General features: G+C 32.1%; 6 protein-coding genes and 1 long non-coding RNA gene across 11 annotated transcripts; 4 read left to right on the forward strand and 3 right to left on the reverse strand.

Moving 5' to 3' along the window:
• Positions 1–8,991: 8,991 nt before the first annotated feature.
• LOC111023592 (heavy metal-associated isoprenylated plant protein 12) lies at positions 8,992–10,297 on the reverse strand. Its single transcript, XM_022301062.2, has 3 exons — positions 10,138–10,297; positions 9,976–10,051; positions 8,992–9,582 (listed from the first exon to the last, which is right to left on the reverse strand). Exons 1-3 carry the CDS (start codon positions 10,141–10,143, stop codon positions 9,275–9,277), a joined length of 390 nt encoding a protein of 129 aa, XP_022156754.1. The 5' UTR covers positions 10,144–10,297; the 3' UTR covers positions 8,992–9,274.
• A 6,232-nt stretch (positions 10,298–16,529) lies between these two features.
• LOC148211060 (uncharacterized) lies at positions 16,530–17,322 on the forward strand. Its single transcript, XR_015791871.1, has 2 exons — positions 16,530–16,675; positions 16,825–17,322. It is a non-coding gene; the product is annotated as an uncharacterized LOC148211060 (long non-coding RNA).
• A 5,001-nt stretch (positions 17,323–22,323) lies between these two features.
• Positions 22,324–28,924, forward strand: LOC111026098 (protein REVEILLE 6). The gene is made up of 8 exons (XM_022304087.2): positions 22,324–22,621; positions 23,445–23,502; positions 24,051–24,174; positions 24,275–24,442; positions 24,688–24,792; positions 25,385–25,494; positions 25,715–25,774; positions 28,394–28,924. The coding sequence occupies exons 1-8, from the start codon at positions 22,398–22,400 to the stop codon at positions 28,499–28,501; spliced, it is 957 nt and encodes a 318-aa protein (XP_022159779.1). The 5' UTR covers positions 22,324–22,397; the 3' UTR covers positions 28,502–28,924.
• A 610-nt stretch (positions 28,925–29,534) lies between these two features.
• LOC111025927 (putative polygalacturonase) lies at positions 29,535–33,772 on the reverse strand. The gene is made up of 6 exons (XM_022303852.2): positions 33,667–33,772; positions 32,931–33,257; positions 32,032–32,152; positions 31,230–31,404; positions 30,510–30,580; positions 29,535–30,414 (listed from the first exon to the last, which is right to left on the reverse strand). Exons 1-6 carry the CDS (start codon positions 33,697–33,699, stop codon positions 29,708–29,710), a joined length of 1,434 nt encoding a protein of 477 aa, XP_022159544.2. The 5' UTR covers positions 33,700–33,772; the 3' UTR covers positions 29,535–29,707.
• A 7,348-nt stretch (positions 33,773–41,120) lies between these two features.
• On the reverse strand, positions 41,121–44,689 carry MIND (septum site-determining protein (MIND)). Of its 2 annotated transcripts, none has more exons than XM_022304069.2 (2): positions 43,389–44,689; positions 41,121–41,394 (listed from the first exon to the last, which is right to left on the reverse strand). In XM_022304069.2, exon 1 carries the CDS (start codon positions 44,529–44,531, stop codon positions 43,530–43,532), a length of 1,002 nt encoding a protein of 333 aa, XP_022159761.1. In that variant the 5' UTR covers positions 44,532–44,689; the 3' UTR covers positions 41,121–41,394; positions 43,389–43,529. The 2 variants fall into 2 exon arrangements, with proteins under 2 accessions (XP_022159761.1, XP_022159760.1); XM_022304068.2 differs by having other exon boundaries at positions 41,121–41,417.
• A 2,922-nt stretch (positions 44,690–47,611) lies between these two features.
• Positions 47,612–53,053, forward strand: LOC111024416 (RNA-binding protein-like RNA recognition motif protein). 3 transcript variants are annotated; one of them, XM_088125359.1, is made up of 6 exons: positions 47,612–47,771; positions 49,268–49,340; positions 50,823–51,383; positions 52,150–52,223; positions 52,312–52,438; positions 52,515–53,053. In XM_088125359.1, the coding sequence occupies exons 3-6, from the start codon at positions 51,321–51,323 to the stop codon at positions 52,827–52,829; spliced, it is 579 nt and encodes a 192-aa protein (XP_087981485.1). In that variant the 5' UTR covers positions 47,612–47,771; positions 49,268–49,340; positions 50,823–51,320; the 3' UTR covers positions 52,830–53,053. The 3 variants fall into 3 exon arrangements, with proteins under 3 accessions (XP_087981485.1, XP_022157798.1, XP_087981486.1); XM_022302106.2 differs by lacking the exon at positions 50,823–51,383 and adding an exon at positions 48,129–48,348 and having other exon boundaries at positions 47,616–47,771; XM_088125360.1 differs by lacking the exon at positions 47,612–47,771 and adding an exon at positions 47,779–48,001.
• LOC111024399 (uncharacterized) lies at positions 52,711–60,596 on the forward strand. Of its 2 annotated transcripts, XM_088125358.1 has the most exons (8): positions 52,711–52,852; positions 54,510–54,817; positions 55,695–55,921; positions 56,936–57,046; positions 57,945–58,100; positions 58,308–58,549; positions 59,708–60,038; positions 60,299–60,596. In XM_088125358.1, the coding sequence occupies exons 1-7, from the start codon at positions 52,829–52,831 to the stop codon at positions 60,029–60,031; spliced, it is 1,392 nt and encodes a 463-aa protein (XP_087981484.1). In that variant the 5' UTR covers positions 52,711–52,828; the 3' UTR covers positions 60,032–60,038; positions 60,299–60,596. The 2 variants fall into 2 exon arrangements, with proteins under 2 accessions (XP_087981484.1, XP_022157777.1); XM_022302085.2 differs by lacking the exon at positions 52,711–52,852 and having other exon boundaries at positions 54,131–54,817.
• Positions 60,597–66,295: the final 5,699 nt, after the last annotated feature.

Consider the following 66,295-nt stretch of genomic DNA (forward strand, 5'->3'; position numbering starts at 1 on the left):
AACATTAAATGGCATTCATCTATTTATTTTCTCGAAGGGGTAGGTTTAAATCTTCCTACCTATTTATCATACTAAGTAAATAAGAAATAAGAAGAATGTTTCAGTTATAACCGTTGAAATTAATTTAAGTAAATAAAGATTCAAGATAAACTAAGCTTTTATTGAGGATAAATAAAATAATATACAAGAGCCATACAAAAGAACAAGCCCAATAAAAGGGACCAACCTATAAAAGGAACTCTAATACAAAAGAACTGACACCTAAGTAATTAATTACAAGAAATCTTAGAAAATTATATCCGCGGAGGGTATTAAATCTAACAAGCTTCCACCCTAAAATTTCTATTATTCTTCTCCATCCAAATACCCCAAAAAAATAAAAGGGAAAAAAATCATGTTCATTTTCCTCGTGGGATCCACTGTATTTAGATTTCTGCTGAACTGGGCATAATAAAAAACTAATATATACATTAATTTTATATATTTTCGAATTATTTGTGATTTTGAAATTTTAAAATTTATTGTTGAGATGTTGTGAACTTATTAAAATATATTTACATTTTAATACTTAAAATAATTGGACTAAGATGAAATACTATATTAGGTGGTTTAAGAAATTTTACTTTAAATGAGGATTTTTCTCCGTAGAGATATAACCCCATAGATGGAAACTCACTATTCGAAATTAAGCATTTAATTAGACATTTATTTTATTGAAATTTTATTTTTTTAGAAAATAAAAATAAGCAAAGAATAATTCTTAATAGAAACTCAAGCTCCGTGAATTCGCAACAAAGAATAATCCCTGTAAAATATAATGGAAAATTTTGGAGATTGAAATAGGGTGGAGATAGAGATGTGAAAGGTTTCTCCGTCCCCACCACACCTCGTGAACACTCTTAGTGCCACAATAAGTTTTTATATTTGTGCTCCAGGCACGTATTAACTGAACCAATTTACATAGGTTTTGACACAGCAAACCACACTATTGTTCAAGCAACTCTAACTAATTAACATTCTCATTAACTACATGTCCCTTTTTAGTTTTCTCAAAACGTCTTTAAAGGTAACCAAATTCATCGAATAACTATTTTATGGTATTGTCTTTGCAAAGAATTTCTTCCTAGGCCAAGATCCTATATATGCATCATGTCGCAATAGCACTTCTTTAACACGGCCAAAGCGATTCTGCGGCACTTGCTTCAGCTCAAATAAGGAAGTCAGTCGAGAAAAATCGTAAGTCACGGTCAATCTCGATCAATGGTCTAGCCTCCGATCATGTTTTGTGAGAAAATTGGTTGTAGAAAACGTTATAGAGAAAAACTGTTAAAAACATCTTTAAAACAAGTATTGTAGACATTGGATGCAAGAAAGTTTGATTGCAATAAAATATACAAAACTTGGTCGGGGGAGGTTTGATGGCTACTTGATCCCCCTATAGTACATACTAAAACATTTTTTGGTGTGGTAGGAGTAAACATGCAAAGTGATAATGGGTCACTCGGTGGCCTAGATGCCCCGTGTGAACTTCGATTGGCTTGAAATTTGACATGCTTACGTATCTTACCAATACATACCTAGTTCCAAAGCCGCTCTGTCAAATTCCTCCTACAACCCAAAAAATCCAATACAAGCAAAACACACTAGAAAGATTTAAAGACATGAAAATAAAGCGAGTGGTGAGGATGGTTTAAACATGCAGCCATCGATAACACACCCTAGACAAGCATACCCACAACACACTACACAAAGAGTTACAAGAAACTTGAATGAAGATCATTTATGGGGAGGTTAAAGCACAAATTTTAAGGAAGTATTCTAGCTAACAATTTAATTCATCTCTCTTGGAGAGAAAAAAAACACATTTGTATTGTAGATGGCTATCCATACTCTCTTCACGAAGGTAAGAAAAATGGTTTGGGCCAAAAGTTCATTTGAGTAGAATCATTATATACATAAGATAATCAATTGCTTCAAAATAATTTTAGCAATAATCGACCTGAACTTAGCTCAGAGGTAAGGTAAATGACATCTACTTCTTCTTTTGAGATCGAAAGTTCAAACTTAAAAATTATTCTAATTTATCGATCAGGATAATAATAGAGAATAGATTCCTTGCCTCAATTCTATCATCAACTTATCCATATAAATTTGGATCGATTTGTCATGTCCCAATATAGTTTGTTTTTGACCATTTTCTAACTCTCTTTAGAGCCAATATGATATATTGATTGGGTTTGTAAGGTGAATGTGTACATTAAATTTGTAAATATTATATATAGAAAATATATTCGTATAAACTGAAACAATATATAGAATATGTAAAAGCACAATGCAAATTTCCTTAGGGTAGATTTTTGCCCATTACACAAGTAATACAGAGACCAAGAAAGTGAATGAAACTCGTCCAGAAATTTAAAGAAACTAATAACAACAACTAGAAGACCAAAGGAGAGGGATTCTATATAACTTTTTTATATTCAAAATAAATTTGGGAATGTGAGGACAGAAAGAGGATTTGAAGAACAGATAAGAAAAACATGATAAGAAAAACATAATCGTTGTGTCGTGGAAAAACCACTACTTTAGAATCGTCTACATGTTGGTTGCTCCCCAAAGTTCATACAACACTCTTCTCAAACGTGCATTCATCAGAGAGGATTCAAATCGACCATTTCAGAAGAAAAGAAGGAAAGTGGTTCATGCCAAAACTTTTTTTTTAGATATATGGTTTTTGAATTAAGATCAAGACCAAAACGTTGAAGAAGAAGAAGAAGAAAAATGTTTTCCTTTTTATGAAATTAATTTTAACGTTTTTTAAATCAAAGAAAATTAATTTCATTAATTAGAAGGTTTTCCTTTTCCTTGTCCGGTTGAAATAAAAAGAAATAAAAGGATTAAAACTTTTTATTTCTTATTTTTGTAAAAATGCGAGTTACTAAACCCAAATCCGCTCGTCTGAACAGTGGCGCATGTATGAAGAGATGTTCTGAATAAGAAAACAATAGCCAATTTGATCTAAGAACCCTTATGGATATGCAAACCCCTAGATCACAAATGCTAAAACCCTCAAATCGAGATGATGTCAACCCAAGGAAAAAGTTAGAATGAATTTACCTTGATGATCAATATCAAAAAAAGAGAAAACTTGTTTCTAAACTCAAGATTCGAACCACTACACAAGATAGCTTGATCAAAACTACTTGAATGATTCTAGCATGCAAATCTAACACTCAAGAATTGCAAAGAAAAACAAGCTCTAGGCTTTTTGAAGCAAAATAGCAACTTTCATTCAATTATCAAAATCTGTATTTCAAAGGAAACAAACTAGGTTATTTATAGCCTCCGAAACAACCTAAAAGTAACCTAAAGGCATTTGAAAGGTTGTAACTCCCAATACATGATGGTCATAATATCTACTAGCTAAAATGTAACTTAAAACATATAAATAAAATGTTTAAAACTGAAAATAGAATAAAAAAAGGTTTAAATCCAAGAATTGAAGTCTTGGTCACCCTTCAAAGTCTTTGTAACCTCTCAATTATAAATGAAGCTTCACTTGAAGTAGTTTGAAATATAGTTCCATTAATTGATGGATAACTTGCAATAAATGAAGCTTGAGATACACTTAAGTTCATTTAATGCAACTTCAGTTCCTTGAATTGAACTTGGCTTTGTTGAATGCAACTTAAGTTAAACTCCACTTCAACTTCAGCTCTTTTAAATGAACTTAGAGTTCATTTAATGCAACGCCTCCCTTAAGCTCTACTTGGAAGATATTGACTTGAAAAGTTTCATCTCTCTCTTGATCATCCCTTGCCGAGCTCACCAAGTATTGAACATGAGTAAGTAAAGTTTTTTGTAGTTTCTTGGCTCTTGATCTCGTTATGGGTCCTTGAGGCATGATAATGGTGCTTCCTTGGTTCACATCATGTTCTGAACTCACTCTAAATATCTAATACAAACCCACTAAAAAAATTATCATACAAAACTCTCTTAGTTCCAATAAAGTTTTGTTATTCCTAACAGATAACACAACTTCAAAGTACAAAGTGCACCCTACTTGGATTCCATAACTTTTCAAAATAAATGGTCATCTTGGGAATTTTGGAGACTCATTCCAATAATTCCAAACATGATTTTTGCTAATTGACTAACTAATCTTATTAAGCAATGTCAAAGTACACATCTGAGCGCACTAATTATATGAACAATACAGGACCCACTAGATATAATGTCTCATAAAGTTTGCTCAAACCATGTTTTTCCAACCGTCCCAAATACTTTTCATTGAAAAGTCACTTTTGAGACCTTAGAATGTTTATCACATAGTCACCCACAAAATTCCTCGCAAAAATTAAAAAGTGTCCCTGAAAGTTTCAGCAACGTGACTAGCTTGGTCGCTAGTTTCGCATCTTCTCAAGTATTTCCGACGTTTTAATTTTATGCGTCGCTAAAATTAAAGTTAACTTTCAGAAATGAATCCCCGTCGTCTCCAACGACACATATATACATCACGAGATAATTGAGTTTCAGCAACGATATAAATAATCTTAATCTTGAGATGTTCACCTTTTGGTGAGAGGCAGTTTCATATACGGTAGCATCTCTTTTGATTTTCTTTTTCCCTTATTTAACGTTAGCTTTGAAGAAGAGAACGCTATCGTTAATAACAAAAAATAAAACTATAACATAATTTCTTTTACCTAATCATGCATCGACTTGTTCTCTATTATTATAAAGTTGTAGTTTCAAATCTTTTCGTGACACTAAATGATAAAAAGATTGGAGATGAGATGTTTAACAAATTAAAAGTATTATATTACCCACCCTATCGCACGTCTTTAGTGGTTGAAGTCTAGGATAAAGATTTGTGGAAAGATGGCAATTGAGCTACCAACCACTCCATGGCATATGCATATATTATTGGTGGCAACTTTCCAAAAGGCATTTGCACCAAGATTTTCCAAACGGGATTTTGTTGTTTACATATCTTTTTGAACTCTTTTTTATTCTATAACCTTATCATGAACATTGCACCAATTTCTTCTTGTTTATCGTCCCCATCCTTTTGATAGTGACTTTTCAAATTAAAGATCCATGGGAACAAATTTAGTGGTTATCAATCAGTTTCCAACTTTCTTACCCATTGTAAGTAAAAGGAATTAAACACAAGGAATGTGACAACAAAGCAACATTTATCTCTTTGATAATGTTTTTGTTTCTTTCTTATTTTTTGTTTATTTTTTTTCAACACTTGGTAACTATTTATTATTTCTTTCTTTTTCTAATTGAAAAAATAAAAAGAGAAACGAGAAATAAGAAAAATTACCAAACACTTATGTTTCTCAAAAGTTAAAAACAAAAAACAACAAACGAGAATGTATATGAACGACAAGTTACTTTATGCTTCCATAATTAGTACGGTGTTGTTCCATACTGGACTTAAATCCAATATGACTTTTAAAATAATTTTTATGTATAGAATTGTTCTACACACAGGCTAATCACAATAAAGATGTCAATACATGAACATAGCTTAAACGGATTAAAACATCCATTTTTTATTAGAAGACAGTAAGCTAGAACCTTGAATCAAACTCATAATTATCCGGTTGGATGACAGTAGCATCTATACTATCGTAGTATAGGAAATTTTTCCTCATTTAATTGTTAAACTCATAAGTAGCTTTTAACGCATCTTGCCACGTAAGCATCCAACTAGGATAATCGGGAATCGTCATTAATACCCCATACTGGTACGAAATACGATAATAATTTTAAAAACAAAAAAGAAAAAAGTAGACTTTTTTCCTCTAAACTTTGTGGAAAGGGTGGAAGTTCACAAAAATTTTCAAACTTTGTCTCTAGGAATATCAATATCTGGAGAGTGACATTATTAGAAATTTAATTGAGTTATCCATACGAGAGCGACATCATTTTAGGTATATCATTATCTCATTTAGATTACACACATCTAAATCAATTCGATAAATTAATTTTTATAAACTCAATTATTCTAATTAAAAACTACATTTTCTTTTATTTTGTTTGGCATGCATCATTGGGACAAAAATGACAAAACTAAATCAACTCGATAAATTAATTTTTATAATTTCAATTATTCCGATCAAAAGCTACATTTTTATTTTTTATTTTTATTGGATTTGACATGTATCATTGGGAGAAAAATAACAAGAGAGAATTGTTTAGTTGAAGACGGCATCTTTAGATGCATCTCATGTCCATTTCAATAGGGAAATAAATCAATTCAATTCAAAGAAAATATTTAATGCCGCAACCCTACGTCTATAATGTCTTTGTACTTCCAAAATTATTCATTTTTCATCAAAATTGGACTTGAATTCCGATTGATTTGCCATTTTCTTTCTCAATTTATACTTTTAGAAAAATAAAATAAAATACTAAAACTGACTTGAGCTGTATTTTTTATCAAAAAGTCGTGAGTCCGTTCCGCCTACGTCTATCAATCTATTTAAGTATCAAATATATATCAGTGATAGACATGTATATCACTAATATGATATAGTCTATCACTACGACGTCTTTTTTTAATAGATTGGATATAAGTTTTAATGTTATTTAAGTATTTTTCGTGAGCGGGTTTGGGTTGGTTTTTTTTTTTTTTTTTGATTTTGCTATATTTGCAAATTCCAAATGTTGTTGTTGTATTTGTATTTAATTGAACTTGTTGAGAGAGAAAAAAAACTCATATGATATATCAAAGGTAATTAAAGAATTTGAGTATAGCATAAGTAATTTAAATCAACCGATTTGTGGCCATATTAATTTACTACTATAATTTTTATGGTTTGTATTTAGTTTCATTTTTATTTTTATATATAATTTTAAAAAGTTTCAACTTACAATTTTTGTATGATTTGTTAAATATTTTTTCAATTATGAGATTTTTCTCATGATGTCTTCTTTCCACTTGGGGATGAGTTGACTTTAGTTTATGAAGTGTTCACAAATATTTAAATGAGTTGACTCTAACAAAAGACTTGATGTATTAGGGTTTTAGTTAATTAATTTAACCCACTTGTCCATCTACTATGTATGTGTATATATTTTTGTTCTTCTATCCAATTCAAACTTCAATACCCTCAACCCTAATACAATCAACTATATATTACCTTTCACACATATATATTTACACTACTTAACTCACCTCGATCTTAGTCACGCATAAAAAAGTATGTCTAGTAAGAAAATTAAAAGACGTTCTAGAAGACATATCCCTGTTTTCTCCGATTTGTTTTCCTTAAATAACCTAATTTTTACCCTAACTAAATAAATTTTCTTTTATTGTGAAAGTTGATTCAATAGGATCACAATGATTTTTATTTTTATGAATCCTTTGAAAATTAAATTAAAGAAAACAATAGTAAAAACTATTTTTGAAACAACTCTCATACATGATTAATATGATATATATATAGTTTTAAATACTCTTTCAATCCCGGTAGTTTTTATCTTTGGTTCATTTTAGTGATCATTGTTCTTTCAAAACGTCTATTTTACTCTCTATACTTTCAACTTTTATTTATTTTAATCTTTGTATTTTTTTAAACGTCTGTTTTTTTTTACTTTAAAAAATAACCATTTTGGTCTCTTCATTTTTCTTTTTATTTCGATCAAAATTTTAGCATAGCACTTCAATCACTAAGTTTCTTGAAATGTAGTCATAAATTTATATTAAAAAGTTTATATTGTGTATAAAATTTGTATTAGAATTTTGTAAAAATAAATCAAAAGAGTTACTTTAAGTACAGGAACCAAAACGAACATTTTGAAAGTACAATTACTAAAATGAATTGAAAATCTATAGATTAAAGTAAACATTATACAAGCAAAAAATCTTGTCAAAAGTACAAAAATCAAAATAATATTTAAATCGATGTGTCGTAATAGAGTCCATGTCAACAGTCCCTTTCCCTCTCTTTCTCTAAAAATGACTTCAAACTTTGTGCAGGCCAAATATACTATAATCTAATTTTTATTTCTATTCTAATTCGGCCTCCTTGTTTAAGTTTGGTTTTGAATAGACTAAAGGGATTAAAAAACTTCTTGAATATCGAAAGAATATTGTAGTTAGGATAATCCATAATTAAATTAATGTCATTCTTTATAATTAATTTGTCCAATTTGTATGAGGAATTTAATTTCAAAGGTGACGAATGGAAAGCTTGGACTTTTCTTCTTAATTAATCTCGATTATCGGTCTTCAAACACACTTGTGATTCCGTTTAACATCTTTTTAGTTTGAAAACCTTGTTTTGTTTACCGCTAATTTATTTGTTTCTACATGTATTGTTTAGCCTCGAGGTAGGTCACGAGAGTATTCAACAGTATTTGAAAGACTTAAACAAGAAAAATTCACTCTAAAACTCAAGTCAAGTCAGTAAATTTTGAAGTTTTCTCAATATCAACCACCAATCATACGCATACTAGGATATGATACTAGCTCTAGTATTTATACTATTAGTCACAGGCTGTCGAGGTTTGAGAGGTTATGGGTAAATCTAATTAGAGATTATTTCGTGTAAATTCTATACTTTTCCGTCCTTTTACGTAATTATGATTTCTAAATAGACAATTTATGTACTAATCCATTAACTTTAACTCATCTGGTAACGTTTATCAACTCACCAATTAGAATCACATCATATAACTTATTCTCCACCAATATTAACATTCACTTGGTAGAGAAGTATTATTGAAGAAAAAAAATCTAAACTTAGGAACTAGATTGTGAAAACACCTAAACAACTAAAACATATATTTAAGATTAAGTCTAGTGTGTTCTTCTTCTCTCCACTTTTGCTGCAATTTTGTCAATAAAGAGTTTTCTTATTTTGTTAATTCGACAACATACATTTTAATCGAATTATATAAGTCTTAATGAGTTAAATTATATTCAAATTAACTTTAAAAATATTTTGATGGATATGTCCTTGGGAGAATAGATGAAAAAAAGTTGGTATTTTATTCACTCAAAAGGGATGTCTGGGGATTGATGCAAATTGCAAATCACAACTTCCCATACCAAAAAAAAAAAAACAAAAAGGGTACTTGAAAACACACAATCTAGAAAGGAAACAGGGAGAAAGTAAAAGGTAACTCAGATTCAGAACTTCAGAAGGAAAAAATGTTCCTCCCAAATCATCATTACCCACTCCATCTTTCACCTTCAATTTCCTCTTTCCAACCCTAAACTTAAGAATGATCTACAGAGAGAGAGAGATTTGAATTAGCAAATAACACAGGCATTTGGGTCTTCTTCAATGCTTCTATAGCAAATTGGTGGGTACATATTCTGTTGTGCCTTTAAAGCCTTTACAAGCTCTGCAAGTTGTTCTTCTTTCTTCTTTTCCTCTGCCTTTTTTGGATCTTCCTTCTTTGGTTCCTCTTTCTTAGGTGGATCTGGTTTCTCCGGTCCAACTGAAACTATCACTGTGTGGCAAGTTTTCCTTAATTTTCTCACCAGCCCCACTGGATCCACATCCCCTGTTACTGTCAGTTTCTTCTCTTTCATGTCCAGCGAGATTGAGTTCACTCCTGCAACACAAAATTACTTTTCAGAAATGGGTTTCCTTTTGTTCCTCTAGTACAATTCTGGGTTCTTCTTTCAATCCTCAATCAACAAGGGGAAAAGAATTCAGTTGGTGTGGGTTGGACAGAAAAAAAAAATGATGTTTTTTCGTTTCCTCTGGTTTCTCAGAAGCCAAACCGGGGAAGATGACAGAGTTTAAGACATGGGTTTGCTTTTGTTTCTCTTGTAAATAATGGGTTCTTTCAATAACCAATCAAGAAGGAAAGGAAATTTGGATTTGGACAAAATTTTTTATTTCCTCTGTTTTCTCAGAAGCCAAACAAGAGAGAGAGAGAGAGAGAGAGAGAGAGAGAGAGAGAGAGAGAGAGAGAGAGAGAGAGAGAGATTCAATTTAGTACCTGATAGGCTGGAGACAGTGCTCATAGCTTTTTGCTTAGATTTTTCATCATGAACATCCAATTTCAGAATCACTTTCTGCACAAAATCAAGCAAAATGAATATCAGAAAACAGAACGCACAAATCAGAATTCAGAAATTTCACCAAGATCGGCATGTCGTACCGTCATTGCTGGAGAGTCTCGAGCGGAATCGGAGAATTTCTAGAAAGGAAATCTGGATCAGAAGTTTGAAATTTCAGAGGAAGAACCGAAGAAAACAATGAACTGTGAGGAGAACTGCAAAGACTTGGAACCAATTTATAGCGAGAGAGAGAAAGAGAGAGGAAGGTGACGACATGTCGTGACGGAAGGTGAGGTGAAGAGTCAAGAAAAAGAAGGAAGTAGGAAAAAAGAGACTTTGATAAACGAAACAGATAAAAAATGAAAATGGTCGGATTTTCCAGGAAAATTCGTACCGAGAAACAAACAGAAGTTAATTCAAATCAAATGCGTGTTCTTTTCTCTCTCTTTTTTCACTTTTAGTCTCTACAATGGCGGCCCTTTGAAGAAAGTCTTGAAAATGTCGAGTCAACTTGCAATTTGGAGGCCAAGTCAATGTACCAGAAACGTTTTTGAGATAAATTAAGAACACAGAATTCTTTTCATTTTTTTCCCCTCATTAATGTGAATAATGAAGCTCTCTAACCAGAAATATAGAGAGAGAATGGTTTTTAGGGGACCACGTTGAATCATTTTTGTTCAAATGGAAGGGCTCCTTCGTAAGCCTTTCGTTTTCATTTTAATCTATTTTCTGTTTTTTAAAAATAATTTTGAAATTATAAGTAAATTTCAAAAATAATAATAATGATAATCTTTTTTTTTTCTTTGACATATTTCTATCTAAGTTTCTTTCTCACTCTACAAATTTCTCCGCCTAAATGTATCTCTCTGAACAAATTATCTCTCTCTCAATTTTTTATCTCTAAACTATATTTACTATTATTTCTCTATCCCTCCAAAATTTTCATGTTTATCTATTTATATTTATTTCTTTTTTATTTGTAATGTATCACTTTTATTTTCTCTCGATAATATTTTCTCAAATGTTTCTCTCTCCCAATTTTCGTCTATTATAACTTTCTCTTTTTAATCTAAAAATGTCACTAACTTTTCAAAATTTCAAAGAATTTTTATTTTCGGAATTTTTATTATTCTGATTTTACTTTTATAATATCTTATATAAATTCAGTATATATCTGTATCTTATATAAATTCAATATACATCCAATGTACCCCTAATATATATTATCAAATGTATGTATTATATCTCTAATATATATATTTGATATAACTCTAATTTAAAATATATTTTCAACTGATATACTAAATATAAGGTATATCAAATGTTTAATTTTTAGTGGTCTATCAGCTGTTTAAATTCTAGTTTACCATTGCAATTTGTTGATTGATATACTATATTATCAATAATATTGATTACTATATCACTGCTATTTATTCTATATTAATGTTAATTAGCTACTAAATATAAGAGATATCAACTGTTTAAATTTATAAAGTATATCAAATTTCGAACTTGTTTTTTTTTTTTTGTCGTGCATGATCCACATAAACCTTTTATACAATAACTTTATATTTAATTTTTTTTGCACTATTGTTTTCATATAAAGAAAAATATTGGATATAATAATATTATATTAACACATCGATATCATAATTATATTAGTAGATATCATGGTTATATCAATGGTAAATTATAAGCATATTAAGTATATATCAAATATATATCAGTGTTATATTAGTGGTAAATCATATAATCATATATAAGAAGTTATATTAGTGGTATATCAATGGTAAATTGGAGACATATCAAGTATATATCATAGATATATAAATGTTGTATCAGCATGATAAATCAATGGTTATCATATGTATATCAGTGGTAAGTAATATTAGAATTTCAGTAGATATCATAGTTATATCAAAAGTAAATCAATTGTATATCATTATTAGATCAGTGATATATAACAGACATATTCAGTAGTAAGATATATCTGTATATCAAATATATTGCAGGGTAAAGTTGTAATTTTAAAATTAGACCTCCGTTTTTTTGGTTGAAAAGAAATGCTATGTTTGAAAAAACTAAATATGGTTGCTATTTTGTTTATTTTACTAAATATTTTTGTCATATTTGCAACTGCTCCAATAAATATATATTCAATTTTTCTCTACCTAAACTTGTTCCGTTTCAATTTTCTTTCACATATCACTTTTATTTCTCATTTTATTTATTTTATGTAACAAATATATTTTGAACTTTTTTGCCTACGTTTTTTCTCATTGTATTTTTTCTTTTTCTTTCTCACAAATTTTGTTTTGACTTCTGTTTGTCAAATTTTCCATCTCTAAAATTTCTTTTTATCTCCCTAAACTTTTATTTAGATGGCAAAAATTTCCGCTGGTTGAGTCATGTTCTAAGAATAAGAAAGACACTTCCTACCATATTCCAATTTCATCCTCGATTCTATTTTTTAAATAATTAATATATGTTAACTGTTTTACTAAATTATGAATGAAATACGAAATATTATTTAAAGTAATTATTTATACTGGTAAATAATAATTTTTTTAGTAAATTATATATATTTATCATTTTTTATTTTTTGAATTCGAAAAGTAATTGAAATTAATTATTAAACTGATAAATTTTCTTGTGAAGAACTTCGGCTCCAAATGAGGATTCTTAGAATTGGAGAATGGGATAGAGACAAGAACTAAAATTTTTCGCAAAGATCCCGAAAACGGGTCGTATCGTCGTATGCTAGACATTTGTTACCCTAGTTTATATCCCGGAGTATCATATCATTATCATAACATATATTTTCAACTTTCTAACTTCTAACTTCTTTAGGTTGAATCTGACCCTAACTCAACCAATTATAATATATTTATTAATAACATTTTCAACCAAAACGATTATTTTGTTATCTATTTTTATTTTCATTGTTCTGATACATTACCAAACATATTCTCAATAAAATCTTAAATCCATATTCAATTTTTCAGTTGGCTATAAACTTACTTTGAAAACAATGAATACATATAATACCACTCTTGTTTTTACTGAATCTCTGGTTTCAAGATTACCAACTGAACAAGCCAAATTTTCTAATATATTTGTGATATTCACTTAACTGATTAATTTTGAATATTATACTTTTTACGAAATCATTTGCAAGTAAAAGTTTTTATTTTAATTTAACATTTTAGAGAGAAAAAGGCAAAATATATTAAGGAACACTTTTTTGTTGTGATAAAAAATAGAGAATGAGACACAAAAACAATTGTTAAATATGTTTCTAATTTTTTTTTCCTTACAAAAATAGAACACAAAAAAAAAAGAAATAAAGGATATGTTTTATTGGTGATTTGGAAACCAAAATCTAAAAACAAAAATAAAATGAGGTTATAAAATGAAATAATTTATTTATCAGATTTTTTTAATAGTAATTTACATTTTAAATAAAATTTGAAAACACTTAAAAGAATTGTCTTCAAATTTCCTCAATCAAAAAATCCAAAACCAAATTTAAAAAATATACATATTTACTAAATCTATTTGATTCTAAACTGATTTAAAAAATAGTTTATCTAAGGTGCATTCATAAGTGATTAGGCTCCATTCATGGATCATAGATTTTGAATTTTCTCCCTACATTTAGAAGTATGAAGCTTGACATTTTTATATGAGGAAAAAATTTTACCAAATAGTTTATATATATATGTTTTTTCTAAAATTTAAGACAAAATTAGAAGGGGGCATGCAATTGCATACTTGTAAAATAAAAAATAATAAATAATAAAAAAGGTAAAATATATGTTTTGAGTATTTTTTTCCCCCTTAAATTTGGTACCATATATTTTGACAATTATATCATTTCCTTGTGTAAATGTTAAAATAGGTCCTCTAAAAGATGAAAAATTAAAAATTTCTGCAAATTTCTTAAAAATTGGAGAAGGAATTTGAAAATTTTCTATCTTATATAACTTAATTCCTCCTCTAAAATTTTGTCAACATCAAGTATCATTCATATTAAGTTTACTATCAATCAATTGAAAAATGTCCAAACATAATAAATTAAATTCAAAACTTTTTAACAATAGGAACTACATACTCTTGCTTGAAGGCCTTCTTGATTGAGAATTCAAATAAAGAACCCATTACTCGAGAAGAGAAAGAAAAAGAAACCCATTTCTGAAAAGTAAATTTGTGTTGCAGGAGTGAACTCAATCTCCATGAACATGAGAGAGAAGAAAATGACAGTAAGAGGGAATGTGGATCCAGTGGGCCTGGTGAACAAACTAAGGAAGATTTGCAACACAGTGATAGTTTCAGTTGAAGAAATCAGGGCCTAAGAAAGAGGAAGATCAGAAAAAGAAGAACAAATTGCAGAGCTGATCAAGGATTTCTTTCATTTTTTTTCCTCTCTAGAGTCAAGGTTGTGTGAATTTTCATTTTCAAGTACCCACTTTTTTTTACCCACAACTCCCCTACTCTTACAACTCTTTATTGAAAAATAATGCATTACAAACATTGTATTAAATTTGCAGGAGTTAACTCAATTTTAAACATTGATTACAAATACAATTGGTTTGGTTTGGACAGAAAAAAAATGATGTTTTTTCTTTTCTTCTGGTTTCTCAGCAGCCAAACAGGACATGGACAGAGGGAAATGACAGATTTTAAGACATGGGTTTGCTTTTGCTTCTCTTGTAAAATAATGGGTTCTTTCAATTATCAATCGAGAAGGAAGGGAGATTTTGATCAAAAGCAGAGATTCAATTGATTACCTGATACGGTGGAGGCAGTGCTCATAGCCGTTTGCTTAGATTTTTCATCCTGAACTTCCAATTTCAGAATCACTTTCTGCACAAAAATGAAGCAAAATAAAGCCAATGAGAATCAGAAATTCAGAATTTGCACCCAAGAAAAAGAAATACAAGAAGATCGACATGTCGTACCGTCATTGCCGGAGAGTCTCTCGAGCAGAATCGAAGAACGCTAATGAGGAAAAAAATTTCAGTTGATCAGAAAGTTTGAAATTTCACAGGAACACGAACAACCAAAGAAATCAATGAACTGTGAGGACTGCAACTGCAAACACTTGGAACCAATTTATAGAGAGAGAGAGAGAGAGGAAGGTGACGACATGTCGTGAAGGAAACCAAAATCAATTTCCGAGAAAAAACTTCTCTCTCTTTGCTTTCAGTTTCTACAGTGGCGGCCCTTTGAAGAAAGTCTTGAAAATGTGTAGTCATCTTTGCAATTGGAGGCCCAATCAATGTACTAGAGAAGTTTTTGAGGAAATTAAGAACATAAAAATCTTATGTTTTTATGATTGTGATGTGAATAATGAAGCTCTCTTGGATCCTAAGATTTTTTGGGGTGGCTACGTCTAATCATTTACTAAGGAATGTTCGAGATTTTCTTTGATGTTCCGAGATAGCTGTTTAGAACCATTTTAAGGTCGGCATTAAGTGTTTGGTTTTTTTTTTTTTTTCCTAACACATACCTTAATGTTATCAACATTTTGTTGGTGCTACTAACTGAAGTTTTATTTTAAAAACCTTTTAAAATGATTTCTTGAGAGTAAGAGGCTAAACTGTCAAATTTTTAAATTAATGAACCAAATCGAAACGAGTTGAGCTAGGTTTAGGTTGGCAAAATTGATGTATCGTTAAATTATTATTTTATTAACGTGTATATTGGGCCTCGAAGTCAACCTTAGTAGATAGTTGAATTATTTAAGACATCTTGTCACTCAAATGCTACTTGACATGTCAAATCTAACTCGTTTATAAATAAAATTTGATTGTCATCTGGAGTATTGAAATTTTATCGACATGTTTGACATTTCTATATATTCATGGTTCGACAATGACATGAAGTATGAATAAACATTTCCTTAATATTACAAAAAGTTCGATAAAATTATATTTTAATAAATTTTAACTTTTAGTATTAATATTAATAAAAATCGATATATCAACAAGATATAATGTTAATAATTTTTAACTTACTAAAAAAATAAATGGTTATATATTAAATTTAAATTTTTATTATGAATTTCATTTTTTATAATTTTTTCATAAATATCTTTCAACACCAACCATTTATCGACGTGTTTTTAGATATTTTTATCAATAAGTTTCAGCTTCTTCAGGTTTTCTTTCTTTTTCTTTTTTTTTTTTCTCTCTTACTTTTCATCTATTGTTATTATGATTCGTTGGATCAAGTCAGCGTACTAAAAATGGTTTGTGGAAAATTTAAGAAAACAGAAAGGTCATCTTCTTCGAAAATTATAGTGGGAAAAACAAAGCTCTATTTCACCAGACACCTTTGAGAGATCGAATCCACGATATATATCAATTACAATTGAATTATGTTTACTTTGGCACCTACGACCTCTATTTCAAATATTAAAAAGAATCTTTTGATAAAAAGGTTGGCCACGAATGTCTAAATTTTATCAAAAAATGAGTGGTTGTCCTAAAACTTGACATGAGTGAGACATACCGACTGGAATAGATTTTTTTTTTTTTTTATAAAGATCTATCATGTTGAAATTGGTTTTCGCTAATAGTTGGGTGTGTTATGAGGCCACAAGAAATATTCAACGCAATCGAGACCTTCGTCAAGGTGATCCTTTATTTCTTAATTATCTTTTTATATTATGTGAAGGTTTATCTGCTTCCCTACAACATGCTAATGAAAATTGCATTGTATTAGAAATTTCTATTAGTCCCAATAGTCCCAAATTTTCAGTCGAGATGGTTTTCGTTTACCAGCGTGTAGGTGGTTCCGCACCAGTCAAGTAAGATCCAAGTAAGAACCTAGTAGTATTTTCCAAAGCTATTTTGATACCTTACGGTCCCAAAATAAATGGGTTGCTGATTCTTCGTCCTCCCTCCCCCCTGCAAAACACACAAACATAAATTAGTAGAAATTCATTTCTTCACAATCTTCCCGCAGGTAATCTTTATTTTATGCACCACATTTGCATTCCAAAGCCGCTTCCACCGATTGTTTTGAAATTAAACTATTTATAATCAAGCGTTTTAACAATTGCTTATCTACTATGGCAAATTTAGCAAGAAAGTGTATAAATGTCTCACCTTAGTGTCCAGGCTCTGGTTGTGTCAAATACTTTGAAACAACTTACTACACTATTTTTTAGCACAATATCAGATTGAATGATATATGGTGGTTCGACTATTTGTACTCAACTGTACTCCGATGCCTAAGTTAGTAAAATGGATCAGAGAGACCAAGTTAAGTTAATTTAAGTGATGTGCATACGCCTTTTCTTGCATTTAGAACACTTCTGCGTTGCTTTCTAATACTTACATCGCTTGACATTTTGATTATACTATATGTAACAAATATGTAGATTAACTTGTGGTTATAGTTTATCAATAATAGGTTAGTTAATATATATATATATATATATAGATTAATCATTACTTGGTATGATTATAATTTTTTCTTCAGTACAACGAAGGTAGAAAGAGAAGATTGAACCTCTGACTTCTAGAAAAAAAAGTAAGATAATGTTTTAACCACGGGACTAAGTTCATATTGATTAATTTAAGCTAACCAATATTTTGATTAACTTCTACTTTATGTCAAATTGAAGGGATATTCTATAAAATAAAAAGCATATTAATTTACCGTTAAATTAGTTATTTTTAAAAAACAAATACTATGTTTACAGTTATTTTTAAAAAATGAGATATTTATAAATTACTTTTATAAAAGTACATATTTGTAAATGATTAAAAAAAACCATGCTACACATACAAAATTCTTTAAAGTTAACCAATTAAACATAAAAATAGGGGGGAAATTTTTTTTTTTTTACCCTCAACCTTAGTGTGGTTAATCAATTTTTGTCCATCTGGCATAGTTAATCAATTTTTACCATAAAGTTTCATTTTCATCGATTTAAATTTAATATCGGAATAAGTGTTACAATTTTTATCATATCTATCAACTTCCACCGTATTCATTTAGGTACTAATTTCAATAAAAAGGAACATAAAACTCTAAAAATTTAAGAAAATCAGGCCTACCAAAATCAATACAACTAATTATTATAGCCCATGCTCTAAATTATATAAGCCCAAAAAATGGCAATGAACAAGATGCTCTAGTGTCATAATATATTTCTTAGATTTTTGTAATTTGTCGAGCACACTTGGATAATTTTAAAATGAACAGTGAAATCATTATTTAAATCTAATTCGATAAAATTTAAAGTTTAAAGTAAAAGTGATGCAGTTTATCAAATTCAAGGGTAAAAATAAGCAATCATGATTTAGAAGACGTATAAATAATTAATTGCAAAATTTTCATTCTTACTCTTTAGATTTATCAATTTTCAATTTCATTCACATTCAACCCTAACCTTAAACCTTAAATGAATAGTGTAATTAATTTCATCACTTTAATTAAGTTTATATTTTTTTTAATTGTAACTAAGGAGCACTTTTGTAGTTCAACAAGAGACCTATTTAAGCCTAAAAATAATAAACTAGTCAACAAAAATTTGGGTACATTATGAGAGGCTGAATAAAATTCTAAATTTGAATTAATTAAAAAATAATAATAAAACTCTCTCCACGAATAACCAATTGACAGCAAATGTACCTTCTTCCAAGTAAAAAAAGCCTAAAAATTAATCATTTGTTGGAAGGAAAGAAATTTTTGGGTCAAATGAGGAAGTGGGCACATGGTCACGTGATATATATGATTTTGGGGCCATTCCAATAAACATAATTAAAAAGTTAAAGAAATTAAGGACTCGTTTGGTAACGTTTCTGTTTCTCTTTTCTGTATGATAAAACAATCTTTTTATTTATGTTTTGGAACAAATTTGTTTTGGTTGCTTTTAAAATTTCTATATAATTGTGAGAATGTTTAAAAAAAAATGAGAAACAATAAACAAAGTTAATTGTAAAATGCTTAAAATTTTTAAAAAATTTGGAAACGAGAAAAAAAAAAACAGGAACGTTACCAAACGGGTCCTAAATATCATTTCATTAGTTGTTGGTGATAATATAAGTGTACTTGAATAAAAATACACAATATAGTCAAGAAAAGCTTAAAACTCAATTACATATAAAATAATATATATATATATATATATGTTGATGCATGAATTTTACCTCTGATTCCATCAAATTCACACCAATCTTCTAGAATAAAAGGGATTAACGAGACCTGCAAAACAAAATAGCACCGATTGATGTGGCTTTTGCCACACAGACTCTGATGCTAAAATGTAGAGTGTTGTGAGCAGGGTTTGGCTTACTTCCCTATATGAGTTGAATCTGATCCGAATTGTGGAATTTGAATAATCATACATCTAATTAAATCTGGGGAGAATCAATCAGGATTTCTTCTCATTTAAATATAGGATATCTGAATCATAAATATCTTCCTTTTGAATTCCTCAACCAGAGGGAATTTGAATGGTAGAAAATTGAGATTTTCTCGTCCATAAGAATATATAATACCAATTAAATTAGTGATTAGCATTTTTTCACTCGTGAAATTATATGTAAATTGAATTTGAACTAAAAAATTTAGAAATTTCTATTCCAGTGTATACAATACTCAAGTAATTTGTGTAGAAACTCATCTTTCATCTCAATCGAAAATTACCAATTAGTAATTACATTACTTGGAAAGTACCAATTACTGTCTCCACCGATATAAAATAGAGAAAAATTAATGCACTATAAAATATAGACAAATTTATGCCACTATGAAAAACTAAAAACCTAGGCGAGCAAGTGGCAAATCAAGCAACAATGTTCCTGCGGATTTATATATAATTAATAATATTTGATTAAAATAAACCTTAAAAAATTAAAAGTTGCAACAAGGCATTTGTTTTTAGGAGTGGTTCTAAAACTTCATCCACTCAGCCCTATAAAATTGAAATTTAGTCGTGTAATACACTTATTATCATCCAAGATGCCAATAATTTGATTATACATGTCGTAGTTAATTGTAATGAAAAAAAAAACAAACTATATAAAATAACTTTTTGTAAGGCACAATCTCCAAAGGGTAAACACAAGACAAGAAGAAAGATAGGAAAATCAAGAAAAAAGATAGAAAAATCAAGAAAACAAATCCCAGGTCGAGATAGTCATAAGATCGTGGCTCAAAAAGTAACTCCTAGAAAGGAAAGAATGTGACTGACCCACACTACCCAAATGAACTCTAACATTATACTCCCTTATAAACGAAACAGCCAAACGCGTATGACAACGAGCATACTTCTCGTCACTAATGTGACAAATCCAAGCAAGGTCAATAGACCAATATAACACCGGTGAGAAGAACCTACCCAAACAATCATGTCAGAACATACCTCCCAAACAAAGGGACACTAAAAAAAGATGGTCCCTACACACACGAAGTACAAACAGAAGAGTCCCAACGACACAAACGATCCCTCGTAGCAACAACCACATTAAATAATTTTCTTAAGTATATATGTTTTGTAATAGTTTTCTCAGAACTACAAATTCGACCGATATGTATACTCTTTCACTATATAACATCAATATCTCTAAATTTTCATAACCAACCGTCCTGAGCTTATGCATGAAATATATATATTTTGTTGAATAGACCGATTACACTAAACTTTTTATATGGGTTTAATTGAAGAAAAAGTATGTCAAAACGAAGATAGCTCAACGGTAATTGACATATATCTCCAATCAAGAGGTTGTAATTTCGATTTCCCACCGTCACATATTGTACTAAAAAAATATGGAAGCTAAAGTCTTTCTTATTTCTCTGATTTTGTGTGTGCCTTCAAGTCCGCCAAAAACCTAATTATAGTATATATCTTTTAGGTCTAAATATTATTTTAGTCAATGTATGTTCGAATTTATTTTAATTTGATCTCTAGACTTTTACAAAATGACCCCTTTAATTTCAAAATTTTAACGCAACGAAAACTATCTAATACAATTTTATGGTTACATTTCAAAAATTATTTTACTAGTAAAATAGTATGTAAAAATTTTGATCTAAATAAATTAGATAAAAATAAAAACCAACCCACTAAAATGGTCATTTTAAAAGTAGGGAGGGAAGAGTACAATAAAAATGGAAAGTAAACCAAAATAAATTAAATTCGAGATTACATATGCTAAAATAATATTTAAACCTATTAACCAAATATTTCAACATAATATAATAATATAATGAAATTAATCGAGCTGGTGTAAATAAATCCAAACAATAAAGAAATTGAGATTACAAGTAGCGGTAATTTCATGCCACGTGTCCCTTTTGTTACTTTCAAATTCAACCTCCCACGTTAACCGACTTTCTCCCTTTCTGCTCTCTGACATGCAAGAGCTATTATTGCCTACGAGACGCACCACCGTGAGCCCTCCCCAAACACTTGAGATTTTTTTCCCTTTATTTTTTCTCTACAAATAATTAAATTATATCCAATATCCAATATTCTCATATTTCTATCTATTTCGCTTTATTTTCCTTTCCTTTTCAATTTAAATGGGTTAATTATAACTAAGTTCAATCAATCAAAAATAAGAGTGAAAAATAAAGTTGTATTTTATTTTTAAATATGTATATAGTAATCGATTTGAAAATTGAATATCAATTTAAAAGATTGTTCCATCTATTTTAGTACTACATTCATAAAATATTAAAATAATATAAATTAATTTATATATATATTTTACCAGTTTTAATTTTAACAAAAAAGAAAAAAGAACTCATAACGTAAAATAGTACATTTATCAAAATATTTTTTTAAATGTAATTATGTATCTTAAAGTTTTAAATTCAAAATCTAAAAATAAATAGAAATTCAAATACTTACATCTACATGTTGTTAAATTAAAAAAAATGTATCAAAACTCTCATGGAAATATTAAAGCCACGTTACCAATTATTATCGTCGAGATCGAATTTAAAATATTTATTAAAAATCAGTTAAACTGATAAGACATCTCAAGCTAAAACTCAAACTCATCCTAAATTAGAGGTAAAAAAAATGTCATAAAAATTATGGATTTCGTTAAAGGGTTCAAAAGAAAGGTTATTTATGAGATGGATAAATGAAATTGACTTTTTAGAAACAAGATATTTGATTAAGTTTTTTTTTTTCTAACTAATTTCTTAATTAGCATCCATGGCCACGTTTCGATCAGTGATTTGCGTGTCTTCTTGAACCTAACTTAAAGAAATGGCATAGGATAACAACTCGAGCTCATCTATAAATTCAGAACCGGCCATGTAGGAGCCGCATTTTTCTTTTTACTTTCTGAAAACCTGAACCACTTTCCCTCTGATTTGTCTTCTGATGGTGTCTAACAATCCGAATCCGTCGGAGGGGTTCTATTTGGATCCGTCCGGAGTGGCGTTGCCAGGGCTTGGACCATTTGCCACAACCATGGCGGCCTCGGCGGCGGCGGCGGCGGCAGCGGAGGATTTGTCGAAGAAGATTCGTAAACCCTACACAATTACCAAGTCTAGGGAGAGCTGGACTGAGCCTGAGCATGACAAGTTCCTTGAAGCTCTTCAGCTGTACATTTCTCCTCCTCCTTTTACTTAATTGTTTTGGTTTTCTTGCTTAGGGTTTTCCAATTTGATGCGTGTTGGTTTTCAGTGTGATGGAGTTTAGTGTGTGATTTGGATTTTTGAGTTGGAGGTTGGGGGCAGAGGAAATGTAAAAAAATGCGGGGAATTGGAGGCCAATTTTAGGTTTTAGTGGTTCAATTTGGGTATTTGTGATGTTGTGGTGGGTAGGAACAGGTATGGTCGGGTGATGGGAAAGTTTGAGCTGGAAAATAGTTGAATTTTGTAATTTCTATTGAAACGAAAATGGTGGGGTTTTGAGTAGGGTTTTGAGGATCTATCTGTTTTTGAAAAGGCGTTAGAAATTGTTAGTAGGACAATTCTTTAAATCAAATTTGATAGACTCTATGTACTGGGTTTATGACCGTTATTAACAAGCTTAACTGCTATACTAGGAAATAATATGTTCTTTGTTACTTACATGTAAGACTGATAATCGATCCTACTTGGTGTTGGGCAAAAGAAAGAGTAAGAGGATATTGAGATTGTGGGTTGTTGATGGAGTCGGTGTTAGGCACAAGAAAAGGTGGAAAAGCAAGAGATATTGGGGTTGTGGGCTGTTCATGGAGAAGCAGTTAATTTTCGACTCTAAATTCTCAGATTTAGATGGAAGGACTTAAATATGATGTCTGGCTTGTTCATTTAAATGTTGTAAAAAGAGAAATTGGGGTGGGGGGCTTAGTTGAAGATACTACTCACTGTTGTTTTTAAGCTTTCCCTGGCAGATGCCCCAAGTATGAGTTTCTGATATTTTTTATCACTCCATATACAGTTTTGATCGTGACTGGAAGAAGATTGAAGCTTTTGTTGGATCGAAAACTGTTATACAGGTAATTAATGCCAAATCCTTGTTATATGCAACTTATGGTGTTTGGGAGTGTTGAGTGAACTCTTCTAAACTATAGTGATGTTCCAGTTGCACCAACAAACTTTTAATGGTAAAAGTTATATAATTGGAAAAATTGGACATGTCATTGACTCAATTAAAAATTTCGTTTGTTGGGCAAATTCCTTGAAAGAAGTCATCATTTGCCATATCTAACTGAGTAAGCCTTTTAATTTCCTTGTCAAAATCTACATATGTCATTGTCTTTGTTGCATCCATAATGCATTTTTGTACACCTTACTTATCCGTGAACACAACCCTAGCTAAAACAACATTTGTAATTAGAAGACTAGGATAATCGAATTATGATCTTTTAAGAAATGAATATGTAATTGAGTTAACTGCAAGGTCCAAATTTTCCGATTATGTAAGTTACGAGGGTTTATTTTTTACAATTAAAAGCCTGTGGGGACAGTCGTAACAATCACTTTAGTCGTTGGCCTATATTTCTTAATTTATGAATGATAACTAAAAGAATGATGCACCCTACAGATACGTAGTCATGCACAGAAGTACTTCTTAAAAGTTCAGAAAACTGGAGGAGGTGAGCATTTGCCTCCTCCACGACCGAAAAGGAAGGCAGCTCATCCTTATCCTCAGAAGGCTTCAAAAAATGGTTAGTTGCCCCCTATCTGTCTCTTTAGTTTGCTTGGTATCACTACTGCATGATATTGTTGCAACAGTGGCTCACAAATCTCATGTGTGCTACTTGTCAGTTGCAATGCCTTCTCAAGTTCCAGGTTCATTTCAGTCAACGTCTCCTTTAGTTGAACCTGGATACATTATAAGGCCGGACTCCTCTTCAATACTTGCATGTCCGGCTCCAGGTGGAGCTGTACCTTCTTGGACAGTGAACTCTGTTCAGCCACTTAATTCATCTCAAGGTATTAAAGCTCTAAATACTAGATACATTTGAATCATTATTTTTTCATAATTTTATACAATTGAGTCACACTGTTCAAGATGGATGCAATTAGAAGCCCTGAAAACCTAGCATGATGTGGCTGAGGCCTACCTTGCATGGAAATTTTGCAAGTAGAGCAATAAGAGGGTTGTTTATAGGATGCAGGTGTTATTAGGATTATATGTTTATATTTGTAACACTTTTGTTTGGTTTATATATGTGCAGTGCCAACAGTAGCAAATAATTGTTGCAGTGGTACTGAAAGCCCATCAAAAGCACGCACTCTTGTTGAAGCAACTGATCAAGGAAGTAATAATCATCCTCTTAGAGGTAATACTCTCATTCATTTGCATGTACTTCAAATTATACTATTATATTGCAAATATTTTAGATTGGCTTTAACTATTCAATATGGAAACACGGAGTATTTCCTTCCTTGTTAAGTCACGGAGCAAGCTCATTAAGCCAATCTAAAATACTCCATGTTTAGACTTATACCCTTTTTCCTCTCTACTTCGGAAAATAAAACTCCACAAAAGAGAATTTGGTGAAAAAGCATCCTGATTTTTTACCATTCAGTCAAGACCTTCTGTGATTATTAAGGGCATGTAATTATCAATTGTAATATGAGTAGCTAAAAAAAACCCCACTTTCCCTCAAACATGGGAGTTCGAAAATATATATATTTTTTTTTGATGAGAAACAGCACTTCCATTGAGAGAAATGAAAACCATACAAAAACAAAAAGGGCATACAAAAAAACAGCCCAACAAAGGGAGTTTGAAAATATTTGTGAACTCTGGTGTTATTATGTTTTATAGCAATAAATTTCGGTATGAGTTCCTGTAGTGAATCTTTAATCCCTTTTTCCTGTGTATTATTTTTTTGCTTGATACTTGCTTAATGCCCTTTTGTTGTGCAGTTCTGCCAGATTTCACTCAGGTTTACAGTTTCATTGGCAGTGTCTTTGATCCAAATGCTTCAGGTCATCTGCAAAAGTTAAAAAGGATGGACCCAATTGACGTTGAAACTGTATGATTTATACCCTTTTTCCTCTCTACTTCGTCACATTGTTGCTTTAGTTGTATAAAGATTTGTGTGAGTTTCACGTCTGTCATGGTTGCAATATTTGTGTAATTCCATATTTCTTCTGTCACAATGTAGTAATTATGTTAAGGGCTCCATTGAGCATCATGGTCTACAGTATGTAACATGCATGGTAAACTAAATCATATTCATTTTTTCCATGAAGGTTTTGCTGTTGATGAGGAACTTGTCCATCAATTTGATCAGTCCAGATTTTGAGGATCATGTAAGTACCAATCATCCTCCGTAGTTTTATCATTTATTTTGTGCTTTGGTGGGTGGAAAAAAGGTTTAATAGAAGTGTTAAACAACAAAAACTTTGATATCCAGTGGATCTTTTTTATGGTTCCATTTATTTTGATGTGCGTTGTTTTAAGGGGTAGTATCAGGGCTGCGAGGTATGGACAGTCTTGTTGCGTTCCAACAAAATTGGAGTCTTGGACACTTGAATTAGGATGTCAAGAGAAACCTCTCTAAGAACACTCTATTTGAATAAAATATTCAAGAGTTTCCTATACAATACAAAAAGTGACTACACTATTTATAGCATTACAACACAAATAAACTAATTAATACTGAGACACTAATTAACAAATTAAAAATATTAATTAACCCAAAATTAACACCCATCTTGGTTTGGTTCAGTGGTCAATAAGAGCCATATAAATGGTAAAGAATTTAGAGGGAGAGTTACCTTGGTAACCAAATGCAGTAGGATCTAGCGGTTGTCCCATAGGATTAGTTGAGGTGTGTGCAAGCTGGTCCTAACACTCACGAATGTCAAAAAAAAATATCTAAAATTGACAAGTTAACTAATATTAACTAGATTAAAGTAACCTAATGTTTTAACCATCTCACATCGGTATCTCTTTTATAACAGAACTGAATAGAGAAATGAGAACCAGTCTCTCTCATCTGGTAGATGAGGGATAATTTTAAGGCTATATATGCTTCAGTTTGCCTCCTTGAATTATTTGAATGAGCAGCAGAATTTATTTGCATACTAGGTCTGTGTAGTGAAATGAAAATCGTCCTCCCATTGGAAAGAGTCTGTGCTCTCTGGTTTGCCTTTTTCCTGAAAATTACTAAATTAGAAGCCAGTATCGTTACCTAGTAGGAACGGATTTGGAGAAATGGTCGTTCTTCCTCATTATGATTTTCACCTCCGAATCAATAAACGATCCTCAACATATTTGGTTTCGTTTGGCTTTTTTTTTTCACTGAAGAAGATTATTTTGTCAGGCATTTTAAATTATGAACCGTTCTGGATAATTTGGCTTGATTTTGTTCCTTTTTATTTATAGTTATATAAACTTTTTTATATTGAGATATTTTTTTACTTTCTAGGAACCAGAATAGGATAACAAAATTCGTTCCTCCCCTGCGGAAGATTCTCATTTTCGTTCTCATTTCATGTTAAGCATGGTAGTTAAGTTTGTGTTATGTACCCCACCAAGTTAAAATCATTCTCATTCTTTTATTCCTTTTATGTGGAGGATATCATTCTCGTTCTCTGATTACCTTTTCCTTTCTCTCTAGACTTCCTTTCAAGTCCGACACCAATTTAAAATTGATTCTTCAGACATCACTATCAAAATAATTTTGGAATATTTATTGCAAATTGGATTTTACTAATGGAAAAAAGTTAAGGGCTTTCAAGGTTTGCCACCCACCTAGGATTTCAAATTGCACCCTAAATAAGTGGTTGTCTCTTGAAACTAGTCGTGGTATAGGCAAGACTGCGAGTTTACTTGGACACAAAAAGGAAAAAGATATTTATTGCAAACATAAGATTAAAAATTTACCCCGACCAACCAAGAAGATACTACATTCTGGACCTTGGAGAGCAATGGAGCTTTTTTCAGTTGTCTTTCGTCCCTAAGCTTATCAATGGCCATCAGATTGTGCAACAAAGGAATGGTGATTTCATATGGCAACTGAAAATTCCTAAGAAAGTCAAGGTGTTCTTGTGGATCTTTCTAAAGCTGCCAGAATCCAGAAACTAATGCCAGCCTCAAGTATTAGCTCAAACTGGTGCATTATTTGCCGAAAAAGTAATGAAGATTCAGATAATTTATTCCTATCCTGCCAATTTGTCTTTGATTGTTGGATAAGAATTAAGATTATTAAACACCTTCGGCCTCAGTTGGGGTTTTCCCTATAAGGCCTCAGATGCTTTTACTCAACTAATCTTGGAAACAAACTTCAACAGCCAAGCTCAAATCCTTTGGTCCAATGCTGTAGCGGGGCTTTTATGGAGGTCGTGGCATGAAAGAAATAGAAGAATCTTCCACAACACCATATTAGACCGAAGTTCCTTCTGGGATCTTGTAAAAAATTTTGTTTCCTCTTGGTCTGCTATTACTAAGCCTTTTTGAAACTATGGAATCACTCAGATAGTCACCAATTGTAAGGCTTTTTTGTAACCTTTTGGTGGTTAGAGATATCTTATCTCCTCTCTTTTTTGGTAATGAAAGTCTCGTTTCTTAATAAAAAAAAACATTAAAAATTTACTCCCGATCCAACTAATGTCATTCCAACTTCCAAATTCTTTCTCATTTAGTTAACCAGGTAAAGTTTTTCTTTTTAAAAAAATATGTTGAAAAGGGAATATATATATAACTAAGAAATGAATTAGTAGTATTTGATCCATTCTATGCGTTATGATTGTTCACTTTTTGCTTCACTGAATCCAGATATATCCTTGTGATAAATCATAAAACTAACAGATTATTGACCTTTCTTCTTGATAGTGTAACGCACCATCTCTTTCTTCTCTCATTTCACTGTTTGCTATTCACTAATGCTATATGTTTACTAACTATTTTATTGTTGTCCTTTGCAGAGAAGACTGCTCTCATCGTACGAGATCGATACGGGGCCAATCCGGCATAGCGATGTAGACAAGCCCATCTATGGCAATGATCATAAACCCAGGTTGGTATCAAATTAAGCACTGGAGGAGGAGGCAATGAACGAACAGCATGCTGCTACTTGAGCGAGCATGTGCCTTCAACGACAAACCTGAATGCAGACCCACAAATAATAAGCACAACGACCCAAAAAAAGAACTTGCAAGTATGTATGCAATGTCACGAGGTCGCTTGCATTATATGTATTTTTTGCTATCTGTTGCTTATTTTGAGATGCACCTTATGTATATAACAACCAACACCCTCCCCTCTTGCCTGCCCTTATTTTGTATAGTGGAGAGCCCTTGAAATAGTGCTGTATAGCCCTTAGGGAAGCCCTGTATTCAAGTTTTGGCAGTTAATTTGTTGTAACGCTATGTTTTCTTCTTCTTCTTCTTCTTCTTCTTTCACTTTTTGAGTTGAAGGGAATGCCCCCAAGTTATATTGTGGGCCACTTTACTGTATGATGGCTTAATATTTTATTTTTTTTCTATCAATGCTTTTATGAATTGACTACGGGATCGGTTTTTACGGGTTCGAATTTTTGGTGTTGGGTAGTTTTTCCAATTTGGTTCTTGATCTTTTAAATGAACCAATGTTATTTTGTATGTATTGATTTTTTCAATGAAGTTTTTTTTTTTTTTTTTTTGTCACCGGACATTAAATTTATTTTACGAAATAGTGATGTTAGTATGTATTCTGTTGGTTGAGTCGAGTTTAATTTGATGAAATAGATGTACTAGCGACCATTAAATTAGAGAAATTTGATTTGAATTATAAAAAAAAAACTAATTCATTCATTTTATTTTATTTTTAGAAAAAAATACTACTCATTTAATAAATTTGATAAAAATACTACTCATTAATTACATATTTCAACTTATTAATTACATTAATAGTTCCAACACCCAAACATGTCCGAAGAGGTATACTAGAAAATCATCAATTGGACAACTTTGCAATTGAACTAGATTCGTGTTGAATTAGTATTTTAAACAAATTAGTGTAATTTCGTTAATTTATAATGGTTTATCTTTGCGTGTAATTTAGATTTCATTTGCAAAAGAAGGAATATAACGAAAAAGAAACTTCACGTTTTTTTTAGTATTAGAAAAAGATTTTCCAGCTCCACATACACATCACATTTATCACTTTGGTAGATTTCAAAAAAAAAAAAACTCCACATACAAATCCCATTTTATTAGAAATTAAAATAAAAATCCAAGCTCGAAAGTACAAACACTTGTTCACGGGAACGAACAAGTTGAAATACTGCAGGTCTTCAACGGAAACTCCTCGATCGGCAGCCGATCTGTCGGGAAAGCACAGCCGACGCCTTCCGCCGGCTTGGCAAGCGGAGCGCACGGCGGCGGCACCACACCGCTACTGAATCCCTCAACATTCGTACAGTTCCACTGCAACTTCTTCGGCTTCTTGGTGAGGCCGATGGTGACGTTGGTAACACAGATGTCGGTGAAGGGATCTCCGGAGATGCCCTCCAATCTGGCGGCGTACGTCACGTTCTCCGCCACCACGTCTCTGTAATTGATGTTCTTAATCTCGGGAATGGCGGCCGGGTCGAACTCGGGATCCGGATGCGATTTGTAGTCTCCGGTCATCCAGAAGACGTACTTCATGGTGGAGAGGAACATCCGGCGGACGAAAATGTCCTTGACGAATCCGCCTCTGCCACGCGCGGTCTTGATCCGGACGGCGGACTGAGTGTTGATGGCGGTGACGTCCTCGATCCTGACGTCGCGGATTCCACCGGACATTTCGCTGCCGAGGGCGATTCCGGCGCTGTCAGGGGAGATGCAGGTGAGGCGGCGGATGAGGAGGTGCTCGGTCGGCATCCCGAATCGGATCCCGTATTGGTCCCATCCGCTCTTGACGGCGATGCAGTCGTCGCCGGAGACGATGAAGCAGTCCTCGATTCGTGTGTTGGTGCAGGAATCTGGAATTGGATCGAGAAATTAGGGATGAGGATTGAGGAAGAAGAAGAAAAAACAAACCTTAACCCTAAGCCATAATTTTGGAAATTGAATGAACCTGGGTCTATTCCGTCCGTGTTGGGAGAGTCGATTGGAGCCAGAATTGTGAGCCCTTGAATTATCACATTACTGCATTTTCACCACCACAAAATTAATTCATTAAAAAAAAAACACATTTTCTTTTTACTCTTTTTCTTAAGAAATTACACTTGCATAAAATCAATATTAATTTTACAATTTTTTTTTAGAATATAGGATAGGAAAATTCACTATTGAAATTTTGAACATAATATATAGTCAGCACTTATTAAAGGCAGGACCTAAATATTTTACATTACATTGTGTTTATTTCATACCAAATACCATAAAAAAAGTATCATATTTTTCATTTTTGTATACCTCAAATTAGTTCTTTAAAAAAATAGTTAATGTTAATTACAAATTTATTTTCAAAAGTATTAGTGTTGGTAAAGAAAAAAACTAATCTGGATTTTGAACCTATAACCTCAATCCAAACTTAGAAATTGACCAAACCCTTTGAACCAACAAAATTGAACGAAATAGATCAAAATGAATTAAAAAAAATTAAAAAAGAGTACTATTTTTCAAAATTTTAGTATTCTACTTTTAAATAAACTGATGAGATCTTATTGAAACAAGATTAATGATGTGAGAGTATAGAGCTGGAAACAATGTAATGAACAGAACATGATAAAATAAAATAAAATAAATAAATGGGAAGGAATAGGAGCCGTGCGATGAAGGTAAAAAGTCAAACCTGCTGTAGATCGGATGGACGAACCAAGAAGGAGAGTTGACCAACGTGAGATTAGAGATCTGGATCTGATCGGAGTACATGATCTCGATCAGGTACGGCCGGGTTACGTTGAGCTCGTTTTTGTGGAATTTATCCCACCAATAAGATCCCTGCCCGTCAATCGTCCCGTTGTTCCCTACACCACGTCACCGATACAATGAGTGGGACCCACTTTTTTTACCTCTTTTATAAATTTCATTATCAATTGCCATTTCATTTTTAGCTTCAAAATTTTAAAATTTTTTACATGTTTTTTTACGATTTTATTGGTTATTTTTTGCATTTGAATTTTTTTATTTAGATTTTGAAAATATTTTTAAAAACTATATAATAAAACAAACGAATGCATAACATTTCAAGGTATTTAACACAACCAAGGCTTGGTTTTATGCTTTTAAAATATATATTTATTTACTTCTTTTTTGTTTATTTTAAAATTGCGAAAAAAATGCATAAATTTTTAAACCTAAAATCAATCATGAAGTAATTATCCAACCAAGTAAAAAAAAAAAAAGAAGAAGAAGAAGGAGGAGGAGGTCAACAAATTCACAAAGTTTCTAATTTTCAAAATTTTAAGATTAAGTTTGCATGCTATACATTAGTTCTAGTCAAACTTTAAAAATAAAAAGAAAAAAAAAACTCTTTTTGAAAACTGCCATTTTTTGTTTTTTAATTTTCACAAGTTAGGTCGTAAAAAATGGTTTGGTGAACGAATTTTTAAATTTAGAGAAATAGAAAAAGAAAAATAGAGAGAAGTAATCACCTGTGATGACAACATCGGTGAGATTGGTTCCATAAATGAGACTGCTGAAGCGTCCACCAGGCGCGTCTCTTCCCCTTCCATAAGAAGGAAGAATTGCCACGAGTGGCCATTCTGATTCATCCTGCACCGTCCGATTTTCCAATTCCAATCAGTTCTCAATACTCTCGCCCGCAGTCGATCAGTACCCCATTGGGTCGGGTCGGGTCGGAATAAATCAGAATTAAAATTCCAAACGCACTTTTTTTCTCTCTCTTCCAAATTGAACTAATTTTGACTCTATCAATGAAGTCAATATCTACCTCACCATATTTAATATATCACTCACTAAATAAACATTTATTTCCATTTCAGAAAAATAATTAATGTCACTTTTTAAGCACTTCTACCTAATTAAAAAAGAGATAGCCTAATAACATGAAATCACTTCGAAATATATAATACCCAAAAAAAACCCCCACATCAAACCGAAGACTACAAATTAATATTTCATTATGCAACAAATTTATTACAAATTCTCAAATACACCCTCCAACTTTTTAATTCTTTCCAAATCACCCTTTTTAGTTCATACTATTAAAACATTTCAAACTTCATTCCATGTACTTTTCTTTATCCTCTTTTTATTCTTTAATTACACCAAAGGAATAAGGGTATCCATGTGCTATTTTTTTCCCACTTTTATTTTTTTTAGGTGATACTAAATAAAAAATTTCCAAAATAATGAAGTGGATATCCATGTGATTCGTTTTGAACTGTTTTACCTCTTTTTTAGTTCACGAAATTTTGAATAATGGGTAAAAAAATCGATATCTTGTGACAAATTAAAAAAGGTGAAATTAAAATGACTTAAAAATATATAAATATTTCCATTTCAATATATATAAAGATGAAGGGGAAACCTGAGAAGCTAGAATTTGAGCATCCTTATGGAGGAAGAGAGTGAAATGGCTGGTGAGATTAAAGCTTCCGGTGAGCCATTTCCCCGCCGGAACAAACAGCTGAGCGCCGCCGGCCGCCGCCAGCGGCTTCAGATGCTCGATCGCTTGCCGGAACGCGTGCGTATTTGAAGTAACTCCGTCGCCGACGGCGCCGAACTCCGTCAGCACCGCCGAGTACTTCCGGCAATTAATCGCCGGAAACTCCTCGCAGTTAGAATTTGGACACGGTTTTCTGCCATCGACGGTTGCTAAACTCACCAATGCCAATAGAATGACGGCCGCCGAAACCTGCCCAAAAAACAACATTAATTGATTCTATTTTAATTTTCTGTTTGTTTCTCGGAAAATTTAATGGGTTTAAATGAAACTTGCTCTGTTTCTGTTTGCTTCCCGAGAAAACTGGTGGGTTTTTCCCAATAACAAAATCAGAAACAAAATTAATCAGATTAGGAAAAAAACGGTTGTTGGGTTCATGAATCCGTCTTTGTATCAGTTGCGTTGGTTTTTGAATTTTCCCGAGAAAATGAACGATCTACAAAAAATTTCCTCAGAAAACCATTTGGGGTTCGTCAGAACCAAAACCAGCCAACAATTTTATGAACTCATATGAAAAATTAGTGGGAAAAAAGAAAACAAAACAACTACTAAAAAAAAAAAACATATGAAATTTAGAGAGAGGAGAGAGAGAACAAATTACATGGGCTTGTGTGGGTTTTCGAGGAAGATCCATTTTTTTGAGTTTCTGATTTTTGAGATTCGAGAGAACCAAGAATTTATAGGAGAAATTTCGAACTAAAAATGTAAATAAAAATTAATAAAATAATAAAGAAAAAAAAATATATATATATATATGGAAACGTTGAATTTACATAAGAATGTAAGAGTAAAACGGTCGTAAATATAACGTCTAAGGAAAACTCATTAAAATATTACCTTTGCAAAATAATAATAATAAAAAAAATCATAATTAAATAAATACCTTATAAGGAAAGAACAGGGTGGAGGCCGTAGAGGGGGTTTTGATTTCGCATCTTTTTTTTTTAATACATATATTATGATTATGATTAATGGATATATATCTTTATTTTTTTGATTGATGATTAATTGGATAAATTTTATGATTAAATTTAGCTTATGGGGTTGAATATTGCTTGGATATTCTCAAATATGGCAAGTATACTTCAATTTACCAATTCTCATTTATTGTTTTGAAAATTTTGTTGGACCTTTCTTTTTTTTAGAAAAAATTATTTGATTCTTGTTTTTTTGTTATTAACAAATTTGGTTTAAATCCTATATTCGTTCGTGTATTTTAGTTTTTTTTTAAAGCTTTTTTAGTTTTTAGTTTAAGTTTTATTTTTTGGAAAAGTTTGGCAATTAACCATTGTGGGTGGGATCCAACTATGATCTTTGAAATGATAATAGGTGATGTCTTATCTACTAAGTGATGTTCATATGGATCATGTATTACTTTTACCTTTTTTTATTTAGATTTTTGTATTTTTAGAAGGTCTATTTTAATCTATATTATTTTAGAAAGTAATTATTTTCATATATACATTATTTTTTTATTTTTTTTTCAATCACAATCTTCTTGAAATATTGTCGTAGGTTTGTATTAAAGAGTTTTTGCGATGTGTATAGAAATATTGACGTTTTAAAAGTATATTGTCCTAAATATATAAAAATAAAAATGCATGGACAAAAATAAAATTTAAAACAAGATATTTCTTTTAAAATGTGTTTAAATTTTAAATATGAAAATTATTGTCGGATATGGCCTCACTATAATATGGGCTGAAAAAATTTTATCGTTAAAAGTAGTAATTTTTTCTCAGTACAACAAATATGAGGATGAGATATTAAACCTCCAATTAACCATCAACATTGTATTAACTATTGAGTTATGTTCTGTTGGCTCAAGTAGAATTTCCTTTTTTATTTCTTATTTTTAGTTTTTGAGAAACATAAGTATTTGATAATTATTTTTACTCCTTAATAAATGTTTTCAAGATTTGGTAGAAATTATAAATTTTAGAGAATGTTTCGGTTTTTTTTTTCAATAAAATAATAAAGAACAAGAAGTAGTTATTTTTTTTTAATACAACGAGAAGTAGTTACACCAATGGATAAAGTTATGTTATTTATTTATTACAAATATAGTAACAAGAAACTAACATAGAAACAAAAACATTACTCAAATATGCTATTAATCAGAGTTTGAACTATTTTTGTTAGGTGGTTCTCTCCTTTAATGAATATAAAATTTTTGTTTGATTAAGAACTTATTTAGTTTTACTTTGAGGCATAAATTCTATTTTACTCTTGAATTTTTAAGCTTATTCCATTTAACTTTTTAATTTTTAAAATTTTTATTTTGTCCGGTAATGAACCTTAAAAAGTTAATCATTTGGTCCTTGAACTCTCAAATGTCTATTTAATTTTTAAACTTTTAAAAAACAACTTACTTTGGTCATTGTTATTATTTTGAAACATTATATTTGTGCATCTAATATATACCTCAACCAACCTATGGTTTCAATAATATAAAAACCAACCCAATCAACGTCAAAATTCACTTATACAACTAATTTATACAGTACCAACTTGAGCATGGATTAACTAGTTAAGGAATTAATTCTCAAACAAAAAGGCGTTGAGTTAAAAAAAGAAAAAAAGAAAAAGAAAAAAACCAAACTTGTACAATTATGTAAATTACAAGATTCTTTGAGATATTGATGGTAAAGCTACGAGAATGGATAATACTTTGCTTTGGGTTGGAAATATAATTAAGATTATTTTTCCATCACTCTTTTTCGACCATAATTCTCCTGACAAGCACATGAAGATATAACAATAAACTTTGTCTCTTTGGTAGATTTAAATTTCCTAAATACGTTTTCTAGTGATTCTTCATTAGACCAGATCTTTAAGAATTTTTGTCATTTCCGTAGATATGAAAATAAAAGCTTAGAAAGGTAAAAATAAATTTTTAAAGATAAATTTATGAGAAATGAAAGAAAAAAAATAAAGGAAAGAAAAGTTAGAAACAAAAATTTAATGAGAGAAAAGTTGAAAAAAATTAGAGAGAGCAAAAGACATGTTGAGAAAAAAGGGAAAATTATAATAGAAAAAATTTAGACAAAAAAAGGTATGAAATATATTTGTTATAAAAATTAAATAAATAACAATAGAAATTATAGTGAAAAAAACAAGAAAAAGAAAATTAGATACTTGGAGAAATATTTCTTTGAAAAAAAATAGATTAAAAAGATAAAAGAAAAGTTATTTTTTGAAAAAAAAAAAAAAGATTAGAAAGATAACTATTAACTGCAAACAAGCCCACAGACAATGGGAATGTTTAAAGATGGTCAAAATCCAGCAGCGGACCAAGCGCGCCGGAGAATCTAAGGAGATGTTACTCCAACGCTCCGTCGCCGGCGGACCAACCGAGGCCGACTAGGTGTCGAGGCACCACATGTCTCGGAGCAGCCCACCTCGGTGACCAGCCCAACAACGAATTGGTTGATTCCTCCTACGTTATTAGAGAGAAATATGTCAAGGAAAAAAAATTATGCAGGAGAAAAAAAAATTGAACCAACTGATTCTAAAAGTTTATCGTAGAGTTTGATCTCAAACCTTTCAATTCATAGACGTATGTTGATGCAAAATTTTATCGAGTTGTCGAGGTCGCCCACGTGGCAACTAACCGAGCTAACGAGGTGCGAGCTCGTGCAAGGTAGGACTTGCAAAAAGAAAGTAAACACTCCGACGTTTAAGTCAGTATAGGCGCGAGTTAAATAGGTCATTCTTGTGGTAGAATTGCATACCTGAGTAAGAAGAATGAAGATCATTTTATAGGCGGAGTGAAAGAACACGTCCGTTATGGCCGTTACGACAAGGTGGTTAGATGTCGGTCATAGGTTGGCAATGATTGAGATCGGCTATGGATGAACTTAGTAGCTCAAGCTCAGTCAGAGGTGAGTTTAGGAGCTCGGCCATAGGTGAGTTTAGGAGCTCAACGGTAACTTGATCATATCTTACTATATGGTATGTCATATTTTTACCCCCAACAATGTGGATCTAGACTAATGAAAGACAACCTCCCCAAAAAAAAGCAAACATCCATTTTCAAAACTCTTTTTTTTTATATATATATATATATAATTTATTTAGAATAAAAAAAATAAAAAAGAAAACAGAGAATTAAAACATGCTCCCTTTTTTAAAAGTGAAAAATAAAAAACAAAATGGTTATTCAACGTCTAGGAGATAAAAGCTTACAATTCAAGTATAAATTTAATACTAGTTACGTCTTTTATATATTCATTATCTGTATTTTTTTTTTGAGTAACATTATCTGTATAATTAGGCGATAGTTTACTCCACTTTGATTTATATAAACTCCAATCCAACTGTTTTCTTTAGATCTCAAAAAAAAAAAAAATAATAATAATAATAATAATAAAATCTAACTGTTTTCTTTAGATATCTTAAAGCCTTTTTTATAAACTAGAAGGAGACAATCTTTATATGTGAGTCATGACGTGGGTCCTATCTTATGCCTACAAGAAAACCCTTTTGCAAATTATATATTTTCTCTCTCCCAAGTCATTATTTAATTTAAATTTTTCTTTAGTTCACCCGTTATCGGATCAACTATCAACTTGTGGTATGTGTAGTAAATGTCTTATCTACCTTGAGATATTGTCAGATTGAATAATCAAATTCAATTGAATGGTGATAAAGAGAAATATTCAATTCATCACACGAGGTGAAGCCCAAACAAGTAGCACATTTTATGATTTTTTTATAGTACATTTTACGAATTTATTAGAAACTAATGACTCTTTTATAGCATAAATCCTTAATTCATAAATTTTCTTTTTAAAAACAATTGAATTTGACATTTGTTTTATTTAAGATTGCATTTATGAGCTTTTTCATAAATTTGCAGAAATTTCTCAAAACATTTTTCTATCCCTCTTTACTTAGAAGCCCAAAGATTTTACAATATTTCTCACTGGAATTGATTTTTAAACTTTTAGTATTGTGTTTATTTACTCTTGAACTGGAAGGTTTTCAATTATATTTCTCAATTTTCAACTAATAGATATTTGTTGAACTCTATTAGATTTAATGCACATCACACGTGGATCATATTAATTAGACATCATGTGGCGTGGCATAACAATTAAAGCATGCCAGATGGGCTATAAATTTCGTGTGTGCAAGCGAGCTAATGAGTCAGATTCTCTGTACTTATAAAATTAGGTTTTCAGTTTGCGACACTTCAAAAAATTGGGCCTTTAATTAGCAGACGTTTCTTTAGTGATGCAGAGCAAAAACGTCACTAACAGTAAACAATCAACAATGCCTTAAACAACATCACTAAATGTTAACTTCTAGTGATGTTGCGTCGCTTAAACTTCTACATATGTTTGTTGGTGTCGTGAAAATCCAGATGCACTTATTTACAACTACTATGTTTGAAATTGCAAAATTAACAATTTAGACCTACTAAACACAAAATTGAAAGCTCATTAACGTAATTGAAACTTTTTAAACTTCCGGACTAAATATAAGCAACCATTTAACTATTATTTTAAATCTTGGCACTAAAAATGTATTTAAGCCTAAGAACGACAACAAATGGTTTTAGAGACAGATAAACATGTGAAGATGTGTGATGCAAACCATGTTTTAATTTAATTTCTAAAATAAGAACTTATCCTTAATCTACACGAAAAGCAAGCATGGACAATGACAGAGGGGAGACCAAGTTGATCCATTTTGCAATGTTTCTGTAATGTTTTTTGTTGATGCAATCATTGTGGGTTTCACTAAACCTCTATCAAGTCTTTTTTTATTTTTTATTTTTTCCAATCTTTTTGGCTTAATCTTTCTAATAGATATTGTATCAATCGTGCAAGTTATGGAAGACCTTAGCTTTGAGTCGAAATGGATCATGGAATATTTCATGGAAAAGTCGATTGATCATAACCGAGAACGATATAAGAAAACTTGATCTGTTGGATTGAAATCGCTCGGGGAGGTGAATCAAGGCAAAGGAGGGGATAAACATTAACACTAATTTCGTAACAAGCTTAAATTAAATTGGTTGGTCGAGATCCGATAAAAATAGTTTGGATTGGATAAAACTAGCTTGTTTTTATTCTATTAATTAGAAAACTTATGACAAAGTAATTGCATGATCTTTTAGTCAAAATAGGTCTCTTAACTAATTGATCTAAGCTCAGGTTGGAACTTAGGTTAGTTGTAACCTTATTGTTTGCTTTAAATCTCCTTAAGTAACAATCATGTGCTAATTAAATGAGCTTGAAGACAAATATAGAAATATGAGTTTGAGGACATTTGGATGCATTTTCATAGATTAAAATTTTCTTTCCGAGTCAACCTATCAAATTTAGTTTAAGGGGGCTTAAGGAAACATGAGAGTTGCACGATTCAACGTAATTGACATATATCTCCAACCAAAAGGTTGTAAGATCAATTCTCCACCCCCACATGTTGTACTAAAAAAAACATGACATCTTAAAGCTACTTTCATGCTTTTGTTAATTTTAATCCTTGTACTTTTCAAACATTTATTTTTAAGGGGGCTTAAGGAAACATGAGAGTTGCACAATTCAACGTAATTGACATATATCTCCAACCAAAAGGTTGTAAGATCAATTCTCCACCCCCACATGTTGTACTAAAAAAAAACATGACATCTTAAAGCTACTTTCATGCTTTTGTTAATTTTAATTCTTGTACTTTTCAAACATTTATTTGGTCCATCGTACTTTTAAGAAGTGACCATTTTGGTCCATCATTGATTATCATTTATTTCGATCATAATTTATCATGATACTTTAATTACTAAATTTCTTGAAACGTAGCCATAAATTTGTGTAAAATAGTTTTCATTATTTATAAAATTTGTGTTAATTTTGCAGATTGGGGTCCAAAATGGTTATTTCTTAAAAATATAGAGATCAAAATAGACGTTTTGAGAGTAGGAAAACTAAAATAAACAAAATTTAAAAATATAAAAACCAAAATGAACCAAAACTAAAAGTACATGAATCAAAATAGTACTTAAACCTAAAGTTTACTCTTTTATTATTATTTTTCGTTTGAATACAACATGTGAGCATGGAAGGTCAACTATACGATCTTTTAATTGGACATACGTGCTTTAACAAGTTGAACTAAACTTAAGTTGGCAAATTTTGCTCTTTTATTGTTCACCTTTTTTTGGTCCATGTACATTTATTTTAAACGGGGCCTTTTATGTTATTTTAAAAATAAATTGCGTACATAAATTTTATTTTTATTGTTTTATCATCTTCTAAACCATGTACATACTGTTTCAAAGAAAAAGAAAAAGGCCATGTATGTTTATTTTTGGGTATTTTATATATCTTTCATAAATTTGTTATGCCTTGTTCATTTTTTAGAAATGTTACCAAAATAATAAAAGTTGAAATTTCTACCAATTTATTAGAAAATTTCTTCTTCTAGATTACCTTCTTCCTCTAAATTTTGTCAATTAATTCATCCAGTATCATGTCTCATGTAAGTTCATCTCTAGCCAATTTTAAGAGAAATGCTAAAACATAAGCGACCAAATTGAAAAAACACACTAACATTATGGTCTAAAACATATTTTTAGCCTTTATAAAAATTACATAAGTAGAGTGGTTTTCAAAGTAAGAACTAAAATAGGATAGTTGAATTGAAGCCTAAACCATGATTTATATAAACCACTACCAAAACTAATGATTTAATGATAAATCGCACCCTTCAATTATACTTTAATGGTAAATTGCTACCTTATTTATGTTTATACAATAATCAATAATCATGCTTGAACGTCTAATCATAAGCACTACCTAATAGTCAACCTGAGCATATCTAAATTAGTTAATCCATACATCTTCGAAAGTCCAAATCTCCACCACACATGTTGTTGAACTCTAAAAAACAAAAATGCACCACCTAATAACATGGATGTTAGGTGACGACATGCACATAATCGTTGGTAGCAAATGCAATTTCACAAAACTGATTTCTTTTTTAGAAGTAAAGACACTGTTAATTAGATTAGATCAGGTAAAATGATCACTCAACTAGAGACCAGAGTTCTTTAATCAGACAATTGAATGAAATCAAGTTATGTATATATCTTTTTAAGCTTAACCTATGAATACTCCTAAAACAAAATACGAGCAAAAGGAAGGCCCCAAAGAACCAAAGAGAATATGTCAAAATTATAGCATAGCATGTGCAATGTCCTGAATCAGAACAAGTTTCAGCCAAGAACTTTGATGTGCGTATTAATTGAGCAAAAGCATTGGCAGGCTCACTTGAACTCTAAAAATCTAACAAACTTCCCTATTTGCATCATCTCCCCCATCTGCAGTTCAAAAGAGTTTATACCTATTCAAACAAAAGACCTAATGAGAAAATATAAAGTCATTAAAAGAATTTCAGTCCATTACTCTCATAATTGTAGTATCCAACTTCCTTGCTGTACTTCCCTTTTCTTTTTCTTTTTCTTTTTTTCCTTAATGAAAATGCTATAACTATTTTCCCTAAATTAGTGGGAAAAACCCAATTTTTATCTTTGTACTTTAGTTAAATAAGCAGTTTCAACTCCATCTATATGACGCTTGGATTTCACTACAGTGAAAATAAATACTTTCCTAAAACCCAAACTAGAACATTGATACAAAAGCCAACTAAAATCCAACCATCGAGACACCCAAAATTTAACCACAAAAAGACCTTAATCTAGTAAAAAACATCTAACCTAGCCACGAATTGAAGCAGTAAAAAAGAACTCTAATCTAGCAGCCATATCATACAAACTCAACATGGCTCAAAAGCCAGCACCTACAATAATGATTTAGCTCAATCATAAAAATACCCACACCTGACCATAAATCTCATGAACAAGAACCATCTGATATTCAAGTTTATTGTTATATTTAATAAAGTTAAATCTAACTCACAATGTCAAAACAATGGTTATGTGCACTGCCTTCCCTCCGCATATACCATTTTTTCTCTGAGAGATTCCATTCTATGCTTTCGACTTGTCTTCCTAGAGAATTTCTTTCCCGTTTTATCTGGAGACAAGATATTCCTTACCAGGGCTCAATTCTTTTGCAGGGTTTTCTTGGGAATCTTTTTCGTCTTCTGTGCGACCTCTCTCCCCTAGTCCCCCATTTTTTCCTTGCTTTGGAAGGTTGAAATCCCCAAGAAGGTCAAATTGTTTGTCTAAAAAGTCTAGCTTGGGAGGGGGCTTTAACACTTCGGACCACTTGTCTTTTTTGTCAGGACCGCAATGGTGCATTCTTTGCAAGAGCTCGTTCATATCCTTCGGAGCTGTCTATTTGCATACTCGATTTTAGGTTTTTTTTTAAAGTTGTTTCAAGATATAGTATATAAATTCTATGATGTAGGAGTTTATTCTATTTCCACCATTTGTGATAAAGGGCGGATCCTTCAGCCAACTAGTTTTTTTTTTCTTTCCCAATTTTGTGGGACAATTGGCTTAGGAGGAATAGTAGGATTTTAGAAGGATTGAGAGGTCTTGAGAAGATGTCCGGTCTCTTGCTCCGTTTGATGCTTCTCTTTGGACGTTGGTTCCCAAAGATTATTGTATTTATTCATGAGGACTTATTCTTTTGGATTTTAACCCTTTCTGTATCGCTATAGTCAGTGATTTAAAAAGCGCGCCCAAGCGCTCAGCGCAACAGATGTGCCTCGCCTTGAATAGGCGTGGCAATTTTTTTTTTTTTTGGAAAGTATCTCAAAAGTCAGAGATTTTCCACGAGACTACTTAACTCTCTCTTCATAAACCATTTCTCCTACTAGTCTTTTCACACATCCAATCTTTCTCTACACACTTATCCTCACTTATTTCTTTTTTTAAAAAAAAATTAATTGTTTTCATCATAATTTTTTATTTTAATTATTTTATTTTAGTAATTTGTCAAACATTCAAAAAGCATCCTAAATACATAGAAAACACTTCTAGACCAAACAACAAAAGAATTTTACTGTTAAGTATACAAGATCACCAACCCCCAGTGTGACTTATTTTTCTAAAAACATGAAACAAGTATTTATCCCCTAAACCCAACTTTTGGAATTTGCTACAACTGACCAAACCACAAAAGTTGTTGAGAAAGCAAGGCAAGAGATTTCATTCCATCACATTAGAAGTGCTCTCGGAACAATTGAAGCTACCATAAGAACAAAATTTCAACCTCAAGACAGATGGTGAAAGCTTTCTCAACTAACAAATATAGGCACAAAAACAGGAGTCTAAAACTAACGTTTAGGTATCTACCAATCAAGTCAAGAGAATCAGAATTATACTAACTATACATAACAACTCACCATAGGATCTCCTCTTGAACAAATAGTAGCAGTCGCAGCAGCTCCTCTAACACTACCAAAATCCCTCTACTCCAATTTATACATTGCCCCTTAAGATCAGAGCAGATATAGAGAACCTTTCTCTGCAGAGAATTTGATCTCTTAGCCTCCAAAGAATGAGAAAAAGCCGCGTTTCTTTGGCTCCTCCTCGACCATCACTGCAGTCATACTGTCCTGTTCCACAAGCCTCCAAGCCGCCTGCTCAAAGGCCAAACCCGCCAATGTAGGTGGCTTGTTCAAGACCAGAGGGTACCCCCTGTTTGTGCTGCGAATTACCTCCGAATCCTCAGGAATTACACCCAATAAAGCCAATCCCAACATCTCTTGTACGTCTAGCACAGACATCATATCCTCCCCTTTGATCATATCTGTTCTAACCCGATTCACCATCATCTTTATGTCCCGAATTCCGTCGCATTCCAGCAATCCAGTCACCCTGTCGGCGTCTCTCAAGCTCGTGATATCCGGTGTAGTTACAAGAATCGCCTCATTGGCCGGCGTAATGGCAGTAATGAATCCGGCGTCAATTCCAGCAGGACAGTCGATGATAATGAAATCCGGGCAACCTTCTTGCCTAGCTTTCAGCGCATCCACAAGCCAAACCAAGGCTTTCCCACCAAAACCAATCGGCAACTTGGATCTCGGCTTGGAAATACAAAGCAATTCGAAGTTGGACCATCTCTTATCCCTCACCAGAGCCTGGTCTAGCCGGCAATCCCCATTAAGAACCTCCACAACCGTGTAATTGACACGATTCTCAAGGCCTAGAAGGAGGTCGAGATTGCGGAGGCCGACGTCCGCATCAATGGCGACGACGGAGAAGCCGAGGCGCGCCAAGGAAATGCCAACATTAGCGGTGGTGGTGGTCTTGCCGACGCCGCCTTTGCCGGAGGTGATGACGACGACGCGGGGAGTGTCACCGGCGAGCTCGGGCTTCCGATTCCATTGAAGGACGGATTTGACGGCGGTAGAAGAGTAGGATTTGGAGAAGGTTTTAGGGGTGGGAATTGGGGATCTTAGGGTTTTGGAGTGAAAAGGATTGAAATCGATGGATGGGTGGAAGAATGGATTGGGAATTTTGGGGAGGAGTTGAAGGATTAGCATTGCCCTCACAGAAGAGAGCGAGAGACGAAAATGGAGAGTAAAAATTAGGGCAAATATGAAGGAAATTGCTTCCTTTGAGACAGTGGAAGAGAACCTGCGACTGTGACTCTGACTTTTGCTCTGCGAGAAGGATGAGAGATATTTTGGAGATAATTTGGGAAACAGATTTCAAACAAAAATGATGAAGGAAAATATAATTTTGATTTTACTCCATTTTTATATATTTCAAAACATTTATTTTTAAATGTATAATTCATGTAATTTTAAAATATGATCGCTATAAAATGTCATTTTAAAATTATGATTAAAAAAATAGATTGAGATGAGAATGAAAGATCCCTTTTTATAAATATATGAACTAAAATAGACGTTTTGAAAAATATTGACTAAAATGAGAAAAATTGAAAATATATAAATGAAAATGAACATTTTAATATTACATGAACCAAAATTAATGTATAAAAAAATATATAATCCAACCAAATGAACAAAAATCAAAATTACAGTGACCAAAATAGTATATAAATGTAATCAAATTACAAGCTATACACTTTCAATTTACTTGGAATAGTTTGCAAAAAGATGTCGTTCTTCTATTATACATAAAAAAAATTTTAGTACAATATATGAGGTGAGGGATCAAACTCTCAACCTCGTTTGAAGTATATGTCAATATACCATTGAGCTTTGACCTATTACACATAAAATTATAGTAACATCTCGTCACTACTTAATTGTATGTCTCCTCCTTCTAGAAGAAGTAGTAATTATGATTATTAGACATGAAATTTTGCATTAAGTCACTACTTAATTACCATGTCACCTTCCATTAGAGGAAGTAATAATTATGATTAATTTAATTTAAGAACAACTTGAAATCATTTGTACCTCAAGAAGTCGAATTGTAATTTGAACAAAGTAAATATCAAATCATTTAGAAAAATCTTCCCGTCATTGACACGTAGGAGACAGTTATAATTTAAGGTAAATTGTACAAACTAGTTACAATTTTAGATTTTTTTTTTAAATTAGATATAGGTATTTAAAAAAAATGGAAGAAGAAGAAATACATTAAAAATAAACATGACCACTAAAGGTTACATCAGAAGAGTTGATCATTAATCACTATCACAATCCACTAAGAAAATCAATTGTCCCATATGACAGAGCAATGATAAAAAACGACTCACTTGGTCGATAAAACAACTTGTCTGTTCGAATAACTAGGAATGTGAACAAATTTTAACCCAATAAACATTTTCTCCAAAGTCACAACAGTCTTAATTAATAGAGTAATCTGATCAATTATGACTCTCCTATTCACAGTTGGGATAATTACCTACAAAGTTGTCTTATTCTCTACCATGATCGAGGAAAGATTAGACAAATTCCCCAAATCACGCTGATCTTAATGCAATTAAGATTAATAGCCCCGTAGATTCCAAAACGGTATTCGAGGTAATTGTCGTCGCACCTTCGTCGTCGCCCACCTTTTGCTCTGTCTTCTTTGCCCATGGACCATGGAAGTTCTTTAAACTAAGATGCAACAAAGATAAAGAGTCATCCAAAATGATTGCAGGTGTCTTCTCCAATTATGTGCCTGATAACTCTTCAAAACACCTAGACTACGAAACCACTCAGGCATTACAATGTAGCCTTTGATTTCATTAGCCGCAATGACACTATCAATATCCTTCAGGGAGATTCCTGACACTCGGCCACCGTCCGCCATCACAGAAACCAGTGGGGAAGAAGAATCCTCCTCGAAAATCGTCTCCACAACAGCAAGATAATTCTTTATTATATTTTGATCCATACTAATTACTTATTGACAAAAAACTACGAAAAAACCGAAACAAATCAGAGATAAAACACCATCTGAAAAAACTCAGTAGACTGAGAGAAAACACACTCCCTTCGTGGAGAGGAGAAGGAGAGGAGAGGAGTAGACTACGGATCGCCCCCTTCCCACTTTTGGTTAAATACTCAGTCTTCACAGAGAGTATAGAAAATCTAATTATTCCGATTCTTTTAAATTTTATGTGTGCCTCTACTACTTCCCTTTTCACATCACTGATTTACCCCGTCAAAAATAAATGTTTCTTAATTGTAAAAATCAAATCTTCCAACTTTCCAAAATGAAAAAAAAGCATACCTAAACTTTTAATTATAGAAATTAAATCCTTAGACTTTTATAATTTATTTATGTGTAGAGAGAGGAAAAAGAAATAGATGAGGAAAAATGACGGATTTGTTTTTAATATTGTTAAATTTGAAACTTAATTTCAAAATAATACCACCCCTAACTTATTCCAAAAACAATATTTCGAAAAACTTCTCCACCACTAAGTTGTTATTTTTTAAAAAATAGCATCATGTCATTTGGTGACATTGTTTTTTTAAATCAGAAAGAGATGATCACCTGCTTTGTGTCACAACCATATTAGAAGAGATAGTATATTGTGACGCCCACAAACTGGACAAGTGATGGTTGACATGCATGAATCGTCTATCAAACCATGTCAAGGGTCGATAAGAGAACTGTCATGGTGAGATTTAAGAGAATGGTGCATCAACTAACACACCATGTAAATATGCACAAAAAAAAAATCTAGCTAAGGTGCAAGCAAGAGTGGAAGCAACTTCTCTATTCTAATTTTTCTAAAACAAACTGTAATAAGTTTTACTTATTAAAATCCCTATTTTGACTTTATCTCCTAAAATAAAATATTACAATAATGCTAACAAAGAAAAATGACGAGAGTAATAAAGTTTGAACTTAGGACCTTTAAATTGACAACGTGGCTGTGAAGCCACTCTACCAAACTAACATTATTTATAAAGTAAGCCTATGTCGTTTCTTGACAACATGACGTTTTTTTTTTTTTTTTTTACAACTTGACTACATAACATACAATGCTATGTTACTGAAATGGATTTAGTTTCTCGATGGCCGAGACATTTTTAAAACATTAATTTTGAACTAAATTTTGAATTAGCATTATTTTAAAAATAAATTTAAAATATTAGTAATAGTAAAAGAAAAAAAAAATCCCAATTATCCCGTTTGCCCTAAATTATAATCGTCTCCGACATGTCGTTTGAGAGGGAATGTAATTAGAACTTCCGGAGTTCCAAATTTCCAATTTCCCAATATCGTTCTGTTGGACGGCCTACGAGTGTCGCTACGCTCAAGTGGGCAACAATCCAACTTCTGAGTTGCGTTTTATGCTTTGATCTGTAAGTTTTTCCTTCTCCGATCAGCTTCACTATCGCGGCATTCGATTTTCCTCTTACTCCAATCTCTACCCTCTAGGGTTTTCACTGGAATCGATCCCTTTCTCATCTTGCTTACTGTTTCGTGATGGAGATTTAGAGAGTTCTCTTTTTCGTCTTCTTGATCTCGAATTGCTGTGTCCAAAGTTAAACTCGTTTAATTACCATATAGTTCTAATTTCCACTTTGATTTGGTACGATCACTAATCTTTTATGTTAGTGATAAATCTGCTTTTAATTCTGCAATGAGTTTTACATATGTGACATCTCGGAATGAGATAGGAAAAAAGGGTTTATTTCAATATTTTTTTTTTGGACTAGGGATTGGACGAGGAAAGAATTCTATTGGCATATTATCGAACCACACCACCCAATCCACTGGAGTTCCTATACCCAAAACCATAACCTTTAGTTAAGATATATACATATATATATATATCTCTGAAGTTGAGCATTGTATGATCAAAAAATCAGTTATTCATCTTTTGATCAGAAAATGTCAGTTATTCATTACTAGGATCTTCCTCGGAAGTGAAAGAGGGTAAGAGAAGAATTTCAACTATTTTAATACCAATACATATTGAATGAATGTGATTGTTTTTACGGGTTTCATTTTTTTAATACCTTCGTATATTATTGGACAAGAATGCATACCTTGGAAAGTAGATTGAATTTGAGGGAAAGCATAGGGATTTAGACGGCAAAGTACTAAACTTTAGCCACTCGGTCATCTTCTTTGGAATTGCCATTTCCCGACTTGGTCTAGAATAGTTTTTTTTGTTGAGTTTGGTATCAGCCTCATTTGTCCTAGAGCTGGTAGTGCGCTGGTGGAGTTGCTCACTTTCTCACCCTTTCATGATAAGAGACGTTTTCTTTGGCTCGTTGGAGTTTGTGCCATTTTATGGGGTTTGTGGATGGGAAAAAATATTACAATTTTTAGAGGGGTGGAGAGATCTTGGGAGGAGGCCTGTTTTCTCGTTAGATTTCATGTTTCTCTTTGGGCCTTGGTGGTTTAGGACTTTTTTAATTATTGGTTAGGTCTCATTTTGTTAGATTGGAGCCCTTTTTTATTTAGTTTGGCTCTTTTGTTAGGGCTGTCTGTTTGTATGCCCATTTGTGTTCCTTTATTCTTATCTCAATGAAAAAAAAAGTTTAGCCTCTTGATTCTTATGATTATGAAATTGTAGTTGAAAACTGATGTTACTAGATAAGATTAATATTTGCTCCAAAATTGTCTTATCAATACATGGCCACATGGGGGTTCTTTTTGTTTATTTCTAGAATAAGTGTTTGGTATATGTTTCTGTTTTGTACTAAAAAAATTTGAACATAATTTTTCATCGTCTCTAACTGAAACCCCTTGTTATTTCAATTCAGTTAAGTATTTTACATAAATTTGTACGTCTCCAGAGAAGAAATCTTGTTAAAGTTGTACTTCTATTATATGCAAATTCCTGCAGATATGCTGAAAGTCTAGTCAAAGTCCTATACTTCGTGGAACTGAACTTTCTGACTTGTTATCTCATGGTTATGGTATATTACTATTTACTTGTCCTACTTTTTATGCATTCACTTACTTTTGACCATTACACTTTTAGTATTTCAGTCAAAATATTATCTTAAATTGTATATTGGAATCTGGTATTTATATACCTTTTTTTTTTTTGGGTGTTTCGAATCCTTTATTTGGTGGCTGGATAATAGCTGCTTGATGTTTTGTGCTTATACAATGTTATCACTTTCTCTTCTAGTGTTACTACTAGATATTTCTATCAATTTCATTTAATTGGAATTTGGATATAATTTTAGGCTGAATATGCAAGATGGTCCATAATCTTTTAAAATTCTCAATTCTACCCTTAATGTATTAAAAATTCTCAATTAGGTCATTCTATAAAATCTTTGTCAAAATTTGTTAACAAAAAGATGATTTATCATTAAATTATTGTTTTATTAACATATTTAGACACGTTATCTTGCAACTTGAATGCTATTTGAATTTTGATACCTAACTCAACCCGCTTGTCAGCGTGATCTGACCAGCCAATTGACAAAATCCATTTTTTTAAGTGGCATGTCTAAGTGGCATGCTCGCGTGTTGAAATATGCTAATAAAAAAATTAAACAGTAGTTTAATGATATATTAGCTTTTATGTAAACATAATTTAAAGAATTTCTTTATGCAAGGATCTAATTGAGAATTTTTAATACATTCAGCGTAAAATTAAGAATTTTAAAAGATTGAGGACCAAATTGAGAAAAGCCATAAAGATTAGGGGACCACTTCTAGTTAGCCTAGATTTTAAGTCCTCAATATCATCCATAGAATTATCAATTACTATTGGATGCTTAACTACGCTTGATTATCACCCTTAACCTGTGCTTAGTTTTTTTTTAATTATAAAGTTGCGCACTGTTAATTAAGCAAGTTATTTGTTTGAAATCATGCAATTGACTGTACCCACATTAGCTCCTTTACTCGTCCTCCAATTTAAATTGTCAATATTTCTGGTGGGGACGGCCACTTGAATGGAGGCAAAATATTTATTCTGGTGCGAGACAATGTATCCTGAAAAGTATGGTGGAAAATTTATATATGGTTCATCGGGGGTAACTGTCAGGTACTTGAATGAAAGGGTAACTGCAAATTACTTTCTCATTCTATTTGAAACTCAGAGTTGAAATTGGGGCTCTACTCCCTTTTGTTCTTTAAAATACATGGGGATAGAACCATCATGGGTGGCTCATTGGTCCAAAGGGGCCAGAGTTAATTAAGAGGGAATGGGTTCAAACCCCATGATGGCCACCTACTTCAGGAATTAGTAATTCCTATGTGTTTTCCGACGCCAAATGTTGTAGGGTCAGACAGTTGCCCAGTGAGATTAGTCGAGGTGCGCGCAAGCTGGCCCGGTCACTCACGGATATGAAAATATATATGTGGATAGTGGCTTTAACCACCCCTCTTTCTTCCCCTTATTTATTATTATCATTATTATTTTTTCACTACCGTCCCAGGAAAACTTTGATGTTCGATGGCTGGTTGGGTCATGTAGTTATGCTAAAGTCGAAAACCACTCTCAAGGAGAAGTTAAGTGCTGGAATAGATAGATGTTCGCCTATGTGTTTACTCAAATGAAAGAGCTTAAGGACAAAATAGTGTTTCTGGATTTTCTGATTTGAACTCATGACCTCATGTTGACACCTGTCTCTGACCAAGAGGTCATGAGTTCGAATCAGGTTGTTTAGATCTAAAGGGGGAACAATGCCGAGAGGACACTCTACAATTGAATTACAATCAGCACAATCAGTCGAGCTCGGTTATGTGGGATTGTGACCCAAGTGGGGGCATGATTATGAGAGGGATTTACTGTGGGTTGATTGTGGACTGTTGGGCCGCTCTAAAGATTAATTGTAAGAGGCAGGTTGGATGTGAAGAACATTAACCACAGATTCAACCTTAAAAATTGTCTTCTTGATATGACACAGTAAGAAGGAAACTTTTTGAAGATAGAGATGCAAACAAAAATGGCTGAGGTAGGGAGATGTTTCCTACAAGTTGTGGTTGATCGGAGAAAGGTAAATCTAATCTCTGAGGTGTTCACTTTTGATGGGAGGAATTTAATTGTCTACTAGGGGATTTAGCTTGAATTTTGAACTTTTTCCAACAACCGTACGGTAAATACAGTGGGAAAGATTCTTACCTGAGTGCTAAAAAATTAAGTGTCAGACAGACTTGGGCAGAACATAATAGACGAAGAGATTTTTAGAGTGGTGAAGTCTTGGGCACTGGTTTTACTTCTGAATCTTGTAAAATGTCTTGGAACATCATCAAAAATACTTTGGTGTTTTTTTTCCAAGACTGTCCAGACTGGAATCATTCATGTTATAATTAATTAAATGTTTACCTGCTTGATTGAAAAAAAGCATTGTTGTTAGGTCAATCTTTGCCACCAAATCTTGTAAGCTGCTCCATCGCCATCCAACCCAACAGACTCACATTATTGTACAATACTTCAACCATGTACATTATGATACGATAACATATTGGATAAGAACCTTTTAGTTTTATGTTTATTTCTTGAGCCTTCATGTGCTTAGTCCAGTCATATTTTGTTTCCAGTTGTGAAATCTCCATTAATATTAAATATAGGGTTAAACTATAAGTTCTCAATCTAATAGGTCAACGCAGGTTCTGAATTTTTATGAGTATATTTTTCTTTTGTCAAAAGCCTTTAAAATTGACAACGTTTTTGCTTATGTGGTGGCATTTAATGGGGTTCTGTACATTTATTCTAGATGTGATGATATGACTATTTTCATTTTTTATGGAATGACTTCTCAGGATTCAAGTGGTTTTGTTGATGAGAAGTGCGAAAGCAAACTTTATATTGGTAATCTTGACCTCAGAATTACAGAGTAAGGAAAATTATTGTCCCACCCTCTGCAATGTATTTGTCTTCTAGTTTTCCTTTTCTATATTGAAGTTTGTATCTACTTGTTTCAGAGCGACTCTCATTAAAATGTTCTCTCCTTTTGGGAAGATAATATCTGAGGATTTCCTGTGGCACACTCGCGGTCCGAAGCGTGGAGAGCCACGGGGATTCGCTTTCATTGAATACAGCTCCAAGGAGGTAAGTTGCTTGGTTAGCCACTTCATTGCCTTTGTCAAGCAATTCCTTATTTTTGCCTGTAAAAGTGAGTATGCAGGAAGCTAAATTGGCTAAAGAGAAGATGCATGGAAAATTAGCTTGTGGTCGCCCGTTGGTTGTACGCCTTGCAAGTGAGAAGTGCATGATCGACACAACAAAAAGTATTTCCCGAGCAGCAGGCGAGTCGAGCAAATCGAGACTTGGTGGCAGCAATTATGGACAGATGACTCGCACTGATAAAATTGCTGCCATAAAGAATAAATTGAGAGCTCTGGAAGGAGAGGCGGAGAGCTCGAGCTCTCGTGTGAAAAAACAGAAGCAAGATAACATCAGTTGCAGAGATAATATTGATAAGCCTCTCAAAACATCCTGATGTTGAAGAAAGCTGTGAGATTGGTAGGTTGTATTTACTCACATCCCTTTTACTGTCATAAACGTCTTATAGGCAAATCTGATGCATAATTTTCACTTTAATATGATGCTGATTTTCGTACAGCCTGATCCTTTATGCTCTCAAATTATGGGTTCCAAGGCACGTATAAACACTTTCAAGGTTATATATGTAGTTCTCTTCCTAGGTTTTTGTGCCATTTTCAATTTTATTTTTTTGACAATGAAGGTTTGGTAGAAATTGATTTAGTAAATAAATGATTTAACACATAAATCATACGAGAACTGGATATTTGAGTCCAAGTTATACGAGAGTGTAAGCACGCTAGCGGATTCCTCTAGGGAGGGCCAAGTTCTTTATAGGGAAATGTTGTTCATCAAGGTCCAACGGGGTGTTGGAGCTGCGTCTCTTGTAAACTTAGTCAAACAAAGGGAGGTCATGAGAGGTCTTCTTATTCTAAAGTTGTGTTAGTGCAGAGATGAACATGCTTTGTAATATATATCCTGTATATAGAGATTGGGAAAGAAGTTCTCGTATGATTGGCTTATGGCTTATGGGTGTGTATTGTGTTGATACTTAAGCTTATGGGTGTGTGTTGTATTGATACTTAACGTGTGCATGCGGTACATGTCAAATGTGCCTTACTTGAACAAGGGTTGTGTGAACCATGTGAGAGGTTGTGAGTCACTGAGAGTTGAGGTGAAGTGTTGATTCCGCACTAACTATACGTTGTGAACATTAAGGTGTGAGTAGGTTGACTAAGGTTGGGGCCTTGGTGTCGCATGAAGGCAAAAAAAATCTATTGGGAATTTGCCCCGTGACATGATATAGGTAGCATGGTGCCTTCCACGAGCGTTGTCGCATAATCTCTCGAGGACGTAGAGGTTGCTGTCTCTTAAGGTATACCGAAAATAAATTATATCATTGATATACTTGATATATCAATAAAAAAATTTATGATGTTATTTAAACTAAAATATTTAATTTGAGGGTTTATCAAGATTGCATAATAAAGTATATTATTTATTTAGTGTTATTTAGTTAGTGTCAAATTATATAATTGTAAAGTTATATAATTAATATACTTAATATGAAATATATCATATCAATAAGATAAAATTGGAATAACAAAAAATAAAAAATAAAAAATCTTATTTATTATTATTTTTTTGTCATATTTGTAAAATCAATTTGTAGCTATATTGACCAATATGACAAATGTTTTTGTTCCTATTAAAAATATCCTAATTCAATGGATTGGTCACTAGTTACTATTTCAAAAAATAACATACAAATTTAGAAGATTAGAAGATTTTAATACTATTTTGGTTCATTCTACCATTAAAGTGATACTTAGTAAACACGATCAATGAAAAGGTGGTCAAAATCACTCTCAAACACATCATTAGTCTCTATCTTTTTAAAAGTGATTATTTTAGTCTTTAATTTTAAAAATTTTAATACAAATTCTACAAATAATCAAAAAAAATTATATTTTAAGAAATATATCGAATTGAAAAAAAAAAGGAAAAAACATAAAAAATGGCCACTCTGTAGTTTGTAAGGTAGCTTTGTCCGTTGTATTCCATTATCTGTGAAGTGAAAAATGGTAACTGATAAATTTCTTTGGCCACTCCATCGTTAATGGCGTCCTCGATAAAGAACTCAGCCATGTTCGCGCCTCATTCTCCATTGCTGCAACTACCATCACTTCGCCCTCACTCGCTTCTCCCTCTTCGCCATGGCCGCCACTCTGCTCCTGCTAAATCCTCATTACGGAGAGTAAACGCCAATGAAGAGCTTCTCTCGCCTTCGTCTTCCTCTGGCTACAGGAACTCGACTCGTACTCGGACTCGGACTCGGACTCGGTCTGTGAAGGTTATGGCGCAGCTGAGGCATCCAATTATTGCGCCGGATGACCACTGGGGCACATGGACTGCTTTGTTTGCTATCGGCGCATTGGGGCTCTGGTACTTTCTCTTCCGTCTTATTTGTTTCGCCCAAATTGGATTTCGATTGTGACTCGCAATCTAAAGCACATTGTAGGACATATGGGATTTATTTCTTGGTGTTGGATTGTGTTTGTTCTGGAGAGGATTATTACAAGCAAAGCAACCCGCTGAAAATGCTGGAGAACACTAGTGACACTGGTTAGAAGAGAGGGTTTAGTTGCCCTAATTTTGTTTTCTTACCTAGCATGATACTTACAGTGTGTTTGTAATGCATTTTAGAGTTCTTATAAAAGATTAAAAGTACTTTTTTTTTAATTGGTAGTATTGGGTTAAAATTTTAAATAGTGGTAAAATTGCTTTTAACCAAGTAAAAGCACGTTTAAATATAGTATTTTATTAAAATCCAGTGCCCCCGGTCCCGTCATATAATCCTGGATCCGCCGCTGATTATTATCAATCAATTTCAATATTTACCGATGGAAAGAGTATGGTTGAAAAATTTTTAAATGTAAGTGATTAAATTGAAAAATTTTATACAATAAAGACTAAATAAAAAAAAAACGAGAGTGAAACATGTATTCACCCTTTTTTTTAAAATTAAATTTGTTGTTTTCAAATCCTTATTTTTGGACCCCAAACCAATTGCACCCTTAGTGTTAATCTTGAATTATCCTTTTGATTTTTCTATGACTCTGCTTCTTTTACATTAATTAAGTCTTGCAAATGATCAGGATGACCAGTGAAGATAGAAAAAAGGGAAAAGAAAGGAAAAAAAGGAATGAAAAGATTGTTAGGCTTACATTTTGCTTACTCTTTTAGCTTATTTTAATGACCATTAAAGATTTAGTTTGTATGTAAGCTAATATGGGTGAACTCTGTGAATGTGGGTTGAAAGGTCTGAGAAGACCAAGATTGGTAGCACAGTGAGTGCTGCTTTGGTTAGCACTTTGGTTGGCTTGGCTGCCAGTAACTCTGGCATAATCCCTTATGAAGCCTTACCTTATTCAATCGTCCTGCAATTTCTGCTTCCATTATCTGTTCCATTGCTTCTATTTCGAGCAGGCCTGCGTCACGTAATCCGATCAACTGGAACATTGCTTGGAGTTTTCCTGCTTGGATCAGGTAATATATTTGTCATGAGTTTCTTGATAGAGTTTTGTTTAGCACCAACACTGGCTTAGTAATTCATTATTCAACCTGTTTTCTCAAGAATTTAGAGGTTCATGTTTCAAAATTACTAGTTAATCTATTATTTCCTAATTATTTTCATCAGTAATAATCTTATGCTAACTTATTGCTGTTTAAGATAAATAATGAATAATAATTTCAAACCTGTAATTGAAAAAGTTTACAGCAATATAGAACTTAATACTCTTGTGCACAAATTTAATATGTCTGTCTGTAAATCAAAGCAATCTTTGTTTATAGAAAAGCCATGCCATGATTTTCGTACTTTCCCCTTCCAACTACTAATCTACAATGGATCTGAACTATGAGATCTTTTCAGGTCTCCACGGTCTTCTCTGCTCTACTAGTTTTACTTTCACTAAGTTTATTGTCTATCAAATTTTTTGATTTTTTCACCTCCCTGGACTTTGGTTTCACAAATCAACTTAGATCCAAGTTCTAAACAGAAAATATATTATTTTCTGAAAAATACCACATTTGGAAAAAGATGTGTACTGTTTTAACAGTAAAATTGTAAGAAAACTTCTCCATATTCTTTTCTTTTCTTTTCAATTCAAATTGCTCTATTTTTTTTTAAATATATATATTGTATATTTCAAAGTCCATGACAACTTCAAATTATCATTTTATAGTGTTTACCGTTGCATAAAGTTTGAAATTGGGAAAATTCTTGAAAGCTAGATGAATTAATGTAAATAAATAAAAGATGAACAATTAAAGTTTAGGGAGATATGTCATGTGAGTTACAAGACAGAGATTCAGAAAGATAGTCACACATCCTGAAATATATGAGTAAGAACTCAAAGAACAACCATAAATTGATGGGTCTTGCAATTAAAATAGCCGTTTGAGAACCTAATTTCACGAATTGAAATTTCAGGGTCATTCACTATTTTATTTTAAAATTTGCATGCTTCTTTTAACTGATTTCTTTACTATGGATTGCAGTTTCAACTATGATAGGAACTGTTGTGGCATTTCTCATGGTGCCTATGAGATCACTTGGTCCTGACAATTGGAAAATAGCTGCTGCTCTCATGGGTAGTTATATTGGTGGATGTAAGTTGTCAGAAAGTTTTAGCTCTGTTTCTTCTGTATTTGTTTCTCAAGTGAGGCCTTTATGACAGAAACCAGACTAGATGAAATTAACTTGGGATAACTGCTTTTCATTGAATGATACCAAAACCTGTCAGCATCATAGGGATAAGCAGCCCCATTAGTGGCAAAGATTCTTGTTGTAAATCCAATCCCTCTGCCCTTTCCTTTATTTTTTTGGATAAGAAACATCTGCCCTTTCCTTTATATTGGTACAGAGACGTTTGGGGACCACTACTACATTGCTTTTTGTCTATTTTTTCCCTGTTAGTTTGTTATTGGAAAAGGAAACAAAAAAGCAAGGGATTTTTAGAGCCTTGATGAAACTGGAAGATCTTTTATCGAAGTGGAATTTAAATTCTTGATACTGAAGTTAAAATTGCTACCTTCAGGAAGTTAATATGAAAAAATATTGTTATCCAACTAATGTAATAGTGCAAAGCAAGATGGCTATATTTTTCTCTTCTTGATTACTATCTGGATGTTGGCATGTAGGACTATACTATAAAGTATTTTAAGGATGTCGAAGAAATGAATATGTGAACTCTGTCATTCGTATTGAATATTGATAGTGCACAAACCCACAATTATCCATGGTAATGTAAATTTATTAAACAGAAATTGTAGCAATAGCAATGATTTTCTTTTACCATGCCAAAATTAGATGGTACACTTATTTTGTTTGTGGGAGGGACTGAAAATTTTACCGGTCATCCACCATATTTAAAGTCATCTAGAACTCGGACACAATATACATCTTACTGATCTAGTATCAATCTGATATTTTTGATTTGATATACCTGGTTAATGTGACCCTACTCTTTTTTCTTCTTTGGTCTTTCTTCCTGGTTGATCTATGTAGCTGTTAATTATGTTGCAATTTCAGAGGCTCTTGGTGTTTCTCCATCAGTTTTAGCAGCAGGAGTGGCTGCTGACAATGTCATCTGTGCTATATACTTTGTGGCCCTTTTTGCATTGGCTTCTAGTATATCTCCCGAACCTGCAACATCAACTGACGGTACATAGTTCCTTCTAGATTTAGTTTCATGCAAATAATTTTCAGAAAATCTGAATTTGTGTCTAACATTCAAATTAACAAAAAACTATCCTGCAGTTGCAGCACTAACCATGTTTAAAGTTATGGGAGAAAAATAGCATAGTACAATTCCTGATTTCATAATACCATATCTTTGATTTCTCATTCAAAACCTGAAAACTTTACCAGATGTTTCAATCAATACGGACTCTGATCATGGCACGAAGCTCCCTGTGTTGCACACTGCTACTGCCATTGTTACATCATTAGCAATATGCAAGTTTGTTACATGGATTACAAATATATATGGAATTCAAGGTGCCAATCTTCCTGGGATAACTGCAGTAGTCGTCTTTTTAGCTACAGTTTTCCCAAAACAGTTCAGTTATTTAGCACCCGCTGGAGATACCATTGCCCTGATTCTTATGCAGGTATGCAGTTTTAGACTTAGTTAGGTGCATCTCTTATGAAATCTTGTCCACCACTTTCTATTCCTGCATAACCATCGCATATAATTTCTTAATACTGTAGAGAACACTTCAATTTTCTCACCGCAAAATTAGGCATTTGATCTGTCTTGCCATATGGATTTGGTTCCCTTTTATTTATCTCCACTGCAAACTGAGAGGGTGGGGGAAGGTTTCAAGGAGCTATTGATATAACTTTGGTAGAATAGTACATATTGGGACCCTAAATAAATAAATAAAATACAATAGCCGTCGGTCATTATATGTGAGAAATAGAATAAATAAATTCGTTTGATAATCATTTTGTGTTTGGTTTTCTATTTTTGAAAATTAAACTTGTAGTCCCTTCGGAGACATTTGATAAAATTGAAAATTAAACTTGTAAACACTACTTTCACCTATATTTTTTTGTCTTGCATATGCTTTTTGAAACTGTTATAAGATTTTAAATTTTGAAACTAAAAAAGTAGTTTTCAAAATCTTGTTTTGATTTTCAAATTTGGCCGAAAGTTTAAATGTATTCTTTAGAGAGTGAAAACATACCAAAGAAATTGTGACCAAACAAGTATAATTTTCAATAACATAAAACTAAAACTGGTTATCAAGGTCTAAGCAATAATGTCACAAGGACACTTCTTTGCAAAAAAAAAAATAAAAATATATATATTTTGCACGTATTTTAGTAACTTCATTTTCAAACAAGAAACTTTTGTTTGTGATAAGAATTTTCCTCCAATCTATTCTAATCCACTTTTTATTCACATACTTTTAGCTCATCTGATAAACAATGTCTTCTTAGCTTATTGGTCACATACACGTGTTTGTATTTTCGTCAAGCAGTTTTTAAAATATTACTTCTATTTCCACAGCGTTTCAAATGACTTGTCAATAGTACACATGAAAGGAAAATTTGTTTGTCCCATGGTTATGCATTTTAAGCTTCCATTAACATAGTTAAAAAGTTTTAGGTGCTATGGTCAAGTCAGAGCTCATCTGAAATATTCTCAACAGAAGCTTTTGTCACTTGTAGAGCTGGGTAAAAAATGAATATTACCTGAGATTTAAAGTTAAATGAGAAACACCTGAAGGTTCAAATTTGGCTGGTTCAAATGACTTTGACAGGTATTTTTTACCGTTGTTGGTGCTAGTGGGAGTATATGGAATGTCATCAACAATGCACCAAGTATTTTCCTGTTTGCTCTAGTTCAAGTTACAGTCCATCTTGCTGTAATTCTTGGGTTTGGAAAGCTATTCAGCATTGAACTAAAGCTCTTGCTTCTTGCTTCAAATGCCAATATTGGAGGCCCAACAACAGCATGTGGAATGGCAACTGCCAAGGGTTGGAGACCTTTGGTGGTTCCTGCTATTCTTGCTGGCATTTTCGGTATCGCAATTGCTACTTTTCTGGGCATCGGTTTTGGATTGATGATCCTCAGGCGCATGTAGAGTACCCGTAAGTTTTCTTAATCATTGAAACCATATTTACATACAGATACGAGCTGGTTTTACTAGTGAGCAGTTAAATTTTCTCCCTACTAGTAATAATGGGTGGGAACAAGACATTAATGCTAGTTACAGTCATGCATTATATCTTCAAAGATATGTTCATAAAATATACCAATGGGGAACGGGAAAAATAAGGAAAGCGTTTTAAGAACTTGTGAGAATTTATTCTAAATTAGTCAAACAACATTCAAATTCTCAATGCTCCAGGTGATTGAAATGCCTATTGAAGACAGCATCGGTTTTTGGTTGAAAGGATCAAGCTATTCATCTTCATGGAAAGAGATTCGTATTTAACCTAGATCAAGCATTGCCACGTCGGATCGGGTGCTCCAAAATTGGAATTGGCTCTCCAAGAATGATGTAGCATAAAGTTCACAAGGTAAGTCCTGCAGTATTTTAACAGATCATGAATAACTGAAAAAGCTTTATGTTGGAATGAATCTGATCTATAATTGTCAAGTAACAAAAGAGGAGAATAAAGAAGAGAATTGCTGCAGTTTCTCAATTTCATGATGGTTTGAATTGAAGTATAGTGTTATTGCTGTTTTTTATTAATCATAAAGTGGTCAAAATAGCAATATCTTCCAGAGGAAGAACTCCCACTAGGGAGACAGAAACGTACAGAAACTTTTGACTCTTCAAAAGGCCAAAAACATTACACAGAGAGAGAGAGAGCAGCAAGTTTATCTTCAGGGATTTTCTTTGCATACTTCCATTTGAATTTGACTAAAGTTTTGTAGAAAAATATGCTCGAACTTGATTTTATTTTTATTATTATCTTTTTAAATAACATTGATGCCTTCTTTGAAAGAAAAATCTAGAGGGGCTTGTAGGGTTGTGTTATTTTGAAATGAGGAGAAAAAGTTTTAATCTTAAACTTTTAATTTTATTAAATTAGATTCTTGAATAAGTGGTAAAATTAATACGTTAGTCAAGTTGCCATTTTATATATAAATTTTGTTTTTGCTAGCTATTAGTTTTCTTGTGGATCGACAAGATTATTTTTGTAGGTATTCATTCTTCTAATCATGTTGTATATCTCCTTAGTTGCATTTAAGGTTCTTATTTTACTAGGTTAAGATTTTATGGTTGGGTCTGAGCATTTCTATTGCTTGATTTTGAGTGTTTTGTGGGTTGGATTTCATTTTATTTATTGGTTAATTTGTGGGTAATATTATAATTGGATTTTTAGGGTGGATTTTACCATTTACTCGAGGGTTTAATGTAATGATATAAAAATTTGAGAGTTAAAATTTAGTCCTCAAATATAGGGCTAAAAATGGAAACTTTATTCCGTTGGTTTATGGAATTATGTGAATATTTGTTACAAAAATATAAAATAATTTTAAGATTTAAGTGGGTTAAAACAAGCATAGCTTAGCAGTAATTGACATCACCTCCAATCAAGAGGTGAGTTCGAATCTCCTCCTCAACACTGAAATTTTTTTTAAGGTTTAAGTGCTACCAAAATTGTAAATACCTGGACTAAAATTGAACTGAAATCAAAATTGCAGGAGGGACCAAAATAAAATTTAAACTGAATTTTAATATATGAAAGAATCTAATCTAGAAATATAGATTTTTATGGAGTGAAACGGTAGAAAATAAGACATAGCCACTTGAATTAAAAATAAATAAATAAAAATCCAATAATTTGGACCCTACTGGAATTAATGCTTGGTGGGTAGTGGAAGGCCTATGTTGTGTTAATGGCATTTATTTACTGTAATATGCAATTGCAATCCATTCAAAACTTTACCATTTGCAGAATAAGATATTTCCATAGATGAAATTTCTAAAGTGGTCATACTGTGACATTTATTTTAGCCACATCAGCTTCTTCGTTGTTTAAAAAGTTACACAAACTTTAGCGTTTTAGTACAATAAATGTCTGGGTCTAGGGATTTGAACTTACGACTTTAAGGAAAACAATACGTATGCTCACCTTGACGAAAAAGAAAAAAAAAATTTGTTCGTACTAAAAATAGCTTCCATAGAACAACGTTGCGCTAAAATTCTTATCTTAACATAATTGATGTAGAGTGTATTTGGTTAAACTCAGCATCGAGCATGCAACTTAACATAACTAGTGTTGGAAAGTCGATATATCGCTAGCTTGCCACATATTACTTCCTCCTAACACGTATGACTCGAGCATGTATGCTAGCCATTGCACTATTATAGATCATAATCAAAAGTTGAAAAATGAAAATAACATTATTGTTTTCAATTATAAAGAATATAAAATGATTGTAAAGGTTTTTTTTGGTTGAAAATATGATTGTAAAGGGTAAAAAGGCAAAAGTTTGTAGTTTTACATAACATTCCCTTAAATTTAGGATGAACCATTCATTAATTAAATGATAAAATGGAGGACCAGTTAGATTTCAATTACAAAACAATATATATAAAAACTAGACTATTTTACCTGTAAAAATCTCATTACTTGGAAGAAAAATTATAAGGGGTTGATTACCAATAAAAATTTAACAGTTCCTGACTGTAAAGAATAAGAAGATAATACCTTTTTTTTTTTACATTTCTCTCTCGTAGTTGTGAAAAATTTATAGAAAAGATGAGTGTTGACCGATAAACACTTTAGCATTATTATCAGTTGGAATGCTCAGATTCCGACATGCAAAAAAATGTCTTTTCATAAGATTAGGAGACATGATTAATAAACATGGACTTTCCAACACTATTATTATACTTTCTAGATTTGCAAATCCCTTTCACAGTCAAAACTACAGCAAATAAGATTGGAATCTTATTACTACCTCAAATTAAACAGCCTTGTAATCAAGTAATAAAGAAAAAATATTATGAAATTTCTCCTTCCTACCCAAATTGGGCTTGTATAATCTCGGATTACGAAAGTAAACATTAAGTTCAACATGTGAAGGACTAAAATATTCGTCAAGGTTCAACATTAACATCAAGATTTTGAAAGTAAAAAATAACTTCAGTTATTTTAAAAGACGAATCTTCTTTGACGATAAATGACGCAAAAACAACTCGAAAAAATTGTTCAAATAGTTCACCGAACCTTTTCCCGTACACTCTCGAATCAATTTGTTTTTCCCTCTTTATCCTTTTTCAACAAGGTTTAGGGTTTCACTATTGAGCCAAAAACAAGTGCATGCAGCCATGAAAGTGATCAATTTTCCACCAGAAAAGAACTGTTGTTAATACTTAGAGAATCATTTCATGCCCAAAGATTTCTCACCACATCAACATCTCCTCCCTCAATAATTAGATCACAGATAGGTTTGGCCATTTTGATGTCTCCATCACATTAAACTTGAGAAATGGTCACTATCCTTCCACTATTTGGGCGCCATAAAACGCGCGTTTGAGATGCGTTTTTAAAAAAGAAATGTTTTTAAGTGAAACATTTATTTTGTAAGTACTTTTAGAAGAAAACTAATTAAATGTTCCATCGAAAAGTACTTTAAGTGCTTATCATTTATTTTTGTACTTCTCGAATTACTTTTTTACTATTGAACTTGTTGATGCAGAATTCTAGACAAGGTAACAAGTCGGTTTATGATCCGAGGTGGATGTCCAATCAACTGAGGTGATGACGTGTAAATGTAACCTTGCACTGGTGTGATACTCGGCTACATACACTCCAAAACTTATTATAGTTTAGTTCGAGAACGAAACTTAGTTATCTATTGTGAGGAATGAACTTTGTCCTTTTTAATAGAATTTTGGAAAGCGTTGATCTATTGTGGTGCTATGCATCTGGGCATCAGTAGATTTTATGCTGATGACGTCTATGTTTTCAGGTTAGTGTCGAGTTGGGCTCTCGCGCGAGGTCAGTCAAGGTTGATTCTATGTGACTCGTCTCGTACTCTCTGGTCCAACCTATGACTCAAACACGTGTTCTCGGGCGAGAGGGCTACGCAGCAACTCTGATTCCACCTACAACAAAAGTCATTTTAAAAAACTACCTTTTGAGTCCAATGAGGTGAGGGGTAAAGCTCTTCTGTTTCCTTCAAATTATTGACTCCACCACTCTCCAACAAATTATTTAGTGAACTTTCAGGCTGGAAATACACACAAAACCACCAAAAAGAAAACAAAGCAAATATCAATGTCAAAACTGCAAAATCCCAATAAAATGGAATCAAAATAATATAATTTAATGACTAGACTTTTGCAATTTGACCCCTTAAACCTTTTTTTTTTAAGGATGTATATGTTCAACCTCTTCAAATGTCTGAAATTTTAGATATTCGATATCTTTAGATAGCAACATTTGTTTTGTAAGAAAATTTATGAATGTGTCTGAGAAATATTTTGATAATCGCGTTTCTTTGGCAGGGTCTATTCTTGAAAATGTTGTAAATTTAATGTTCCAAAAATGTTATTACAAATACTAATCTAATTTATATTAATTTAATATAGTTTATATTTATATTAAATTTATTTTTATTAATTTAGTATCTTGTTTTTTGAAGGTCAGTGTCTTGAAATATAGAGAGAGAAAATAAAAGGTAGAAAATATCTTGTTTTTATACAGAGAGAGAAAAGTACAACAAAAATGTAGAAAATAAAATTCGAAGATCAGTGTCTTGGAATAATTCATAAAAAATTACTAAAACTGGTAGAAAACACACAAGAAAAAAAAAATAAAAAGTAGAAAAAGAAAGGAAAAGGGAGAATATAGTAAGAAAGATAATATAAAAATAAATATCCGATTGAAATCAGAGAAAAATGAAGCACAGTAGATTTTGAGAGCTTTTTTCTTATAATAATAATAATAGGGGTAAATATAGTATGTCTGGCAGAACCTATCGTTTAAACGCAAATCAAGATTGATTCAAACGAGACTTTTTGAGATGTCCATTTATTTTAGAATTAACACAATCTAAACAAGTAATTGAGATGAAACGGTAATCTTAGATTACCACCAAACAAACGACTCCTTGAAAGTTTCAATTTCATCGTTTCATTTTATGTATTGCATTCACTTTTCTATTAACTCCTTACCATCGATCACTAAATGTTAATAGAACAATGATATATGAGTTTAAATATGATAGTTTGTATGAAATTTTGTCATTTGTTAGTATATCAACATTTTAATAGGTCAGTTTTCTGTAACAGACGATTTTGGGTCAAATTAAACTATATTCTAAGTCATATGAAAACAGGTAAGCTTTTTATTTTGTGGGTGAGCGTAGTATATTTATTTCCTCTAATCAAAATACAAAATAAAAAAAAAAAACTCAAATATTATAGACCAAATTATATAATTAGCCTTTAAAATGAATCTGTTCTGTAAAAGAAAATGCAAAAAGTCCCAAAATAATCACTGAACATCTCTTTTGGAAGTGCTTTTTTGGAAACACACTGCTCCCTTTCTAGGGCTTTGAGATGCTCTTATTTCTTGATGGAATCATTAATCTTCTCCAATGTCTTTTCCTTTTCTCTTGTTTGAAAGATTAGTCCTATTTCTATCCTTGTTATTATTTTGTACTTAATTCTTTAACATAAATATAAATATATATATATATAATGTAACTTTGAACGTGTACTAATGTGCTAACGTTGGCATTTACTACTACAATTGTAGGTTGCTTAAAGAACGAACCGTTATAAAGGATCAAAATGATTATTAAAAAGATTAAAGGACTAATAATACATTTTCAAAGTTCATAAATCAAAATAGAATTTAAAACCAATCCGTATATTGTATATATACTTATTCTATAGATAGTATAGAGAAGATATATATCTAGATATACACGCAAAGAAATTTAAGATATAACCAAGGTTTTAAATGTCGATGTCGATAGAAATGTCGAGGTCTCAATTTCATAGAAATATCAATAAAATGTCAATGTCGATGGATATTTCTGTAAAAGTTAGAAAAATTAAAAAATCGTAAAAAATATTTAAATTAATAAAATAAATATTTTCCTATTTCTAAATTAGTTAAAAATAATCGATATTAATATTATGTATATATTAGTGACATTTTATTGATATTTTTCATATTTTATCGATTTTATTGTACTATAATAGAAATATCGATTTACCCCTTCATATCGATATCGAACCCATGGAAACATGGATATGTCGATGGAAATGTCGGACCGATATTTAGAACCTTGAATATAACCGAACTTTGTAGACCACTATTTCCTGATAAATTTATTACCAATGTCTTCCTCCCTCGATCAATCATTTTCT

The sequence above is a fragment of the Momordica charantia genome (assembly GCF_013281855.1).
Source record: "Momordica charantia cultivar OHB3-1 chromosome 6 unlocalized genomic scaffold, Mcharantia_2.0 BLBB01000006.1, whole genome shotgun sequence".
Classification (NCBI taxonomy): domain Eukaryota; kingdom Viridiplantae; phylum Streptophyta; class Magnoliopsida; order Cucurbitales; family Cucurbitaceae; genus Momordica; species Momordica charantia.

What these genes read in the sequence shown, in the direction of transcription:
- LOC111023592 (XM_022301062.2), bottom strand. An exon ending in CACTGTCTCCAGCCTATCAG is followed by an intron (nt 9,583 to 9,975) that starts GTACTAAATTGA and finishes TTTGTGTTGCAG; the next exon opens with GAGTGAACTCAATCTCGCTG.
- LOC111026098 (XM_022304087.2), top strand. Translation starts at nt 22,398, where the DNA reads ATGGTGTCTAACAATCCGAATCCGTCGGAGGGGTTCTATTTGGATCCG. An exon ending in GATCGAAAACTGTTATACAG is followed by an intron (nt 23,503 to 24,050) that starts GTAATTAATGCC and finishes TGCACCCTACAG; the next exon opens with ATACGTAGTCATGCACAGAA. An exon ending in ACCCAATTGACGTTGAAACT is followed by an intron (nt 25,495 to 25,714) that starts GTATGATTTATA and finishes TTTTCCATGAAG; the next exon opens with GTTTTGCTGTTGATGAGGAA.
- LOC111025927 (XM_022303852.2), bottom strand. Translation starts at nt 33,699, where the DNA reads ATGGATCTTCCTCGAAAACCCACACAAGCCCAT. An exon ending in CTCAAATTCTAGCTTCTCAG is followed by an intron (nt 32,153 to 32,930) that starts GTTTCCCCTTCA and finishes CGGACGGTGCAG; the next exon opens with GATGAATCAGAATGGCCACT. An exon ending in CACGGACGGAATAGACCCAG is followed by an intron (nt 30,415 to 30,509) that starts GTTCATTCAATT and finishes ATCCAATTCCAG; the next exon opens with ATTCCTGCACCAACACACGA.
- MIND (XM_022304069.2), bottom strand. Translation starts at nt 44,531, where the DNA reads ATGCTAATCCTTCAACTCCTCCCCAAAATTCCCAATCCATTCTTCCAC.
- LOC111024416 (XM_022302106.2), top strand. Translation starts at nt 48,266, where the DNA reads ATGATCAAAAAATCAGTTATTCATCTTTTGATCAGAAAATGTCAGTTA. An exon ending in CTTGTTATCTCATGGTTATG is followed by an intron (nt 49,341 to 52,149) that starts GTATATTACTAT and finishes ATGACTTCTCAG; the next exon opens with GATTCAAGTGGTTTTGTTGA. An exon ending in CTTGACCTCAGAATTACAGA is followed by an intron (nt 52,224 to 52,311) that starts GTAAGGAAAATT and finishes TACTTGTTTCAG; the next exon opens with AGCGACTCTCATTAAAATGT.
- LOC111024399 (XM_088125358.1), top strand. Translation starts at nt 52,829, where the DNA reads ATGTTGAAGAAAGCTGTGAGATTG. An exon ending in TGAAGAAAGCTGTGAGATTG is followed by an intron (nt 52,853 to 54,509) that starts GTAGGTTGTATT and finishes TCCTCGATAAAG; the next exon opens with AACTCAGCCATGTTCGCGCC. An exon ending in ACCTGCAACATCAACTGACG is followed by an intron (nt 58,101 to 58,307) that starts GTACATAGTTCC and finishes AAACTTTACCAG; the next exon opens with ATGTTTCAATCAATACGGAC.